The following is a 54,751-nucleotide window of genomic DNA, read 5'->3' on the forward strand; positions in this document are numbered from 1 at the left end:
TTTGAAGCCTTTGTCAAGTATGTTTTTGTGAATCAAACAGTTGTCACCAGTTTTGAACTAGAAAATATAAACGTCATTAGCTCAAAAGCTTAGTTATAACATATAGTAAATACATTATCTGTGTGAGTCCTTTAAGGTATATACGGAATCGGACAAAAGGACCAGTGTAAGAGCTACCTCTCTTGGCGGTGTTCATATTGAGGTTAGGCATGCGCACATAATATGGTGACATCTTGCCTTACACGGTTTTCTGCTAAGCATGTCAGTTTACTAAACACAATCACGCATTGGAGGGCACACACGGAATCCAATAATTAAGTCAACTTGTGTTCACGCATGTCCACTCCCACACTTGCTAGTTTCATGACTGAAATGCAAATTAGCTTGTCATCAATGTCAGACGAAAAGTGGCATTTGATTGGAAGATGATTACATATCTCGTGGGATTTAGGTATAATCACATGTCGAAACCCCGAGAAAAGCTCGATCGTATATGTACACAAGCGATGGCTAATGTCGGTGTTATATTTCTGATCACTGGCGTGCCAGGATTTAGCGAGGCCACAAAACGAACTTCTTTACGTGCGAGGTAATAAACAGCTAGAATTGCGATCGACTTCATTCAAAAAATGATGTAAGAACTTCAGGTTTTGCTAGTAATTTATACAGAATATAATCATAAGTTTATGTTTAGTTTCATACTCATTAAAATTTTACCTTATACATGCATTTAAACTATTATTTCTTTTGAATTATTTCATTTTAAATTAAATGTCTATTTTGAACATCATTTCGTTTAAACTATAAATTCATTTTATTTGTAAGTTTTATTTCATTTAACCATCATTTCAATGTATTTTGACTTTGATCCCACTTTAAATTTCACTTTTGATTCAATTTTTATTTTGATCAAACAAATTGTTTTTTGTCCCTGCTGACTTGCAATTGCATTTACAGTCATTAAAAGAGGTCGTCGGTCGTGTAAGCCACTCTACAGCTTAAGAAGGCACTATTTCTGAGCCATTAAAATCAAACTAAAGTGTATGTACTGATATGTAAGTGTTATTGTAATGGAGAAGGCGTTTGTCAGGCCAAGTATATCTGATGATTTATAGGTAAGGGAGTAAAGAAAACAATCAATACCGTTACAGACATTTGAACTACCAAGTGTTGTGTCCCTTTGTTAATACAAATAAAGGTCTACCGAGGCTAAGATGTTGTATGCCCGGACATATTTTGTTCGCGTAATGTTTATATAAACATTCCCCCTAGACGGAATTGCTGGTGTAACCAACACAGCTATATTGATGCCGCGATTGTGTCCTAAGTCCTAAGAATCCGATGCTTGTTACGAGTACATTAATGACGTCACTAATTATCATTACAAACTTCCTAGTTGAAACTACTTCCGTAAGAAGCGCTCTCTGATAGGTTGATTAACATCAGTTATAATTGGTTGTGCAAGTTTGCGTACAATGTCAGTTCCTGTCGATGCTGTTGCGTTTTTGCAGTTTGTAGCCGTTTTTCATTCCGACATGGAACATACAGTGTACATTTTTTTGACGGAGATGGTTTTCTGGTAAGTTAGAGGTGAATAAAGGTTTCTCGAGACTCTGTTTTATATAAAGTTTGACCTATCGTCTTTGGATAATTAGTCATTTTAGAAAGTACACTGTAAAAACTAGATCAAGAACACGAGTTCCTTAAGCGACGTGTACTGGTATAAGACAGAAGCTTGCAAGTGAATATATTTCAGATAAATGATAGAATTGAAAGTTTTCTTTCCAAACAGATTCTTATCAGACAAGAAATAATTGAGAGTTGGTTTATGCCACATACCTATTTTCTACAAAGATACATCAACCGTTCTTTAACCTAGAACGGAAATAGACTGGGAGAGGTAATGCCGGCGACCCGGGTGACACGACAGCCTGGGTCGTCAGCGCACTCCGGCACCGGAAGTTGGAGTTAGAGTACGTCACGTGGCAGCAGAAAACAGATCACGCTTCTGTGACCTCCAGGCATAAAGCTGTCCATACGCTGGTACGCCGGTGAAACCACCAATTTTTTAAACAGACCCCCCCCCCCCATTTTTTTTTTTTTTTTTACTACGAATTGCACTCATTGTCGCCCTACCAAAACTCTGACCTGGACCCGCTCCTAAATAAATCCACTCCAAAAAGGGCTAGCTACGTCCTGATCTCATAGAAAGCTTCAAGAAAAAACCCGTTTGTTGTACACGAATGAAGTGTGTTTCTGAATTTTGGGCTCTAATCAAACTATTAGTTCAGTTCTTTGAAAGAAAAATACGTATTTTATCAAAACAAAGCATGGTCTTTTCCTATTGATTTAATGACATGGTTGGTTTGTGTGCAATATCTTTGGCGAAATGAAGTGACATGTCTTTCGACGCGAACGCATGACTTATTGGAGTCATATTGTGTCATGAAAGATGTGATGTTGTCATTATTGAAATTATTTCTTAAAATTTCAGGTCACATTAGGTCCTTTCTACAAAGATATTCATCAACAAAACTATTTGCTGTTCCATCTGATATTTTGGTTCAAAAGTCATTCGCTCCAGCTAAAATCCGTTTTCTTATAGACAGATACAACTTCTAAAGACTCGTAAAGTGCTCTTTTCCCCCGCGGACAGTTTTCTACCTGTCTCTATTGTCTCGGCCAATACTGTGGATGGATTTCGATCAGCCGCTATCGTAAAGGACTCTCCAAAACTTGCTGTAAACCTTTTAATCTGTGTTCATTTTTTTACAGCATGAAATTATACAAAAATCTGTTCGACTACTTTTAACCAGCGTATGGTACACCCTGTATTAAAAACCTCAATTTTTAAGACTTGTCATTATTGAGAAGAAGAAGAAGAAGAAGAAGAAGAAGAAGAAGAAGAAGAAGAAGAAGAAGAAGAAGTAGAAGAGGAAGAGGGGGAGGAGGAAGATAAAGTGTTTTCCAGCTAACCACAAAGTTCTCGTTGATAGTTGTAAACCCTGTAAAGATCAAATCTCGAGCAAACTCCTCTGTTTAAAAAAAATGTAATATGTAAAAATGTTTTATTTCTGTAAGTAATCAAATAAGGGCGTTTCCTTTAGTAGAACCTATACTGAAATGCTTTGTGGACCGCGGTCTTACAATTAACAAAAAATCACTAACTCTACTTACAAAATCAAGATGAGACACGGAATTTCTTCATAAATGCGATATATTCACATTTTCTCCCCCCTTTAATACCCCCCCACCACAAAAAAGAGACATACATGTTTGTACATGTAGCATGTTCCGTACCACACAGACAACACATTTCGTCATCATCAATAAGACTTGTCTTGATCGTTTGTTTGGTCAAATAATTTATTCGTGACATTTTTGGATTACTCGTCACTTCGTCAGACTGATTTAACACGTTATCAAAACATATCGCTGTTCTGCACGTGCATTGTCTTACCTCGGTCCTGTCCTAGGGATTATCGGTCAGTGAGACAGCGAATCTCTATAGTAACAACGTAGTTGAGACTTTACATTGCTGATGAGGTACGCGTAGTTTTCGTGAGGCTGCCCGCTTAAAGACAAGCGTCTGACCGACTTGGATATAAAGATGTCGGCGACTCTGTACCCGCGCTTGTCATTGGGATGACACGGTTAAGACATTAGGCAGATTACACTTCCAAGTGATAAATGGCCAAATTATTTCCAAACGAGAGAGAAACTCAATAAACGTCAGGAAAATCGTGCGTGGATTTAGTGTATCAAGCTAACCTCCATGACACGGAGTCAACCCCGTGACACGAATTTCCGCGCGCGCTCCAGAACAATATTCGCGTTTTCCCTTGTTAGTGTATGTCTGGGAAAGCAGCAGCAAGAATGGTTCCCGTACTTTGGTATTTTCAGAAGTGTTCAACCGAGAATGCAATTAATTAGGCCTGGAGATTAATTCTTCAGGTTCCTAATCTGATTCCGCACCAGTGCTAACGACGGCCTGATCAACTCATTATATAAAAATGGACAAACGGTGCACGCGACAGCCACGAAAGGAAACTTTACTATGATTCTGAATTCTGTTAAAAAACATCATATCAACGCTAACCTTTCAAGAGGTACTTTCCGCGGTTATTTTTCAATTGATTTGGAAAAGAAGATAATGATGATTATGAGATTGCTTGTCGAACTTTCTAGTCTTCCGTTTCATGTCGAATTAAAAAACCCGGTATATTATCATTTGATTTCGTTCAAGCTTGAGAACTAAAAGATAAGTTCTTGCATTAACTTTATTATTTGATTTGAAAACTATTTATGCGTTGTATTTACATTTCGTTTTCATTTCGGAATTGAACTTTAATTTGCGCAAACAATGTTTTTTTGACTCTAATAACAATGTAAGATGATTTTATCACAATCAAACGTTGTTTTAGTTCTTAACAGATCAAAGATTGCTTTGCGAATTTACAATTAAAAACACTTGCTTGCAGATGTAATTTTAATATAGATATAACTATTTTTATCGATAAATTCCCTTTCGATAATAGTGAATTAATTCAATGATTCTGATAAAATATTTTGACTTATAAGCTCGCAAATTAGACGTTATAACTTAAACTTCGACCAATAAACGTGATATTTTGACTTACCCGAAATTTCGAGAAACATTGTTAATGTTATAAGAGAAAGTTCGAGTTTTTCAGTCAAAATGTCGAGTAAGTACCTGTACCTCGAAATATCGAGTATCGTACAATTTCGAGTTACGACAGTGGGGCATAAAAAAACGTTTCTTCTTCACATTGAAAAAAACCGCGGAACAAGTACATACATATGTACATCTATTTTCCTTAGTGGTTAATGATTTTCTCTGACTTGATGTGAAAGTTATTTTTTTCGCTGCAGCCAAACTCTAGATAATTAGTTCGTAGTTATCCTCGGGAAGAGAAATAACTGGAAGTTCTTTTATATTAAACGCAACACATTGTATAAATCAGGAAAAATATATAGATATATATTTATATAGTGTATGCTTAAAATGCAAGAAAGCGTGCAAGTGTTCTAGGATACATTTAACATAACCATATTTGACTGTAGAATAAGCTGTCACAGAAATTGTTCAGTCCAAGTGTCTCATTTTCTTAGCTTGCTAAAGCCGTGGCCAGGTTTCTTTTGATATTTATTTTTATAATTCTTGTCGTTCCTTAGGCACCTTAAGGATTGTGTCACCATTTCTTAGAAGAATTTCTTCAAATTGTGTAGTTATATTGCTTTGAAGTAAAGAAAATTTTAAGGATTTTAAATGGAAATCTATGTAAAAAGGAGTGAATTTTGAAGAAAACAAATGAAAGACACAATTCTTTGCAAAATAATGTCAATAAAAATGATACTGCCAAAGATTAGTATTGCATTAATGTATATCAATTTAATAAATGTTGAAATTGTGTAAAATAAAGTATCTATAAACGATTAAAAATGGCCATGTTATAAAAAAAACATACACACCTATGAAAAAAGTAGTGAAATAGGTAGCTGGTTTCCTGAAGTACAGTAAAATGCACACATGTGACTCATTGATAAAAAAAAACCTGAAATAATGCACGGATTGCTTTAAAATACTTTAATATTGAGAGAACACACGGTTCTGTCAATAATAAACCTACAATATTCATCACAACTCTAGACTCATTAGTATATGCGGAATTTGTGATAATGTCTCCCTACATTGGATTTTCAACTAGGGATGTATTTCCTATTTCCGTTTATCAATACTCTTATAAGACCTTAATGGCAATTCCTGTTACCGCAAACAATCACATTTTCAACAAGAAATAATGAAAAATCTATCAACCTCATAACAATTCGATTGTCATGTGATAAACACCGCACAGCCAATTCGACTGCTCTCGTAAGTCACTAAATCTTTCACGGATTTGAATTGACGTTTATGGTAAATATAACCAGAAATGACATAAAATAATAAAATGGTGTCTTTTGCTGGTGTGAAAGTCTATTTTCTATACAGAAATGGTGACCAGGTCGATAATTAGATCTTAGTCGATGTCAGAACGTTACATTGTATAACATAATACCTCGTGATAACTGGATTGGTATTTCTATGAATGCCTTGTTTTAACATCTGAGTTAGAAACCTCTGCATGTGGTCTGACGCCATGTCAATACAATCAGGTGGGTTTGACGTGGACGTGTCTGATTAAAACGACAGAAGCTGTGTCTTTCACGTGTCACGTGCAGCTCTAGGGCGTTTCCTCCTCTTATATTATTGACATGGTTATTTGTAATTTCATATCTTGCCTATTCGTGACGACGCCATCGATGTTGTCTTTGGTAAAGGGATCTGGAAATTAAGACACTGCAGCCGTCTGCAGAGGGACCTGCTAATTCAGACGCAACTACTTTTTTCGGAGAGACTTGCAAATTAAGACACTCGAGTCTTTTTTTGGCAGAGTGACCTGCGAATAAGGGCAACCCAGACGTCTTTGGCAGAGTGACTTGCAATTAAGGCGCTTCGTCGTCTTCGGGAGAGGGACGTGCAATATTAATAATACTGATAATATTCATCTCACCTTATGGTTTGTCTCAAAATAATACATTGACTTCTTGTTCAGGTTATAAAATTGATAACATTTTCACATTTGATCTATTATTTGGAAGCATTTTGGAGAGATTTAAATCCGATTATTGTTTTCAGTGTTTATACTTACAAGAAATTTGGTTTGAGCACAGAACCCATGTTTGGGCATGGGCACGATTTCATGAGCATTCCCAGGTGTATGTGGCCTGATTCTTACGACTGGATGGACGTCTCTGGGCTGAAGCTGAAGTAAGTATCATATCCGAAGTCAGTATGTGAATCAGAGATTGAACCATCCCTTCAAATTACCGGAGTTTCAGTGGTGACACCAGTTTTAGATTTATCGAAGGATTCATAAATGGAAACATCCATGCACGTCAGCAAGAGAAGGGGTGGTTCAGAGATGGAGTGAGCCCAGAAAGTCAGCGGGGATTTAGAGCTGTAATTAACTCTAGCTTACCAAATGTGACTTCCTTTGATATAATTTATTCCAATGATCAGTTGACGTTGTCTGATCGATAACGATTTAATGCAGACGTAACGTTATCTCCAGAACATTGTATAAACTGGACATGACTGATTTTGTCCACGAGTCAATATTTCTGTTATTTGGTGGACGGAAGACAGTCTGGAACCATGCTAAGACACTTACATAATTTGACCTATATCGTGACATTCGGAACAAAATCATGGTTACAGATGTGTGCGCTGATTTTATTTTATTACAAATAATTCCATTCTTTAGAAATACGCACTGACATTTGCATGAATCTGGTTAATGATTCAAAGCAATTTGTCGAATGGCTAATGTTTAGAAGAGAGACTAGCACTACGGTTACATGTATATGTCTCGTCTTCATTAACTTTAGATGTCGGGAGGACAAACCCCAAATAATCATGATAACTAGGTCTTCGAAGATGCAAGCGAATTGTATAGAGATGACATATTGCAAGTAATACCAATCGAATACAGTAAAACCTTGTTATACTTCCAGCATATGTCCAGAGACATTCTTGCGTTATAAAAGGTTTGGCGATTATTTGAGGGAAATGTAGAAAGGAATTCTTGAGAAAACAGTATACCGGGACATTGCAATTTGTTGGTTGTAAACGAGGTGGCAAATGAGACGAGGGGCAATATATCGAAGTTTTACTGTATATAAACTAGGGACAATATATCGAGGTTTTACTGTATATAAACACGGGACATTATATCGAAGTTTTACTGTATATAAACACGGGACATGATATGGAGGTTTTACTGTATATAAACTAGGGACATTATATCGAGGTTTTACTGCATATAAACTAGGGACATTATATCGAGGTTTTACTGTATATAAACTAGGGACATTATATCGAGGTTTTACTGAATATAAACTAGGGACATTATATCGAAGCTTTACTCTATATGAACTAGGGACATTATATGGAGGTTTTACTGTATATAAACTAGGGACATTATATCGAAGTTTTACTGTATATAAACTAGGGATATTATATGGAGGTTTTACTTTATATAAACTAGGGACATGATATGGAGGTTTTACTGTATATAAACTAGGGACATTACATCGAAGTTGTACTGTAGTTTCACTGTATATAAACTAGGGACATTATATCGAGGTTTTACTGCATATAAACTAGGGACATTATATCGAGGTTTTACTGCATATAAACAAGGAACCTTATATCGTGGTTTTACTGTACTTCATTACCGTTCCCGAACTTAAGGGACTTGAATTGTTTCTTTGCATTATCAAAATCATGTAAAACAAACACATTTTTCAAACTTCAGTAATGCTGTCTTTACGTTAATTTGAAGTGAGGATATTTAATTAAGATAAGGAATGTTTTTGAAACTGGGGCCAGACTACATTTTTCAAAAGTGTACATGTGAAGCACAAATAAAAAAACCTGGTATGTTGTTCCTAACACTCGTCAAAAATATTTGGTACTCAGCAATTTTTTTTCATCATATTGATTTTGATTTAAACATATTTTTGTTTGCATCGATTATACAAAAGAGAAACACATTTCACTGAAGATACTCTAAACAATGTGCTCTTGTTATCCTCACACGTTGACGGCTGTATTGGACATTATGCTTGTATTTCACTGACTGTATCATTCAGGAACTACTGTTATTATGGGGAATTAGTCTAAAAAAAGAGTCATTTATTCAAATAGCTGACTTGAATTATGATTTTGTAACCTACAAGCGTATTCCGTGTTTTTCGTTCACGTCTACCGAGCCTTAACCAGCACTAGTAGATATAAGATCTGTTGTTCCATTTTGTTGTCCCTAAATTTGACCACTCTGTTGTCGGCATCAGATCTGCGCTATCGGAAGTAGGCAAACACATGTACACTAACATACCGCCTCATACAGATCTGCAAAACGTACATACTAGTCCTGATATGTGGAAAGGACGCTAAACTGAGTCAACCTAACCAACCTTCAGTTTGATATGAAACACGGTAGTAAATACATGAAAAATTTCATTTTTGAGATAATTTTCAATGTGCGCTTACCGAAATATCTTGAACGCATAGTTAAATATAAACCAGTAAGCTTTAGCTATTGAAATGTACTAACAATTTACGCGTTTTTTTTTTCTGTAATAAAAATGACAATGTCTTGTCAGCTATCCAACATAAACATTAATTACACAGCTATTTAATCCTTATTGACGTCTGTGTTTTGGTTATCGGTACCTATTTCGGAGCCTACGTCATGGTGAAAACAATCACATAAAAGGCGACAACAGTTCAACATATGGAAATAGAACCCTCGGAAACCTTTATATAAACCGTTAACCGGCGTAGTTTAATTATAGATATATGTTTCACATTTGAATTAAAGATGCACTGAATACGGTATATATAATTATCACATACGTACTTGTTGTCATCGAATGCTACAAAGATTTATTCTAGATTATAAACAAACTTTTTCTTCAATATTATGTCATTTTTACACCATGAAGTCGAGAACTCGTTTTATATGCTAGACCAACATTACTCTGACATTAAGATAGTAGACTGGTGTATATCCATCAGGGATCCTCTTACCGCAAAACAGCCACCGTTAAGTCGTGTATTTAAGATTAATGAAAAACCAACACAGCCACTGAAACATCCCGACTCGACTGTATCACACTTCGCAAGCTTTCCCGTACATATATTCTAACAAAATTAGCTTTGATATTTCTGAAATTGTTAAACGTAAAAACGTATATCCTCGGATTCTGAGTGACGTCCTTCAAAGACCCAACAATACATCGGTAATTTTTACACATACGTTATAGAATACGATTTGAAAATTTGACTTCTTGTAAAAGTAAACCTACAACGCAGTCCCACACACATATAAATAGCATGACCTATTACCTCAATCTAACTCCAGCTCCGGGCGTCCGCTTACCAGATGAAATAAATTACCGTAATGTTTTTGAGCAACATTAGGGTTCCTAGATTGTGGTTACGTAACGTCAAACTGATTGTACGGAAATCGATTTTTTGCAGCTCTGATGATGCTAGGTTGGTCATTAAGACATATCTTCTTCTACAATTGGACAGCAAATTACTAGAATATATGTAACCATTTACAACCCTTAACGAGCGCTGTTTCTGTGAATAGGAACCCATCGATTAAACCATTAAGAAACGACATCGTCCTATTAAGGCTTACTGTATACTGGAAATACTCGACCCATAAACTATATAAACAGATCCTCGTTATGTCGCAGTCATTGGGTCAATGACACCACATCGAGATAAATAGAGGCAGGGATAGGTACATGGGTAGATGGTTAAGTTACATATATCTCGATGATTTGAGAAAAATCAGTGTAGAATTATTACTTTTATGGGGATTTTTTTTTCGTTGATTTCCTTGGTACTCCTCGTAAACGTTTTATGCCCGACACATATCGCTATATAAACCCCTGGTGTAATCCCCCCCCCCCCCCCCCCCCCCATCATTGCTTTAGTGTTTATTCGGTCAAACCAAAGATCTATGGGCCAACTAAACGGGGATATTTGATGATTTTTAATTTGATATCAAATGTACAGTTTACTTCCCGAGTATGGACGAGAACGAATGAGAGAAGCAATCGAAATACATCAGGAAACAAGCCGGGTCCTAAAGCCACGGGATAGTGTGAAATAGACTGGATAATCATTGGGCTTCACAGGTACATTTATATGCATGTAAACTGATGTAATTCATCATGAACCAACTAGAGATATGGTAACACATTGGAATATTGTATAATCATATACCTTTGAAACGATTAAAAGACATTTCGTAGCATTCAATATCAGACATCTCTTTTTGCTGGACCATGTTGCATAATAAACATACCAGACGATTCGTTGTTAGCAGTTTTTTACAGCACGATGATGTTGTAGAACACCCCATGGACCAAACGATAGGTGCAGCAATCACGGAGGCCTTTCTATCGTAAAGGTGTAGCTGTATGTTTGTATTACAGATAAATCTTAATTGACGCCTTTAATTCAATCGTAAATATGTAATTGTGTATATTATGGTCCATGTATTATGTCTGTTAATTACAATTTTCAACTGAATTATATCCCACATTAACAGTTCATTTGTATCTTGTGCACATAAAAAAAAACAGGCGTCTGTTTTCCAGAAATGAGACATACAAAATGTACGAATGGGTTAACGTTACTGTCTATGATCTTATTAAATGTATTGACGTTTGTACACTGCTAACATAACTTAATTCTTTTTAGACAATTATGGAAAATGTTTTCTGTTCATCGTCCATTTGTTTTAACCAGCCTAACTACATTTAACAGTCATACAAATCAGAACTACAATTAAAGCTATTGGTATGTATTACAGGTGGAAGTGTCACGTGACAGAACGGTAAGAATTCGCGAACATTCATTACAAAGGGTGCTGCTTCAGGTACGTCAATATGCCACATATATCATAATACAAGTCAAATTAAAAGTTCATAGGTGAAAGTAGTGTAAGAACAATAGTTAAAAGACAATGAAACAGTTATTGTCTATTGTCGTATCCTAATTGTGTAGGTATCATATCAGAGGCTGACTGCTGTAGAATTCGTATTTCAAGGTTTAACACAAACTTTGATGCACATTTCTCTATGTACATTTACAAGCATAATACAGATACTAAATCAGCTACATTTTGTATTATGTTAATATTCCTTCATCTGTTGTATCAACAGCATGTGTGTAGCATCTACGAAAATGTGTTTTTTGAAAGGTTATTCTCATTACTAGTAAGGGAAGTCAGCGGGAGAGAGCACTATCCTTTTTTTGCGGCAGTTTCAAGCTTATTCGACGGGCGTATGAAGTTTCCGTTTAATGTGCCCTGGTTTAGTTATTTTGTCTTTTTTTTTTCACAAACCCATCCTTATTTAATTGACTCAAGAAAGAATAAATATGCAGCTTGAATATATGTATATATAAAGAGTGTATATTGATTCCGTGGCTTATAGCGAGTATCCTAATCCTTCTTTGTACGAGTCACCTTTTTTTAAAAATAGCATCTGTGTTTTGCCATGTTTTACGTCCCCGAAACGGAGCTTTTCAAACTGAACGTTAGCTTGTACTCTTTGTACTCTGTTTATTGTCAGGTCAAGTCTTCCCCGTATGGGTTGGTGACTTCTGTAGGATCTCGTCAGTACGTCATCGGAGTAGGCAACAAGTTAACCTTGTTATAGTTTAGCTGACATCCACATGTACTGTGCAGTTCCGAATACGACGAGGTGATATTGAATGAGTTTCGATTTTATATTGGAAAACAATATCCGGACTTTGAGAAAGAAATACGCGAATATACAAATAACGATATATACTTTCAGCAATAAATATGTAGTAACGTAAAGTTTTCCAAACCCAAAACCACTCGAACGTTCTGATCACACTGAATTGTTAGTATTGACTATATATCAAGTTTAGTCAATATACAATTTGGACTATATATAGTAAGGTGGGTCTGTATTTAATAAGTTTGGTCAATATATAGTAAGTTTTGTCTAAATATGGTACGCTCGGTCTATGTATATCAGTAGTAGGTTTGGCATATAAATAGCAAGTTTGGTATATATATAGTAAGTTTTATCTATATATAGTGAGTGTTTGTCTGTTTTCAAAGCTACATGTATATATAGTGAGTTTTGTCTATATATAGTGAGTTTCGTCTATATGTAGTACGTCTGGTCTTTATATAGAAAGTTTGGTCTATTAATAGTGAAATTTGACTATGTATAGTACGATTGGTCTTTATATAGAAAGTTTGGTCGATGTATACAGTGAAATTTGTCTATATATAGTACGATTGGTCTTTATATAGAAAGTTTGGTCGATGTATATACATCAATGTTAAGTTTGGTATATATAGAGTAAGTTTGGTCTATATATAGTGAAATTTGTCTATATATAGTAAGAGTTTGTCTATTTATAGAGCTGTAGTAAGTTGTTAGTTTAGCATGATAAAAAAGGATTAAATGTCCATGTGAAGGAAGTAAATAGAGAAAAAATAAGATTATCAACCGATTAAAAATAAATTTATTCTCTTTCAATAGTTTTCGAATTGTACGTGTATTGTTCGTTATTTCTGTAACTCTTCATTTTTGGAGGAAATAAAGGAAATAATAATAGAGAGAGCCAAGGTAAAGAGTACCAATGCTTCAGTTATAATCCCGAAATAGAGTTCCACTTTGAATTTAATTTCAAAAAACTACTTTGAGTATTCCCCCCTTCTATATAGAAGATGAAGCCTCTAAAAGGATTATTTTCTGGCATAGAGTAATTGTAACTGTAACCTCTCAATTGTTTTCATATGCTGTTCGACTTATAAATTGGTCACTCATTTAGTGCTGTATTGTATAGTTTGTTATGGCAAGATTTGTAAAATGTAAGTTTTGCAATGTAAAAGTCCGAAGTTTAACCCAACCACAATTATATCAGATGTATGCCAGCATACAATTTTCACTTTAATTTGAAAGGATCAAACAAATATAACAGTGACAATGGTGGAAATATGGTTCAACCTTTAACCTGATGGTTCCCTTTACCGTAAGTGGCACTCTACATTATAACGTCGCAAATCCATGTCACATTTGTAATTTCCGTCAATTGTTATACTTTAAACTAAACAGACACAGATACAGCTCCATAGGAGACAACGGACGACCCACTGCAGTAGTCCCCATCGATCCGTCCCGGGAAGACAAACAAAGGGGGTCCCCGGTATGGTTGTGGGGCCAGCTGGCGAGGTGTCGGATCGATACACCGCGGGATTAGCGTTGTGTCTCCCACTCTGTCAGATCGTGTAAACAAAGAAATCGTACTATTTTATATGTTTCAGTCTATTCGAAGAATGCTTTGACCGTTTCGCCGTGTGTCCGATCATGTATCTAGTTATTTCATGACAGAGGTCGTTTGCGGTAAGCCGATTGACCATTACAACCCATTGTCTGACTTTTGTCACCTCATGTAGGTACGTAAGCTGTCCTTCCTAGGGAATCGAGTCTAGTTCATCAACCCGTATACCATTTTGTCCATGACTATATATAATTGTGTCAACACTGATACCCTACTTGCGCACTCGTGAAAAATATAAAAATATATATTTGTTATTTCTGAAGACACCATTAAATTTTCTATTTATTACATTTTTAAAGCATAAAAAATGAAAAAATGTAATGCATTAAAAAAGGGCGGATTCATTATTAGAACCATATCCTAATGACGTCACACTTGACAACAAGGCTGCGCGCCATTTTGAATGAGATACTCAACGAAATTCCGACGTTTTCTGCTATTTTCTGGTATTATTGCTTATTTTACTGTCGCTTCATTTGATTCTGAACAAAAAATCGTTGCCTTGAATGCAGCAAATAGAAGATAACGTTATGATTGGTCAATATCAAAAAGTGATATTTTCACACTGTGAAAATATCACTTTTGATATTTGTCACAGTATGACAGATTTCAGTTTTATAAAGTTATCTAGTTGATAGAGTCGGATATTTCACTGGCAAAAATGTAATAACTGATATTTCTTCGTGTTATCTGAAGGTACATGTAGATGTGTTTTTTTGTCATTAATAAAGTTCTCGATAAGAGGTAAAGACATTATTTGGGTTTGAACTAGATTTACATCGTATCGTTGATGAAGCAGAGAACGCTGTCCACTCCGGAACACATGGTCTAATTGAAGTGTCTCTGTATAAGGCATTCCTTTTCGAATTATGGCTTAGTTTACACAATGCATTCTTTTGTTGTTCATACCGAGCTTCGTCTATTCCCTATGACATATATTGGTCTGATCGTCGTACACATATTACCAAACAGGTACTGTTTGTTTATTGTGTTTTACTGGCTCCACGTCTACTTGTAGTTCGGCTATCCAGGAGGCAGTACACACTGGCGCTATTATACTAAGGTATTTTTAGTCTTGTCCGGAAAACCGTTGACTTTTACAACCTAATAAATGTGGAATTTCTCAATCATCTTTCATACAGAATTTCCCGTCAAACATGCCAACCATTGTGATTCCTCAATAATGACAAATCAGAAATTTAGTAAGTTCAGATTGGTTATTCAATTTATCTTATCTCAATATTAAGACTATCAAGACTAAGACTAAGACTATATCAAGATTAAAACTCTCTGATATCTCAGAATTTATCTCTAGTTTTTCTTTTATGTTTCATTCCTCCACTTTCCTTAGGTTTACACATAACATAAACTATTTCGTAGGACAGCAGACGGAGAAATACAAAACATAAATCTGCCGTATACGTTTACCGTCGCCATAATATCATCACCCGATGATAATGTTAATTAATTAATTGAATACATGTCTTTGATTTGAAGGAAACCTATCTGAAAGGTGCCACATAATGTTAAGGAAACGACATTGACTTGGAACATCCGGATCACCTTGTTTTGTTTTATCCGGATCATCTCGTTTTATTGTTCAGAATCTATAATAAATTTCCTTTTGTTTTGGCATGTCCTGAGTTCCGAATGCTGTCTTGTTATATAGTTCCGAATACTGTCATGTTATATAGTTCAGAATGCTGTCGTGTTATATAGTTCCGAAAGCTGTCTTGTTATATAGTTCCGAGTATGGTCTTGTTATATAGTTCCGAATGCTGTCTTGTTATATAGTTCCGGATGCTGTCTTGTTATATAGTTCCGAATGCTGTCGTGTTATATAGTTCCGAATGCTGTCTTGTTATATAGTTTGGAATGCTGTCGTGTTATATAGTTCCGAATGCTGTCTTGCTATATAGTTCTGAATGCTGTCTCGTTGTATTGTTCCGAATGCTGTCTTGTTATATAATTCCGAATGCTGTCGTGTTATATAGTTCCGAATGCTGTCTTGTTATATCGAATTATAGCTCGGATTTTATTCTTGTGTACGTTTGATGACAATAATCTACTTGCTGCTGACTCGCGTGTTGTGGTAAATGTGTTCTAGTAAACCGCCTTTTTTTAAACATTTTAGCATCTAACACACTGCATTGTAAGTGCCACAAATACCTACAGACAGGTATATTGATGTATCAGATATAGTAGTATCTTTAATAGAGCTCATCAGTTTTTAAATATGTGATATCAAAGTTAAATTTTACACGCAAACAATGTACGTTCATGTATTAAACGTGTCGCAATGTTTCCAGACGGACTGGTCTGTTTGTCAAACTATGACGGATGGTGATAAGTACATTGTTAGTACATAGAGTTATACTTTGATATCAGATGTATTTGAAGGTTTTAATTGTAATAGTAAATAAATATGCTTGTTCCGATATCGTACAAAATTCCATAGTTATCGTGCGACTATCTTTGTGAGAAGCATTGGCAAGTTTTAATATCTGAGGCTTAGTCCCTTGTTAAGAGGGTAATACTAAATATGTTGAAAATGCGTCAACACATTGCATTAGTAAACACGTAAAACAGGTATTTTGTTAATCAAAGAACACATGTACACGTGCACACGTGTCATCAACACGTTCAAGGACGTCGAATGAATCGTGAAACTCTAAACACACAAAAAGGCAGCACACACCAGTTATCGCCCTCGCTATCAATTTTGGTATTGACTTATAGTCTGTTGATGGTTTAACTCATCCATAATGTATTGTATAAAGTTTAAAGTGAACAGCTCATCTCGGCAAGCTAATAATAAATTATTCACAAATCACATTTCCTCTTCGGCTTGGGATTAGTATATGTATTAATAAATATCTTGGATACATACTAAAAATGCACATCTTTTCCCCCGACTATACGTGAACTCAAAAGACATCTAGAACGAGTCCTATATGCATAGCTAACCAGCGCTGCACGTGTGTTTACTACACGCATGTATAAACAATCTAAACAATGTCGTTGTGAATTCCTAGAGCGAGATATTTATAAAGGAACCAGCCAGACACGGCTAGCCACGCGTACAACTTCAGGGGGAGGGCATGTCTATTGTTTACGAACCGGAGACTGTAGCAAGGCAAGATTATGGACTGGTAGCTACACCGTGGCATTTAATGTTTTTGACGAAATTCAACGTGACGTTGAGTAACACACACACACTTCCGGTATCGATCGAGCACAAGATAGCCTTGGACAGGATTAACACGTACGACACTCTTGCACACTGCCGCGGTAAAGGCAAGCTATCACTTTAAACAAAGGGTGAGGGTTAAAGCCTGTGATTCATTGCCAGGATTAAGAATAATTGCAGGTTTTGAAGAATGCAGAGATTGATATTCAACGTGCAGCGCACATGGTTAACGGTTTTGCTCATCTACACATCGGGGGCCGCCATCTTGGATTTCGATGTTTACATTCCTAGAAAGAGGAACTATATCATATTTTAACATTATTTTACTTAGTATGCTTGTTCGCGTGTATATATATCACAAGTGACACACATTCGTATTTGAGAAGGATTTGTTATTATCAGTGACAAGGATTGTTGTTGACTATTGTAACGTATTCAATAAGTACACAGGGGATACTACTTGTAATAGCATTATAGGACTACATATATAGGTCATGTCACACTGAGCCATTCTGATATCCGAACAACAGACGTTATGTATCCATTGTTGTTAGACTCTACTGGAACCATGCAGTTTAGTTTCTTGTCCTAGGTAACAGAAGATGAAGCGACAGAACGTTCGGACTCTCTCCCTGATCGTGTGTACCTTTACTTACCTCCTGATCGGGGCGGCTGTGTTTGACGCCCTGGAGTCTGAGTACGAACTAGAGAACAAGAGGCGACTGTTGGAGGAGGAAGACGAAATTCTAACAAGGTATAACATTTCTGACTCGGATTTTAAAGCCATTCGACACAATGTGATCTGGTCCCGTCCTTACAAGGAAGTCACTCAGTGGAAGTTCGGAGGTGCCCTGTATCTTTCATTGGTGGTCGTAGCAGCGATCGGTAAGTAATTATCTTAAAGTGCCCACAAAATTTAATTAACAAAAAAATGTAAATCAAAAGAAACTATATGTAAGTTGTGTTTATTATCAACAAAGGCTATTTTTAGTTCAGATGCATTCTATATTGATTTTATATTTTTGAATAACCATGTTTCATCAGCAACAAAAGAAATTCAACGGATTTTTGATGCGAATATGAAAATATATTTATTTTGGTGTTTTCTAACGCTTTGAGGTATTGATTAATATCAGCATCAGCTATATTAATACATTAATTCATTACACGTGTTGTACACTTTATCATGCACTGCGTAGTATATGATTCAATATTTCCATGGCATAACATAGCAGTTCTATTATTTTAGGTTATGGCCACAGTACACCAAAAACGATCGGCGGAAAACTCTTTTGTATGTGCTATGCCCTGGCAGGAATTCCATTATGTATGATCATGTTCCAAAGCGTCGGTGAAAGACTCAACACTTTTGTGACATTTGCATTAAGGCAAGTCAAGAAATGCTTCCGGTTGAAAAACAAAGAGGTAACCCAAACGGATTTAATATTTATAACAATGAATTTATCCACCTTAATACTGACCTGTGGTGCCCTGGTGTTTTCACATGTGGAAGGCTGGACTTATGTAGACGCATTCTACTACAGTTTTATCACATTGACGACCATAGGTTTCGGGGACTTTGTCGCGCTCCAACAAGATAATATGGTACAGAGCAAACCACATTACTTTGCTTTTAGTATCTTATTCATTCTATTTGGTTTAACTGTTATTTCGGCAGCCATGAATTTACTGGTTTTGCGGTTTCTTACGATGAACACAGCGGACGAACTTAGAGACGAAAGAGAGGCTGCAGTAGCGGCCCGAAATGCAGTGCATCTTGAAGGTGACGTCATAACCGGAAATAACGGAGTAGTCTCTAACCTGCAAGAACAGCCCATCGGACCGATAGTAGAGGACACTCTCTCTGTATGTTCTTGCTCGTGCTATAAGTGGAGGTCACCAACTGACAAGGTCTACTCGACAAGTCCCATGGCTAATCATCTGCGTAGAAAATTTAAGGCAAAGAAGGGAATGGACAGTCACGAATACTCGAAGGATGCCGAAAGTAATATCTCCGAGGACACCGACTCCTTCATCAACTGGCAGAGGGATAAACGGGCATCACTTTGAACTACAATTATACGTTGTGTACATGTAGCCTATACATCTTTCTTAATATATTCTATTATTCAAATATATAATGGGTTCTTGTCAAAACATACTCTATGACATGTGTTTTATTTAAAAAAATCATTTCTTTTTCGTAAGACACAAGTTAATAATTTTACCTATAAATCGTCAAACAAGAGTGAAATATTTGATACTCAACGGAAAATCATTAAACTAGTTTTGGTTGTCCTTACTTATAACAAATGTACATCACCTGTTACAAAGATGTCAAAGTTCATATATGTTCTTATTGTAATGCAGCACGCTGTACCTGGTGACACAATGAACAGTTAATGACGGGATTTTTTTTTGTGTCTAAACAAATTATATAATAGACTCTGCTTTAATTCATTGTCATACAATGAAATACTATTTTTATCATTAGAGTACAAAAAGTACCTTAGCAATGGCCACTAATGAGGCACCACGTTCTGTGTGTAATTTGGGAACTGAAAACATAGTCCCTATACAGCTCCATCAAAAAGAGATGAAACGATGTAGTTAAAGATATAACTTTTGTCATGTCGCTGGTAAAAATGTTATATTTATTATCCTACCTCTCAGAAGTGAACTGGAACAATATAAAATATATTTATGCACATAAGTCAGGTTTGAATGTGAACAATTAAAAACAAAAACAGTGTTTGTACACAATGTAAAAACGTTATTTCAGATCAGAATTTGTACATTAAACAACAATCATGTAAAAAATATGTCAGATATGAATTTGTGCTGTTAAAAGCAACTATGTACAAAAGCTATGGTAGATGTTAATTAGTAGGTTGAAAAGCTCAGTCAGATATTAATTTGTAAAACTATAAAAAAAAATATGTAGAAACAGTTATGTGAGATATGAATGTCTACATTCAAATTATGTATGTTAAAAAGCTCAGTCAGATATTAATTTGTAAAACTATAAAAAAAAATATGTTGAAACAGTTATGTGAGATATGAATGTCTACATTCAAATTACGTATGTTAAAACAGTTATGTCAGATATGAATTTGTTCAACTAAAAATGTTTTTTTTTTTTAAATGTGAATTTGTACAATTTAAATATGTTTTCAAGATTTAAGTTAGATAGCCCATCGAATAACTCAAATTTTGTATGTAGGACATAAAACAGATATTTATTCCCAAGGTAAAAAAACCTGTCATTGGATAAATTAATATCACTAAGAACTTGTCCTAATGAATGCTCAATTGAATAATGAAACACATCTTAAAAATAAATATCATAGAAATTAATGATGATTAAAGACGAAATAGAAAAAAAAATCTTAAAAATACTTGATTTAAGTATAGGTTATTAAATGTGTTGCCGTGTTCTAAACAATCCTTTGACTTGCTGCGTTTTATGCACCTGTTTAATCTTAATTTGAGACTCCAAGTATTGACAGTTTCTTACGTATATTGTTTTTTCACAGGTGTAAATATCTAACTATATTTTTTGTTTGCATATAAACGGCTGTTAACAGATATTTCTTACTTTTAATTGGTTATATATATACAATATCAGTTACATAATTAACTTCAGCTATACTATAAACTAGAATGCAGGCCTATATTCATCAAGCCTTTCCGATCCTCAATATCATATTATATACTCACACCTCTTATCTATGTTGGTACACTCCTAATGATGTAACCATAGCAACAGAATCAGCATTTAACATGGAAATGGTATTAAACAATAGACTAGGTACAGAAAGCAACCACCAGCATTCCGAATTAATGAAGCCTCTATTTAAAAATAAATTGAAACAGAGAGCCAAAAAACATTCGTACTGATTCAAATGGCCATTTCTTTAATTTAGGACAGGAAGGAGAAAGGCGCCTTCAAACCCCATTACAACATTAAAAATTTACAACTTTTAGACTCAACACATAATTTAATGTTACGGAAGTGTTTCATGCAAGCCGTGCCAGAATGTAGTTCAGCTGCCGAGTAACACCATATGAAATAATCTGAGTTACTTGTTAATGTCATTTCAAATTAATCTCGAAAATTGTTTTATGAATACATGTTAAGAACTGAAAGCAATGAGTTTGAATTTTCTAACAGGATAGTGTCTGCATTGTTATCGAAGTTCACATATCTATCCAAAAACAAAATGTAATGAGAAGTTAGTTGTATCGATTTGTATAATAATCATGATGAAAGTTTCAAACAGTATCATGTTGTTGAAATACGTTCTCTAATGAAAGCACACCAATCAGTTAATGCACAGGAAGTGATTTCTGTTCTCAGTCTTGATTCGGTTTTTGCCACTTCGACAAAAGTACTCCCTTCCCAACCCCGCCTCCACCCCCTACACACACATTAACATTGCTGAGGCATACTATGGCTTTGATCAACGAAGCGTGAACAACAAATGTCTGATTTGATACGTTACATGTACATTCAACATTCCATCATATATTATTTACACGGCAGTTTGTATTGCTTGACTTATTGTTTAAATTCGTTTGATACATGCACAATGTATATTTCTTCGAACAAAGATGATTAAATGTAATAATTGTATGTATATAAAAAATATTGTATATTTGGAGGATTACCATGACATTTAAACTTTTTTTTACAATCAAGATTTTATTGTTAATTATTCTATTTCTTCCTTGTCTTCTTCATCATCATGATATGCGATTCGTGCTTTTGTTAGCCTGTCAATTTAGCTCTGTGTAGTATCAGTTGTTTGTTTTATATATACTAGTTATTTTCGACAGATCTATATTTATCTAATTCACTTAGATCAAATTAGTGTTATTGTAAGCATATTTTGCTACATATGTAATTCATTAAGATAAAATTAGTGGTATTATAGCCAGATTTATATAATGGAATATTGATTTAATTAAAATTATTAAGGGTTGAAAGCACTTCCCCTTTTGTTAATACATTTTCAGTGGTTTAGATAAAATCTATTTGAACTTTCCAATTGTTTGACCCCAAGCACCACCGATGATAATTAGAAGGATGAAAAAGCAGTGTAATTCATGTTCGTACATTGTATCCGATTTTAAAGGTGTGATTGCCTCTCTGTGTGCTACGTTCATCATTCTATCAGCTAGCTATATTATTGGAGCCAAATTCCGTATGGCATATCTTTGAGGAATCATTTAGTTTCATTGAAATTGAATTACGTGGTTTATCAAAAGAGCAATATTTCGTTGGGTGTAAATTCATGAAAAAATGAATTCAAATATGTTTGAATTTCAATATAACCATATCCAGGCAACAATTCAATCGAAAGACTAGAACGCGAATTGATCTCAAATATTTTATGTAACTCTTATGTACCTTGATATCAGTGGAATGTCCCTGTGATATTTAACCATTTAACAATAATATGAACTATTGAAGTGTGTAATTTTCTGTAGTAGCAGTTGTTTAAGTCATGAATTTAGGTAAGAAAATATGAATTCGACGATTCACGAAAATATCTTCCCCTCGAATGAAAATTTTATAGAAGCGTTTCCATAAATGCATGTAATGACTTTTGTGTTTAATGCTGTTTTTATTGATATTTTGTTTTAACTTAAAATCATCTCGTTTTCAACATATCTATGTATTTGTCTTTTGTATAATACTTTGTTAAGTTTTTCTTGATGAATACATCAGTTTAAAATACTGCTTATATTGTTTGGTTTATATTTGATATAAAACTTCTATACAAAACATATCGAATCTAAATAAACTGACTTATATCAATGCTAACTGAAAAATAACATTCTATGCGATCCCTGTCCAATGGTATTGTGATATTATGTATATGCAGTGACCTCCCCTTAATTTCGTTTTAGATGTAACCGTAAAAAACAGATGTATCAGATTTTGCCTTTAGCCATGTAGCTCAGGTGATGAGAACCATTGTACAACAATCTGAAGTCATCTCTGTCTAGCCCGGCTGCAGATTACATTTTATTGATACACGTGATACTTTTCTAATATGTTTTTATGAAACTCGTGAAAGGTGTCTTTTGTTTTCAGAAATGAATCAAGAAACCTTAAGTTGCAATTTTCAGTAGTAGTACATAGAGCAGTAAATCACGACCGAAGACTCTCCTCTGTGAGGTGACGCTATGTGACAAGTTAAATAACAGTTTGTTAGGTATCACAAGAACAAATTTATGCAAAGATGTTATGAATATGACATAACAAAACATTTGTAGTTGGAATGTAATTAATACGGTTTACATGAAAAAATGATATAAAAATACATCAACTGATATAGTTTTTAGATGTACATTGTTAGGAAACAGTTTATCATCATCTTATACCCTTTGATGTATTTATACACAAATTTCGGAACTTTTAAGAAATGTCGTTTCATTCGTTTAACCCTAAGACTCCTAAACAGACGGGATTTCCATTTAGTACATTAACTGTTTGATTTGTTTGTTTAATTGTCATTTCTTCATTTCGATTTTCTAAAGATTAATTATATGCTTTAGTGAATTCGCCAACTCCTATCTCATTTTGAAGTTATACGAAAATAAGACTTATATTGAATAGGTTGTGTATTTTAATTGTTTATACATTGACATTCCGTTGCAAGGGAGATAAACCTCGATTAAAACAATATTCTGTTTTTATCATATATATCTATAAAATCAATAACGAACAGTTGTGTGTTACTCACGACCACCAAACCACAGTGCCGATAATATTTCTTCGATGGACATTACCTTTTTTTAATAAAATAATTAAAAGCTGTTGTCAAAAAAAATGAAACCAGTTTGGGTCTATTTGAAAAAAAAAGAATCTGCTCGGAAAGTAAATGTTAAAGATATATAAGGCAAATTGTAACACAACGTAACATTTTTACATGCATGTGGCACACACAACTAATTACTACCTTATAAAATGTATTTCCTATTAATATTAAACGTAATGTAACAATTTGAACAAGGTATTAAGCACATATTGTGACAGGTTGGCATAGACTGTTCGCTTCCTACATTGACATTAACAGCACAAGAACGCGAATAGGTATGACAATAAAATATAGACAAAGACACACGTAATACTGTCTCTAGGTAGTTTAGGCGACGTGGTTCACACGTCTTAAACATATAAGATGAGGCACATCGAAAATGTGAATCGCGAAACAAGTTAACTCGAAGCTTTCTTCTTCAAATTTTGAAACAAGATGAAATCTTTTCATTCGCCAAAACCCCTATATTAACGTTTCAATAGTCTTACTGTCCCATTGAAGCTGATCTATTGATAAGTACAATTTTACTTACACGAAAGGCAATCAAAAGCAGGTCATTGTCGCAGTAAACTCATATAACGGATCATTATACAACAAAAACATTTAACTCAAAGACTTTCAAAAAAGTAAACATTTAGTTATTGTTGTTTGATATTTCTTAAATATAAAAAAAAAAACCATTTCTAATCTAATTTGTACAATTAAAAAATCAGTCAAATATTTTCACATATACGAAAAACGAAAGGTATAAAATATCGTCAGGTAATCATATAATTACAACCTGTCAATGTTAAACAAAACATATGAGTTTAAGTAAATACCCACTCATCTCTATACCTGTACAACACGCCTGTACAAGCACAACTCCATTCTGCTCCGTTGCAGCTTTTCTCTCTCCCTTTCCATTTTGCGCTGTGAGTCTGTTTCGAGTAGACCTTTCCCGAGATACTCGCCTAACGATAAATTCATGAAAAGGTAGGATTATACTGTTCGGCTCCTCTAAGTCCGGAGACGTCCGCCACACTGAGGGCCTGTACTACAGCTTGCTGTTGTGTGTCATCTAGAGCGACGTGTGAGCGCTGCTGGTCGATACACTGATGCTCGAGACAGCGTAACAACATATATATGTATGAAGGCAGGGGGCGGACTACTGAAGAACAGATCATGCATATGCATATTTTAGTCATGCATATTAATGCATAATACTACTCAATGATATAAAAATATATATATATTTCAAGACACTTATAAGATAAAGGAGAGGATTGCTCCGAAAATTTGACAACATCATATTGTCTACACTGTAAGAATTGCTTCCTTCCCCCATATATAACATTCTAAATAATTCGTATCCTACAAACATACGTTTTCAAGAATCCAGTGTTATTCGTGAAGCTACCGTTATTATTACAGCTTTGACCCATTTTTCAAGACATAGACATAGACTCACTTACCCGTAGACGTTTACTGTTCCATGTCGAGGTGTACCCTTGGCGTATCATTTCTGTAGCGCTTATGAAGCATTTCTGTACCACTAGCGCAGCGCTTGCGCCTAAGGTTAAATAGCGAACGTATATAGGTCTGTAAGATTATAAGAACATTATATTTTTCTGTTCACTGAAAAATAATCAAATTTTGTACTAAAGTTTCATTAATAAGAGGTGAATACGAAATTAATTAAGAAAATAAATAATGCTTCCTCCTAGAGCATATAGTCATTTCATTACAACTTAAACAAATAAGTGGAGCATGATTATGCATTAAAGAAGATTTCTTCTTCCCAAAATTGCATTCTCAATAAACATTGATCCAATGATAAATTCCTTAACAACACACTAGCAACGAGTGAAGTGCAAACTATCGACCATTAATGGTGTAAGAGTGAGCAAACAATGATGCGCCTATGGCTTGTTTTATTTGTTTACTCCACCATCCAATTTCATCCTTGGTTAAGTCAGACGCTCATATCCGGTAGGGAGGATAAGGTAATGATATCTCTGTGCACTATTGATTTTGTGAAATAAGTTTCTTGGCCTGTATTAACCTGTCTATCACCTATGTCATATTATCCCGTCTATCACCTACGTCATATTAACCTGTCTATCACCTATGTCATATTAACCTGACTATCACCTACGTCATATTAACTCGTATATCACCTACGTCATATTAACCTGTCTATCACCGTCGTCATATTAACCCGTCTATCACCTATGTCATATTAACCCGTCTATCACCTACGTCATATTAACCTGTCTATCACCTACGTCATATTAACCTATATCACCTTAGTTACATTACTCCGTCTACATGTATCGCCTTAGTAACACTAGTCCTGTCTATCACCTTCTTTACATTATCAAGTATATCATGCATACGCAGAAACAGATGTGATGTAAATATTCACCATGATACTTAGATACTTAGCAGAATAAAGACAAACCAAACAAGTTATAACTAATGACAGACAAATACAGCGAACAAGTTATAACTAACGCAAGACAAATACAGCGAACAAGTTATAACTAACTCAAGACAAATACAGCGAACAAGTTATATCTGATGACAGACAAATACAGCGAACAAGTTATAACTAACGCAAGATAAATACAGCAAACAAGTTATAACTAACGCAAGACAAATACAGCAAACAAGTTATTACTAACGCAAGACAAATACAGCGAACACGTTATAACTAACTCAAGACAAATACAGCGAACACGTTATAACTAACGCAAGACAAATACAGCAAACAAGTTATAATTAACGCAAGACAAATACAGCGAACAAGTTATTACTAACGGAAGACAAATACAACGAACAAGTTGTTAATGAGGGAAGACATTGGAATAGCATATTTGAAATTGAATATAAAAACCCTTCTCAGTAGATCTTAACTTAGAGTCAAAAAATGACGAAAACCAATTTATCATACTGAATCCTCAAAGCTAGATAATAATATTGTGTATTTCCTTTTTAAATTGATGTTGTAGGAAAGCAAAAACAATGTAAATGGATTCTTGCAGACTGAGTCCCTTTCCAATACATTTGTTGTTAAAGCTCTGGTGTTCAGGTAGCTGTTCCTAGCGTTATCAGTCTACTATCTATAATCGTTGCGTTAGTGATGGATGAAGACAGAGCATTTTGCCTTATACAACTATCTGTCAAACTAAGATACGGAATCTCGATTGTTACAGACGAATTGACGAATGTTCACCATTATAACACACGGACTGACGACTGTTTACCAATATTACACACGGATTGACGACTGTTCACCATTATTACACACGGACTGACTAATGTTCACCGTTATAACTCACGGACTGACTAATGTTCACCGTTATAACATATTGGTTGTCTACCTTCCCGATCATAAAAAAATGGTTGTCTGCTGTTCACCATATCCAAAGACAAAACAAACCTTTGTCTACATATTTTCACCTGTGTAGTATGAGTTGTAAATCAATCTTTCAAACTATTTCGGTATTTTTGATTATTATTCCGAACTGTTAAAGTTTCGTTACCATTTATATTATGCGATGCAAGTATTTATGGAAACACCTTTTTCAAAAAACAGATTTATGTTGACGTATATCTGAAGTTAAAACACAGCTGTGATGTCATTCATTGCTATCTGCGTACTATATCCAACATAAATCATAGGCATCACATGTAGCCGTCCAATAAGTTACCTGTAGCTGTCCAATAAGTACACAAAATAATCTACTTATTGGACAGCTACAGGTAACATATTGGACAGCTAAAGGTAACATATTGGACAGCTAAAGGTAACATATTGGACAGCTAAAGGTAAGATTTTGAATGAGCACATAATTATGCTGTTCAATGGAAAACATAGTAATAGAGTAAATGTGAAAATATGTATGTATTTAATGTAACACAGAATTTAAATATCAACATTCTGAAAGTATATCCGGTATTTATATTCCCATAGTCAGATTTCCCATGCACTATATTTTTTCCCTGAAAGAAGGTTTGAATCACGGAACCCTCTTTTTACATGAAACATCTATATATATGCATACATACCCAAATATTTTACTGACAAACACATTTCCAGTATTTCCTTCGAATTCGTAATTTTGGCAATAACACATTGGAGTTGAGGGCAGTTGAAATCTTGAGGTTTTTCCACAATTTATGTGCACACATTTTCTTTCGTATCATCCCTTGAGATATCCGTGTTTAATAGCTGTGATATATCTTTGATGAAAATATGATGGAGGTGGTGTTGAAATCTTGAGTTTTCTCAATTTAATTATGTGGTTTAATTCTTTCATATCATTCTCTGACAGATATACACTATAATTACTTTCTTCAATAAATCAATCACAATATTTGAATTTAATCCATTTCAATACTGAATGCTGATGCTCAAAATGTACTGCACAGGAACTGTGTAGGGAACGCACCTTCACTGTTGGACGACATTATTCAAACGAGACTAAATTCTACTCGGGCATATTTCACACACCTGCATGCACTAGTACAAAAGCATGCAAAGTATGCTACAGGACACCACTATCCTTTATTGTATCAATAGCCTTCGTGGTTGATTGCACCTACAGAACAGATATTGAAACTGTCCAATATTAAAACAAAGTGGGTTGTGTTTTAAGTAAGATATAAGCCGAAAACTGTCTATTATGTAAAATATTAGACAGTCTTCGGCGATACGCGCCTCAGACTGTGCAATATTTTACATAATAGACAGTTTTCAGCTTATATCCTTTACATAGGAGCGACAACTAAGGTTTTGCTATTTTATGTGTTTCGGAGACACTCGAAGGAATTGATTTTAGTTCTATATCCTATGGTGTTTAAAGTGTCTGAAACATTATCTCTACATGTATTAACCGTATGTGGTACTGCTATAACTGAGCCTCCTAACAGAGCAGCGTGGCTCAGACAGTAAAGCATTAATGTTACTGTCACTGTAAAAAGAAGAGCTAACAGTAGGTTGCTTCGGTAGGAAATTGAATGAGCTCTCCTCCAGATAAGGAATGTTCTGCTCTTATATAAAGGTGAACACCTTACTATGACAATAATGTGCTAGAATGCAGACCCTATTATTTTAGTTTATAACCTTAACGCTTTACTACTTAAATACTACTTTTCATCCATTGATGCATTACCTTTGAGTAAATTCACTTAAGATGTTAGTATTATGTGGAGGAGAGTTAACACAGTCTGTAGGGTAGAACTTGGGCAATATTTATTTTGAAAAATCAATGAAAAACAACAGGATCATATCGATCAGATAGATCGTAAGATAAAGATACCTCCCGATGATGATGATGATGATGATGATGTTGATGATGTTGATGATGAATGATGATGATGATGATGATGATGATGATGATGAGGATGATGAATGTTATAACATCACAATGTATGTGAGATGATGATGATGATGATGATGATGATTGAGGTAATGGCATCACAATGTTGGCGAGTGAGTGGACGTTTTTGTTGTTGTTGTTTTATATATCAATAAAACTTGTGAAAAAAAAAAATATATAAAAAAAAAAGATACCTCCCGAGTCTCAATCCGTAGATACAATTTTACACAGGAATCATACTTGTTCTTTGAAAGACCAGAAACAAAAATTAATAGAGAAGAAAGAAAGAATGTTATAAATTTATTACAAGAATTTGTAACAAAAAGGATATACTATTTACTTATTTGACTAATGGATAACAGTTTGATTTTTTTTGTTTAATTTATGACCGAAATGGGACTTAGCCACAAAACTTAATGCTGGTCAGGGTTTCATTTGGTAAGATAGAGGGTCATCATCCAGATCCCTCATTCATATTAAAACTCAGATTCTGTAGTCAAGCCAATTTTCTTGTACCCCGTGATAAGTTAAGAAAACACACACAGTTTATTTAGGATTTCGGAACAGAAATGATGAGGGTTTTAACCGAATATTGTTCTAAATGGATACACAGGACCTTGTGACCGTATCGCACGATGTAAGTGCGTTGAAAGAATGTCGTCTTGAGCACAGAATCCATGGTTGAGCATGAGAACCGTTTCATAAAAACGGGCTCTCGTCTGGCCCTGTTGCATTTTAAAAGCATTGGTATTGATTACATTCTATCATTTTTGAAAGGGTCTTCAAAGTAAATGACCTATCAGAGCTATCGTTATGTCGGTAAACATTTCCCAATTAAAGGTTACAGTGTTTTGTTTGAAGTGTTACGGGGACTCTTTAAACGGAAGTTTCTAAACAAACACAATTCCTGTGCATTTGTTCATTCACAAAGCAATTATCAGAAATAGTGAGAGTAGTAGTCTTTCTCACAGTATATAGACATGCAGGATGCAAAGTATGCACATGTTATTGGTTTTTGCTTTTTGTTTTTAAATTACCCGTCAAATTTTAAGAAAGCCATGAAGAAATTGATCCAATTAGAAAAGAAATAGTTGGCCTCTTGATTTTCGCTTTCTGTTTTTTTTTTTTTTAGTATTTTATACCTTAATGTATTTAGTCAAATATAAACTGTGTGACAAATGACAACACATGACGTGATATTTAATGTAAACGATTGTTATAAAGCAGACACATTTATTCACTACTACATATGTCGTGTATGTCTTAAACAATACAATTGTACAAAAATGTGAAGAAGCTGATAAAGCTTAATTAAAAAGAAGGATTCACACGGAGTCGTTTGGATGATAAGACTAGCTATTCTAAATGGAGAAACCTCTGCTGCTTCGTCGACGACAACTGCCGTGCAAATTTAGGTCAAACCCAGGAAAGGTCACCTGCGCAAAATGAGTATCAGTGTTTTGACAACGGAACCACACGACACATGCGCATACATTAAAGTTTTAAGAACCCCCGCAGTGATCTATCTATATGTCGTGTATCAATGTAGTGTGTTACGGTGAAATCCGATATTTTCGTGTAGCCAAAATTACGTGGTTTCCCAATAAAAACACCATGTCGTGGGTACATGAATTCGTGGATTACAACTACCTATACAAAGGAGATATAACGTACTTTTTGGACGTTTGAATTGGAGGATGAAGTTTATCCAAGAAATCAATGAAATTAAAACCTCCACGCAAATGAATGACTCGCCAGTAATAAGAAAAACATACTTTCAGTACCCAAGGACACACTTAAAACGAAAATGTCCATGACTTTCCACGAAATACATGTATAACTGCTAGATGATCCATTTTATTGTGAATATATATATACACATATATCATTGGCCCCGTGACTTATTTTTCCTTCAATAAACGTAACATGTGTATGATGGCCCCAATACTCTACCGTAGATGTCACTCAGCAGTTAGGGCTAATTTGTGACGTTCCTGACGTGTAGTCGCGACTCGCATGTTCCACCACTTCGCTTCCAAAAAATCAATACCAATCCAATATGATTGGCCTGTGCCATTTTTCTATTGACAATTTGGAAGGCCGTAGTCAATTAACATGCGTTTGACCATGTCGTAGATCGAGCTCTTCCCAAACCACAAAAACGTGATTACACCTTTGGAATTTGATTATAGGTACAGTCAAAAATGAATCACACTGCATCATACAGTTGTTTCGTCCTAATAAGACTCTTTGGTGATGCTAGGGGCCAAAAAGTATGACACCCAAATTTGTCTAAACTACTGTTCACACAGAAGGAGAGGTGAGTAATATCCCTTAATTTCGACATGTACATTTCAAATTTAGACGTTTACAGGTAAATTTCAAATTAAATGATTTGTAAAGTGTGTATATCAGATTTGGATTCTTTTTAATCAAATGCCCTTAGGCTAAAACATGGACCATGCCATTAAATCAACGGAGATAACGTTGGCCATCAAGGCTACAGAAAACCTCATAGAGACTAAACACCCCAGTCGAGTCCACCACCTTGTATCTTGAAAGATAAATGTACCGCACAAACAGGTAATTGCACCTTTACCATTTGTTAACAGATTTAAGATGCTGATACATGACCATACAGTATGTCTTTATTATTGCAGTTGTTCTCTGATGTTCCCTTCAAAACATTTTACAGCAGTATACATTCTTTCGACTATTATCAAAACCTGCGAAGATAATAAATCACACAAGATAAAACACTAATCAGCGAAATAAAATATTCCAAATCACAATGTAAAGCAATAAGGAGCACACTAAATCAAAACATGAACAAAAAAACATACAGAACTAAACTCCAACTTACACATGTAGATGGACTTGTGTACGTTACAAGTACATACTTAAAGTGTTTTCCCCGCTAATAAAATAAAGACTCTGTTTTACAGTCGTGGATATTTAAATAGACCGATATGGGCACTGGAGACCTGAAACCTTTCTCATCTTCAAGCATGAATTCTGTGCGCAAACCTACGATCTCATTTTAATCATACCACGTACACGATCAAAAAGAAAAGTTGAAACATTGCAAACAGAATGCGGCTTTTTACTTTTCCAACATTTGTTTAAATAATTGTTATTATTACTTTATCGCCGGAACAGGAAATGTGTCTTGAGCACGGAAATGAGCTTGAGCACGGAAATGAGCTTGAGCATGAGACATGTTTTTTTAATACCTGCCCAGGGCATATCTCAGAGCAGGAAATGATATCGCAGTCAAACTCGTTGGTGGTTCCTAACTATTTAACATAGCTACAATTGAGTTTGAACTCAGCTTGAACCAGACAGGCCGTTTGTGACGTTGTGACCCTCGTGACGTCTAGCATTGTGCATCACAGCTTCCATACCATTGACGACTGTTCACCGAGCAGCTGTATCTGTCTTTATCGATCGGTCCGTAAAAATCAATACAAATGGGATTGCACTGGCGTTTATCTGATAGGAGTAATCGTATTACGGGGTGTAAAAGATACATTAGGGTATAATACCATCCAAACAGTCTATTTACACGTCATTTACACGTGTAATCGCACGTCAGCAGACTGGGGGTAGTAACAAGGTGGTATTTATATCATTTGTTATATCAAGATGGATGTACTTAACACCGATAAGATATATATATATATATAAACACCTTCCAATATTGCAAACATAACACTCATACGATCAATGCATATAAACTCTTTCCCTACCTTGAGGATGTGACAGAGAAATCTTCAATCTGAGGGGTGACTGTTTTGGGTCGTCTGACACGAAGACCATCCGAGGGTTAGGCAACCAAATAATCACCACAAGGGTTGAAGATTTCACTGTCACACCCTAAAGGTAAGAGACGATTACTTTCCTCTCATCCTATTATTTCAGTCACAACTCCACACTGACAGAAGTCTGACATGTTTCATTTGCTATCGATCTTTCCAGTCGAAGGCAGATTGTGACATTAAAATTTGGCGCTCCACTGTTGTCATCGTAATGGGAATTTCCCATGTGCCATCTGTCATACCTTAGAGGGTGACAGGCAAATTACACCCTAGGGGGACGGCCGAAAAAAACACCCTGGTAAATTGAGGTATATCGGAATGCTCTGCTTTCATTTTCAAATTCACTGTACGAAATAATACAGTCTGTTGGTCGAAAACTGTTATTTATGACATGACTTGTGGTAAGGTTTCTGTGTTTTATATTGCCAAACTGTACATGGACACTATGCAGTCTAAATTGACCACAACTTTTCCAAGTGATCGAACATATATCAAAACATGTTCTCCATCTCCGATACAGATATTCTATTCTTCTGATGTTAGTAAAGGTGGCTCGACCAATTCAGCGCACACCAGGAAGCACACTTTATTCCAAGGGCGGGATGAAGCTTTCGCAACTACAAGCCGGTCTGACTTTCGGATTTCCTCATAAAAAACAAATCGATCAGGCCTTTCGTTGCCCCTCGTGTCTATACGTTATTTCTTTTGGTTTGTTTTACATTTAAACGATTTTAATCGTTTTTTACATTTTTTATAGATTACATCTATGAAACTCAAAACATAGATTGATCTGTTACTTTGTAGTGGTTGTAGTCTATTGATACATTTATATTATTCAAATGGATTGTATGTTATGTATAGAATAATAGAAAAATCTGGTTGGGACAGTCTACAATACCGACGCAACGTAAACAAAAATAGTTCAGATACATAAAATGATTTTTGGCCTTACTCCCCCGTACCTTTCACATCTACTCCCTCAACGCAGAAAACTTAAGCAATGTATTTTTCAAAACTAACGTCTACAAGAAATCTGTTCTTCCTTCTTCTATTGACCTGTGGAATTCACTACCTCCAGAACTTAAAAATAAGTAACATGAAAAACTACCTACACAGACACTCCCTTACAGTCCCCCCTTATTATAATTATGGAAAACGCCTCGACCAGGGTTATCACGCTAGACTGAGGATAAACTGCAGCTTCTTATATGCCCACCTGTTTAGTCGTAATCTTGTCGATAGTCCTTATTGCTCATGTAGACAGGCACATGAAACTACTGAACATTTCTTCTGTCCTAATGAATCAAATATAATAAATGAATTCTTTATAATTTTACCTGAAAATTACACTCTTGACATGCTTCTGTACGGAGATCAAATGTTATCTATTGATGAGAACGAAAGCGTTTTCTACAATAATTTTCGAGTTATTAAGGATGTCAAAAATGTCCTGTATTAAACTTTTTTTCTTATATGGATTTTTGGAAAAAGGAGTTAATGACATAGTAGAAAATGAAAAAAAACCTATATGTCCGTGTGTTCGTTTTTGTGCTATGATCGGTGAAAGATACCAATTTAACACAACATGTGCTTTTAGGTGATTTGGTTTTTTTGACCATTTGCAGAACAAATTCATACAATTTCTTCCAATTGTGTTCTCAGATATGTATGAATATTTGTAAAATTGATGAAAATATTATTTTCTTTTAAATTATGGAAGTAAAATTTGTTAATTTTATTGTTTTAACTCAGAAAGCCGATTTTAGTTACCGCTACCCCCTATTTTTTTGCAGATTAAACGTTTGATATAAAAAGTTCTGGTATGTAACTAATATTTTAATGAATTAAATGAAAATGTGTTTCTCTTTCTAAAACATCTACAAAAATGGGGGGTCCGTGTTTTGTTTTTTTTGTCCCATTATCATGTGTATTTTTCTTTACCTTTTTCGGGTTCAAAAATCAAAAGTACTTCAGTTACACTAAATATGTAAAAGAAATATCAATAATGTATAAGTTTCCAGTTTGCTGCATATTCTTTTTATCATATTGAACATTATAAAGTTGTACAGCAAAATTGAACCTGCTACAATCAAAAATGGACACAATGACAATTTAAGTGATCAATCTAGTGTCGAAAAAGGTGAAATTTTGGCCTTTTTTGAAGCGCAAGAAATACGCATTAATAAACATTTTCAAAATGGCCGCCAAATTGATATTTTTTTTTTAATTCTTGTAAAAAATGTCTACAAACAACAGGCATCTAGTTTTTTGACATATCTTTCAGATGCGTGTTTGCTAATAAACTTGATCATAATTTGTTAAATATTACAAAAACCCATTACACCAGATCAAAACGAGACTTGAACGTTATTGAAACCTCAGAAGAGTACATTCTTAAGTTTTCATTTGCATATGTAAAACAATTTTCTGAAATCAAAATAGTAGAATAACAATCGAACAAACCATCAAACAAAAAGGAACTCAGTCCATTATCTGAAAATTCCTAGAAGGAAGCATAACTATTCTGTATGCACTATTAATAGTGAGATAAAGTAGGTGGTCTCTCGCGGTTGATTAAATGCATCTTCTTCAAACATTTAGCCATTTGGTTACGGTTATATCACTACATTCTAACACCAATTGTCATGTTATTGATTTTCATTCATTTTCTTTGACGTTTCTACAGTATTTTCATTTTTTGCCAAAATTTAACAACATGCGCTCAATATAAAAATATTCAAACTTATCTAATATGGAGAGCGAACGAAATGCTTAAAGTTTGTCTGATACTGTATACATAAACCAACACAGTTTTAGTTAAAGTATTATCAAGGTTACGGGAGTCGATACAATCGGTTAACAGAGCTCAGCATTATTTGAAGTCCTTGACTTGATCCGAAGATTTGTGCGACGCATCTTAAGCGTTTGTGTGATGCAGATACACCCAAGCGTTTGTGTGATGCAGATACTTGCATGTAGCTAGAATTGAGCGCGAGCCATACGTAAGACAGAGGATGCATTCCCGGATCAATACACTATTAATCAAGGGCAAGTCGTAAATAGAAAACAAATAGTCTCGCTGGGAATTGGGAACGACTAAAGTTCTGAATTGGATAGACTGTTATATTCAGAGATGACGGGTAGACCTACGAATATATAGTGATTAGGACGAAACCACAGATATTCCATAGGTTTCGCTAGCGTAGGAAAACTGGAAATGCTTCCAGCAAGATGGATCGCTTCTGTAGATTATTATATAATATGTTGTAAACTTGAATTATGAAAATTTCACAACCTGACGGAATAATCAGACTAGTTGATATTACCTTTTTTATTATATATTTCCCCCTTGAGTAGATATTGCAAAAACAAATGATTGATTGGTCGTGAAATTGGAAGAATAATTACAAAGCGCAGCAAAATAAATAAAAATAACTCAAAAGAAGACAATCAATCAAATAGCTCAGCTCAACGGGATGTGCATCAAAAGAGGGAGACGAGGATTGAGGAAAATAAAGAGCATGCATACTACAAATTAGTGCTGTAGGCCATTATTAAACATGACATTTGCTACTCAGATTCACGAAGCCGTGGTAATTGGGAACATGATTATTCGGCAGTGTTGGCTTCGTAATTAACGATGTGAGATGAATCATAGGAACAGCACGAGAATGGACACCTTTAATTCAGTTACACCACAAAACCTCGATCTCCTAACCGGAAAATCAACTGAGTGTTTATTTATTAGTCTGGACTTTCACATCAAATTTTTCATTCTTGGGACCTCAATACCTTATATGGTAAACTCTTTCAATAACTGCGGACGATCGTTATAATTGCGAATAGCAATGGAATAAATATGCACTGTACATTATTTTATAGACGTTTCCAAATTAGATCTATAATATGTATTGTGGCTAGTCTTATCTTCTCCGAGCTAAAATTGTCCTACCTTGACCAATCTGTCATACATATGTACCCGTCCGCATGCACTCTTTGTCTTTTATTCCATCTCTGGTAAAATATATCTGTTGGACTAGTGTTTACATACTGTACGTTCATACACGAATACTTTGAACAATTTCTAAAGCAATTCCAATTGATTCGCTTCTGTTTGCAATTAGCTCTATGGTATGAGAAATGTCGGTATGGAATAAAATGCAGTTATGTAGCTTCTGACCTGAATCCATTGTATCATCTTTATTACGTGGTACATGTAAGCCTGGTGTATGTCTAGTGTTTTCATCGCACTGCTCTGTTGTGAACAGTGTTTCCGTTTCCGTTCAAAGATAGCTCTACGTTGAGCTGAGCTCATGTCCCGTTGTTCTATAGATTTACAATGTTCTGCGTCTTGTGTTTCGTCCAACAATCGGATCAGCTTTGTGACATCTGTGTATTGATATGATGTAGAAACTCGTTACCTTTACTGATACATAAATGCCAGGAGCATATATGTTACACGCGATGAATACGAAACTAATTATTAGAGGAAACTAAGTATTCAAACTCCACAGGCAACCTGAAGACAATAATGATGATTGATTATAACAAGGTCATAAAGGGTCACAAAAGGTGATGACAGGGTGAAGCTGTCATGCGGAGGTTAAAGCGTGAAAGTACTAATTGGATTGTGTCCTAAGTTCAGGGTAGGACATAGACATTCCCTTCTGAGGAGGAGATTTTTAATTTCGAACTCGATGCTGCTCCAGGTGAGGGTAAGGGCATTCAAGAGCTTTCTCAAAGTATGGAGATTCGGCAATATTTCTTTTAGAAATATCCGTCAGATAGGAAATTTTGTTTTTCTTCCCTATTTCCCTCAAAACGAAAACAATAAAAAAATCAATAAATTATACATGTGCGCTATGTCAATCGACGATTATTTTTATTGCCCTGTTTATGTTTACACAATGAGTGTACTAGTAAAATACATTTAACTGCTGACATATGGGTTCGTTATTCACATTATTTCACTATAATTGGGATATAAAGTACAGTGCGGTACTCACATGTGTTATAACTTCCGACTAAGTACGCCCTTATATTTCGTGCCGTTCATCCTCCCGCTCAAAGTAAATACAATGTATCTGTTAAATGGTGAAGCAAACGTCATCTTCCGCACTTCAAGGGCGTATTTCTCTTTTTGCGAGGTAAGATGATGCGCATTTCTCACCTACCCAGAGACACCATATTTGGAGGTTAGCACTCGACAAAGGCTCGTGATAAGTTTCAAAGCGCTTACCCCTGTATTGAGATATTTCTGTCCTTATCCGAAAACAGAATAACAGATGCTATTATTCCTTCACACATCAAGGTGCATTTCACGTTTTTCTGAGGAAAAATGACTTTGTCTTTGCTTACCTGGGAATGGTACGCTTTTATTCTGAAAACGTCAACATCGCGTCATCAATTTATGTTGTGTAACCAGGTAGCGCCCTTATTTTGACACACATTTTACTGCCTTGCAGATTGCTCGGTGTATTGGATGCACCATTACAACCTATTTTACGGTGCCGTAAAAGGATATAGGAGAAACACAATCACTTACTCTTGTATGAAGTAGGCAGAGTAATATCAATCCTCGAAAGAAGAATTGGGTAAATTTAACACTCGGCAAAACTTCGTGCTATGTTTCATAAATCGTATCCTTGGGTTCTTCAGTACATGGTGTAATAGTTTGTTGTGTTTTACGTCCTATTAACAGCTATGGTCATTTAAGGATGTGCCAGGTTTTGGTAGTGGAGGAAAGCCGAAGTTCCCGGAAAAAACCCCATCGACCTACTGCCAGTACCTGGCTAATGCCCCACATAGGTCTCGAACCCGCGACCCAGTGGTAGAGGGCTAGTGTAGCCCACGTAGGTCTGGAACCCGCGACCCGGTGGTAGAGGGCTAGTGTAGCCAACATAGGTCTCGAACCCGCGACCCAGTGGTGGAGGGCTAGTGATAGCAGAATGTCAGACGCCTTAACCACTTGGCCACCGCGGCCTCCACATAGTATACTAGAATAATCACTAGGAATGCAAAGTAAGTATGTGTGTTCATGTCTTGTTTCAATCCTGGAAAATATTTAACAAAAAAAGTAAGGAAAGACCTTTTTGCATTCAGGCGAAGTTCAATTTGTTTATTGCACCTATACGTCCATTAGGTATACCAAGGACTCGCCAGTAGCACTAAGGGAGACGGAACACTAATCCATGTAAAACGTGTTCCACATACTGGTAGAAACATTATACAATACATTACACATTTCAAACTGTGCCGAGCTAAAGTCCTCTGAGAGTTTGGTGACAAAGTACTTTTCCTGTTTTTCCTCTCTAAGAAACATTTGTTATTACAAAAAATGTATTATTATTAGATAACACCGCTCTTATTTGAAATCTTCCATTACAGTGTTTTATTTGTTTGTTTGAGGCAAAGCGCCTTCGCTAACATTCTTTGCCACATGATAACGCTATTTGGTTTTAGTTAAGCAATTTAAGTGACCATACCGCCTCCACTTCCATGCCGTTGTTTGGCGTTTTTGGAAGATAAGAAAATAAAAGTTTGTTGAATCCCATCTACTATTTTCAGAACAATGCCTGGTCATACAACATAAAACCAAGGTTCAATCAGTCATGGGATACACTATAGAACGAGGGGCTAGCCATTAAAGCGATACGCCTTGGAAAGAAGGGCCAGGCGGTCACACATAAAGGATACGGAATAGCAACGCAGTGGAGATAATAACGGGACACACAATGGAATCACATGTCCGCTGTTTACCGGATATACCACGGAGACAAGATCCATCTCTCACGGGAGTAGGAAAAGGCGGTCATGGGGATACTACGGAAACACAACAAGAGAAAGAGATGGAAAGTTCAAATCACCAATACAACAAAATTACACTTGATTTCGTTGTTGCACCTTTTTGCGTTTGTTAATTTGATACTCTGTAGTTTGCTTCCAATAACACAATGATTAGCTGTGAAACAATCAATCAAGCGATCGAGATTGTTGGAGAGCCGTTGCAGTGGGCTGTGTGCTGTGTGCTTGGTGCTGGGGTTGATGACTCAGTTTTCAGAATGTGAATTTTATTGATATTTAGCGGTATGTTCTAAATTGTAATGCCAAAGCGATTCCTGGAGTATGTATGTAAGACCAGACAGTTCATACCGGAAAGAAATAATAAAAATGAATAAAAAAGAAAAGTTTTTCTATGAATAATAAAATATAATATAAACACACTAAAAAGCGAGCAGCGTTTGACCGAACAGGTTTTTTTCCGGGAAGCTATTCAAGGTAGACTTAAGTTAATTTTGGATTATGAGTAGTTCCTGATGTATTTCACAGAAACTGGCAGAAATCACTATGGCGTGAGTCTAAACTATATTTTCCTCTGATTATCATTGAAAATATTGATAGATCAATATATAAATGTATCTTCTGGTTTTATACTCTAGATATATTCATTAATTTCCTCCAGTTAACTGACCTAGCATGGTACATGTAGCAGAGTAGGAATAAAGAACTCTTAAGTGTTTAATACCTGCAACATATATTATTATGTGATAAGTTTTTGTTTTGATACTGCTGTAAATATATTTGACGGTTTATTCTGTTTATTGATGTAGACGTTGACTTATCTTGGTGTTTTCTGCAATATCATTAAGAATGCGTAGTAAATCATCAATGTGACATGAATTATATAATACTTGTGTCTTCCCCAATGTACACAATTCCTTACATGTATGTTGTTCTGCACCACGAGAAGAACTATTAATCAATACAATTACGTAAGATATCCAAACTAAAGGCGAACTCAATTCAGAAAAATATATACACGGATGTTCGTTGAACTGACGATGACTAGTTCAAATCACGATCTGTTACAGACCGGCAGACAATATTGAAATAAAGACGTCGCTATCATCTCATGTCTGGGTCTAACATGGTCTTATGTAACGGACAATGTGATTACACGACATTCAAATGACTAAAACACATACATATGTGTATGTACAATCAGACTCGAGGCATACCCTTCTATCGTAACAAATGTCAAAACAATTACAGTTACTCACTTTGATGTTTATACGAGAAGCATTCCAAGCTAAATTCGATACAGAGTCGATTCCTGCTGTTTTAAATATAGACTCAGGAGACTGCGTCTTTAATAGAAATTCGTTTGATAAATGGGTTCTCTACGATCACGAATTAAATGTGCATGATAACGCCTACGTAAGATATTGATGTATACAGTTTACAACAAAACAAAACCATTTAACAATCAGTAAAACATGTATGCGTTATACAAAGATGTGTGTTTTGCTATTTAGTTCCATAAATATATACTGACTATTCATTGAATTCGGGCAAAAGCATTTATTTTTAACTTTTGTGCGAATCCCAGAAGCTCAGAGGTAGGAAGAACTAAAAGTGAAGGCGCTAAAACGCAACAACAGAAATCTAGAAAACATCCTTCATTTCATATACTTTCACTTCCACTTTTTGTAAGCGTCCAGGATATCTTTTTAGGAAATTCTCCTCAAATTCTTCTTGTTTTTCTCTATATCGACTAAATGTTGCGTGCAAACATTGCGATACAAATCGTTTGTGTCACTTCAAGTCATTCTAGAAAGGCTTAGCAGCTGTATGATGCAGTGTAGTTCCTTGTTGGCATGCCATTACCAAGTGTTAAAGGTGCAGTCGACTGTATGTGTGTAACGTTCATCAACTAAGATACAAGGTAGACTCAACTGGTGAAGTTTAAGTCCTCCAGGTTTACATTTCCCCTGATTAACATAGTTTTAATGGAGGCACGGTTCATACTACAACCCCTTGACATTTTTGTTTTATTTGAAATTATCCATTACTCCTTCAAATTTTGAAATTCATAATTGAAGGGATTTTACGCACCTACCCCTCTGTATCAACAGTGATTAAGATGGTTTTGCTACTACTATTCTATTATGGTCCTTTCCTGAGGGAACTGTTCTCTTATAGTGTTGTCTGGAGAGGTATAATGCCCTCGCCTAACGGCTCGGGTACTATACCTCTCCTGACAAACACTATAAGACAACTGTTCCCGAGGGAGAGGGTCATAATTGATTTAGTACATCACATGACTGTCATTTGGTAATAGAAAGTAACATATTTAATAGTTAACAACAAATGCCAATAAGATAATTGTTTGAGAAGATCTCTCTTTTTTTGTTGTAGGAAGTAGGAAGACTTTAAGGACTGCGATGTGAAATGGTGTCGTCTACTTCGTCTTAATGTATTGCTGAGCCTCTGCGAAGCAATCGGCATTCCTGGTCCCGAAATTCGAAGCCATTTTGGCAGACGACAACAATGAAGTGAAAGTAGAATATATACAGTGCCCCCTAGGAGAAGGGTCGTAGAGTCACGATATTTTTCACGCAGTCTCAGCTGTCCAAAAAAAAGGTATAGTGCCCGTCTCCAGGTATAGTTCCCGTTGTCAAGGGCGGATGCTAACTATACCAAACAGAACAAGGGTAGTTATCCAATAGCTATCCTAGAAATTATCATGTGATGTAATAAATTCTAGCATCACCGATGAGTCCCAGAAGGACGAAACGCCTGTTTGATGTAGTGTATTTATTTCTTTGCATACTGTTAAACCTGTGTGTGTTACGTTCATTAATACCATTTGTAGCAAACAGCCGCACAATATTTATGGTACCATAACCAAGTTTGAACAGTCGATATAGAGTGCAATAGATGCAGGTGCCTCTTTAATCGGCGGATGAGAAGAGTATGTTATGCTAGACTCTAAGCCACACGACAGAGCTTAGTGTAAACGTAGTTCTTTGGTAGAACACTGCTCTATCTATTCCTTCCATAAGCAGAAATACAGTCTAAAACGCAATGTCAAATATCAACAAAATCAATGTATACAAAGTTTATGTATTTACAACAATTATGAAACGATGCGTTCAAACTTAAAATTAATAACTCGTGTTGGTCTGAATAAACACAAAGAAACCTGACACCAACGTGGCCGGGCAGATGACTCCTATATTTCATGTTCGAACGGGGAATCGAACTCAGCCTGACTTGGTGAAAGGCATGTACGCTGTCCACTGCGCCATGCGACCACCAGAAGGTGTGTCATCCTTCTATATGTTCATCATATAAAGTTTGACCGCCATTCCTCCAACGAGATGCTTAAAGTGCTAAAATTCGTCAAAAAGCAAATACAACTGCTCATTGAACCAATAAAATTTCAGCAAATCGGTCCAACTTCTTCTGAACATTTATCAAACAAGTTATTTTTCGAACTTTTTTTCTAGAATGTTTAACAAACAACTGCCAAAGTAAGTGTATTACACAGTATCGACTGTCCTGAATCATGTCCTTTCCAATGAGCATGATACTGGCCGTTTATAACATAAAAAATGGTTGCGATCGGATAAAGATCAAATAACGAATCTCTCAACACAAACGTGATGCTTTTCGAATGAGATAACATCTTAAGAATTCCTTCTAAGATATATAATTTTCCTGCTTATTACGCTGTATGTACGTTACGGTCCTGGTAACAGCTGGCAACAAAGCCAAACTTAAACTACAATTATACATATGCATATTTGGATTTGAAATACAATATGTATCTGTGATTATTCCCGGCGGTACGTTTCTACATTGTTTGACGAGGAGTAATTTATCAGTCGTCGTATATCCTATAGATTTAAACACAAAACCAAACGATGATATTTCACACGAATTTACATTTATATCACAGTGTTTTCCAATAGTCGATAGCACTGAGCCAGTTCATACATAATTCAAGACAATATTGAATCAGCTGGACCGAGCTAGGCAAGCTGAGCGAAACAAACATGATGTCAGGTTTGTGTTTAACAAGTTCAATATTCCCCTTAATTAAAAAAACAAAATATGTTTGTACTTGAATAGAAAATGATCATTCTCAGTAGATGTATACATATACATACATACATATGTTGGCTTAACCAAAAATATAATTATTTAAAAATGGACTTCAAGTAGACTTTAAAATATCAAAGGACTTTCAAGATACAATTGTACTAATGGATTCCATTGCAGATTTCGCCAGACAAAGGGCAAAGTGAGAGCAAATTGAATTAAATTGACATTTAGAGTAAGTTATATCACACAATTCGCATAAGCATGTGGTTGTTTCGACAGAAATAATCTTCTTAATTCATTTCCTTGTCTGTATTGAATTTCTAAACTGCACAAGAATCGCAGTAAACAACGTTTTATCGCCATCTCTGTTAGTAAGTTAGGAATCCAAGCCACTATCAAAACTTGTTAAATAGGCCTCACCTTTATTCAATCTTAGTACCATTAAATCAGGGGTACATTCGTTTTAAGATACTCTTTACTGTAGGAAGTGGAATTAATTAAATTTCGATTATTTATGTCCACAATAAAAAATAATTTCCTTACCAACATTTCTTCATGGGGAACATATGACACATGGTATCTGTACACTAACACACTCCATGCCAAACTAAAGGGACGTGATTATTTCGTTAGAAAGACGAACAGCCTTATAAATGTATTGTTATATGGTTATGAATTATTTGGAGCATATATTTTAAAAACTCGACATACATCAAGGTTAAACACTTGTTGATAACAGTGATGGTCCTAATTGAATTTCTGGGTGACAATATATGTGAATGTAGATTGACGGAGAGATGTTTAGCATACTGCTGCCAAATTCATTGGGACTTACTGCGCTCTTCTGGTTGCCTTGTTTTTGTTATCATAAGAGGATGGATTGATTGAAGAGGTTATCAGAAAAGGTCAAGCTGACCATGCAAATTCCTTCAATTCAACTTCATACATATCAGTGATTTGTTAATGAGGTAACTTTAATATAAATCATTACATAAAATGGCATGTAGAAGGATTCGTTAAAGTCGTCTGAAGTTCAAAAGAAACCTAATCAGGCTTTGAACAATAGATTTCACCTAATTTCTAAAATTTTCAATTTTAACAATGAAAACATCATACTTGAAAGATAACAAAGAATCAATAATGAAACGAATATTGATAATGTGAATTCTTTCAAACACATACAACATGTATATTAAAGTGCATGTGTTTGTTTTTCCACATCTTGCTGTCGCGCAACTACCACTACTGGCGAAATTTGTATAAGGAACACGTTTGTCAATCAGCCACGTTGCAATGTGTAGCCTGGAAGATTCGTTAGCTGTACTGGGCAATATGAAGTGACATGAAAGCAAATGAGATACAATTTCTCTTCTCCATATTTTGTCAGCATTTGTAATGTAGCAGCATGCGGGAGTATGCATCTGTGTGTTTTGTATGGGCATCTTATCAGGGTATTGAAATGAGTAATTGGTATACCAATTTGTTAGGGGGTATCCTTGATTGAAATATTGGTAATAAATATATTGTATGTTTACCTAACTTACTCAAAAATTAAAAAAAAACAACACCAAAAACAATAAGTAAATGAGTTGATGCCAAATTTGTTTTCGACATGACTTTTTAGATTGTACAATAAAATATTTGTGGAGCGCGTTATCAAGACTATCAAAGTGAACTTAATAACAACATTTATCTGTGTATTTAACCAAATTAATTAAAACAAGGTAAAAATAACGTGACGAATTTGGGTTTGCTTAAATAATCACTAATTCTCCAACAACTGGTTCCGCTATCTTCATAGGAGTATCAATGAATAAACAGCATTTTACACTAGCATTGACTGAGTCGTAAACAGTTTGTCAATATATCGGTCACGCTGTCTGAATCTGGAATAGCAAAAATGATCATTAATAAATTAGCTTAAAAAATGAAATGAAGAACTCAACTAGAGCGTGAAACTTTCCATGCTTAAGGGAGATTCATGATCAGCACTAACTATCACGCTATGTAAACTGTTGTAAATGGTATGTGTTTAAAGAGACAATCAATTCAGAATTCAAGCCAGTACTGCATAAATGTATGAAATAGAAAATGTTGTCATAGTTTCCAAAAAATAGAAGAATGGTTATCATGCTACGTTGCAATCCCCTGCAAATAAATATATTGTAAAACGTTCGACTCAAATGAAAATATATAGTGTAAACCTCGAGTGTGGCGACTTTTGTGTGCCTGAGCGTAATCACTCTGTCCAAAAACATATTTGCACGTGACTGTAGTTCATCGAGACAAGACAACAACAACTTGATGCATAAGTTTTTTCAAATCATTAACGTTGCATTGTTGTATGGTCAAACTTCAAAACGAAGAATGCATATGCACATATCGTTTTTTGTGTATTATCTACTCTACAACTTCTATATGTAAATCTTTAACATACATATATTGATAATGTCACTAAGGTATAGATCATTCATGCACTGTGATATTGAGCCTCGGATAGGAGATTAACCCTATCACTGAGGATCAAACACACGCCTACAAACGCTATATACTTCTAACAATCACAAATGGTAAATTGAAGATCAAAATATTTTCACCGATTGAAGCTGTCCGATGTTTTCCTTAAATTTAAGATTTGTTTTAAATGTATGGTAATTGCTAACAATTTTGTTTTGCTAATATAGTTCCCTTCAAAATTCTATCTTTTATTGGAAGGCAAGGTGGAAGGGGAATAGGATGTCTTTCCGAATAATGTAGTCTTACTTGCCTCGGTCGCTGTTGTTTAGTATTTCCATGTCGACTCCTGATTTTAGCAATATTTAGTACACCTAAACCTTAGGGCAGTATTGTCAGTTCCGTATTTCCTTCTGGATGTGTTAATTTCCTGTTTAGTTTTTGCTGATTGAGTTTTCGTTTGCCTGTTTCCCCTGTTTGGCTGAATAAAGGACCTCTGAAGCTTATATGTCGTACATTTCCCTAAGAGCCTGTTAAGCATCATCTGTCTTGCGTCTAAGCCTAAGGCGGGCAGTTTCTATTCTAAATACGCGTGTCTCATGTTAAACGAACTCCCTAACTGGAGTATGGTAACTGTACAATCGATTGAGTGCAAATGACAAACTCTGTCTTCCAGTTTGATTTTTCATTTCATCTTCTGATAACAGATTTATTATTTATATAAAACACAGCCGAAGCAACGATGTCTAAATCCAATGGGCGTTCACACATATAATCAATATTACAATTATTGCAAACTAACAGTATAAAAACAGGAAAATTTGATAAATGTAAATGTTGCAGTTAATGCGGAAAACAGCGCCTGTAAGTAATTTCAACCTCTCGCTATAATATTAGGTGGTGAACATTCGTGAACAAAAATCTGAAATATGACTCTTATGTGAGAGAAAATTATGAATATCTCTGTATTTTCAAAATAAACAAAATACTAGCACTTGTTTCGCTGACATCATATCAAAGCATCGTATGGTGGAACCTCACATTTTTTCATCCATAAAGTCTAGGGTGAAATTGAAAAAGCAAAAATAAACGAATAACTGTAGCATAAACATAATTAAATAAAATGAAAATGAATTTAGTAAATACATTTTAAAAAATGAAATAAAAATCAAAGTGTCGATTGTTTTTGAAAACAACTGATAAAAAAATGAAACAAGAATTTTAAGAGATTTTACAGCCAATGCAATATTCAATGCGAAATATTAATAAATAATTAAAACAAATAATTGACGGATTTATCAAAACCATATTTGTTATATAAAGGTGGTCTTCAATAACTTACTCTTTTGTTTGTTTCTGAGTGAGCAATCAATTGCATTATTCTTTTAATACTGCAGATGATAACTCAGAATTGAAAGTTATGAAATTTGAAAATCTTAATATAATAGATTGAACAAACAGTACTAAATTACATGTGAATATCGGTGTGTACAAAACTGTTCATAATACAAATTATGTTTACACATTTTTCATAGAAGCATGAAACGGTCAGCATGCATTTGCATGTAACCACGTGCATTAAAACCTATCGTGAACTATAAAACTATGTTGAATGATTCTGTTTAATCATATCTTTATACCTCCATAATTAAAGAGCTACATATTACATATACATAATGAACAAATAGTGAGTTAGAAGATAGATACGTGCATACAACAAATAAATGTGACAAAATAACAGTAGTAGGATTTATTCGTGGACAACAGATGTGATGGCATATAAAGTTAATCGAGAAAAAGAGGAGTAACAAAAAAGAAAGGAAAAAAATCAAAAACGTGCTACATTACAAAACACTATAGCATTTTTTACAGCGTGATAATATTATATGGTCACCATGATTTTACATGTAAACACAGGCGTTCAATCCTCTGAAACTATGTTCTATTATTCTGTTCACCGTTCAATTTTGACAGAAAACGAAAAAGAAACAATCACATATTGCAGGAAATACTTTTCTCAATCAGGAAATGCATGAATACATGTAATTTGCTCTCTCAGAACATCATAAAATAAACATGAAAGCTTATGTCTTCTGAGGTTCCCTGTCCTACTGCAGGCGTAACTCTAGATATTGTCGTACCTACTGTATGCTTTGCTATATTCTGTATTCCGTTGAGCAACTGACTCAGCTGGTTAGACCGACACTTTAAATCTTGTGGATTTATTCATCTTTTTTATTTGTTCAAGAAATCCCCAACAAGGCATGTCTTCTTCTTTTCATAAATGATCCACCAAAGCTTCAGTCATGCAAGTGAGATCATGAGATCATTTTCTAATACATAGCTGCAGTTATAAGCAGTGGTATTGGGATACTGACCAGCCAGGTCATGTGGATATATGATCTTGTATTGTTTGTGCTATGCATTAAAAAACAGACTCTGTCAAAACTCAGTGGCAGTGTAATAGTTATGATTTAAAACCAATTTCCGTTTTGAAGAAAAAATACTATTGAGACTTATCATTGGGGTGTTTTGTCGGAAACCTAGCAGATTTCGTTTCCCATCTCGAACATTTCCGCTGGCGTTTTATTTCCTCTTCATGTTTGCACTTAAGTAGCCATATTTGGTAATGAACGTGACAATTGAATGTGATATATGATATTGATTGATGTAATATATTTCTGGCCCATACTCGGTTATTTGATAGATTTGTTCGCTTAAAGAGTAGTAGTTTTATACTTTAGAAAATTAAAACAATTACTCTTATGTCAAAATTAGCTCTTTTCTTTTTCTTCCTTGTCTTTCAATATTTGCTATTGTGAAACCAGAAAGTTTGCATTGTTTGCAAGTATACAAATATAAAAAATAGGTAATAATTTTCCGAGTAAGCTAACTATGATTGTGAGAGCTGCATCTAAGCCAGACATTGGGAAGGTCAATTCAATTGTCCACACACTGAGGAACCCCTAGGAACCGCCTCAGTCGTAACCTTGTCATGACCACTGGTCTGTCAAATCAATCCTAATTAAGGCAAAATGTCATATACAATGTCTCATTACCGGCGAATAGTATTAGAATCCTGACCGCAGAATGACGAATACTATAATAAACCAAGGCACTCAAACAAGTGTTAAATCGATATGAGATTTTCCGGGAAAACATCCGCCCATCTATTTCAGGCAAACCGTATATGAGGGAAAAGTTGATAAGAACGATTAATTAATCTTATTTCCAAGTGTGTTGATGATGTGATATATATTTGTCCACTTGTATTGCCGATGAGGAATACTTTTGTTATTAAGTTTATTGACGCTGTGGTAGATATTGTTTTTTCCGTGTTGATGCTGTAGTTTATTTGGTCCAGACCTGTTGATGATGTTGGATATGTTGTCATTATGTGTTGACATTGTGGTATATTATGTCCTTGTGTGTTGATACTGTGGTATATTGTGTCCTTGTGTGTTGACAATGTGGTATATTATGTCCTTGTGTGTTGACACTGTGGTATATTCTGTCCTTGTGTGTTGACACTGTGGTATATTCTGCCCTTGTGTGTTGACACTGTGGTATATCATGTCATTGTGTGTTGAAACTGTGGTATATATTGTCACTGTGCGTTGGCACTGTGGTATATCATGTAATTATGTGTTGACACTGTGGTATATTCTGTCCTTGTGTGTTGACAATGTGGTATATTATGTCCTTGTGTTTTGACACTTTGGTATATCATGTCATTTTGTGTTGGCACTGTGGTATATCATGTAATTATGTGTTGACACTGTGGTATATTCTGTCCTTGTGTGTTGACACTGTGGTATATTATGTCCTTGTGTGTTGACACTTTGGTATATCATGTCATTTTGTGTTGGCACTGTGGTATATCCTGTCATTGTGTGTTGCCATTGTGGTATATTCTGTCCATCTGTGTTGACACTGTGGTATATATTGTCACTGTGCGTTGACACTGTGGTATATCATGTCATTGTGTGTTGACACTGTGGTATATTCTGTCCTTGTGTGTTGACAATGTGGTATATCATGTCATTGTGTGTTGGCACTGTGGTATATCATGTCCTTGTGTGTTATATTCTGTCCTTGTGTGTTGACACTGTGGTATATTATGTCATTTTGTGTTGGCACTGTGGTATATCCTGTCATTGTGTGTTGACATTGTGGTATATTCTGTCCTTGTGTGTTAACACAATGGTATATATTGTCACTGTGCGTTGACACTGTGGTATATCATGTCATTGTGTGTTGGCACTGTGGAATAATCTGTCCTTGTGTGTAGTCAGTGTGGTATATATTGTGACTGTGCGTTGACAATTTGATATATTATGTCCTGGTGTGTTGCCACTGTGGTATATCATGTCATTTTGTGTTGGCACCGTGGTATATCAAGTCATTGTGTGTTGACACTGTGGTATAATTTGTCCTTGTGTGTTGACACTGTGGTATATCATGTCATTGTGTGTTGGCACTGTGGTATAATCTGTCCTTGTGTGTAGTCAGTGTGGTATATATTGTCACTGTGCGTTGACAATTTGATATATTATGTCCTTGTGTGTTGACACTGTGGTATATCATGTCATTTTGTGTTGGCACTGTGGTATATCAAGTCATTGTGTGTTGACACTGTGGTTAATCTGTCCTGTAGTGTTGACACTGTGGTATATCATGTCCTTGTGTGTTAACACTGTGGTGTATCATGTCCTTGTGTGTTAACACTGTGGTATAATCTGTCCTAGTGTGTTGACACTGTGGTGTATCATGTCCTTGTGTGTTAACACTGTGGTATATCATGTCCTTGTGTGTTGACACTGTGGTATATCATGTCCTAGTACGTTGACAATGTGGTATATCATGTCCTTGTGTGTTGACACTGTGTTATATCATGTCCTTGTGTGTTAACACTGTGGTGTATCATGTCCTTGTGTGTTAACACTGTGGTATATCAGGTCCTTGTGTGTTGACACTGTGATATATTCTGTCCTTGTGTGTTGACACAGAGGTATATCATGTCCTTGTGTGATGACACTGTGATATATTCTGTCCTTCTGTGTTGACACTGTGTTATATTCTTTCCTTATGTGTTGACAGTGTGGTATATTATGTCCTTGTGTGTTGACACTGTGGCATATCATGTCCTTGTGTGTTGACACTGTGGTATATTCTGTCCTTCTGTGTTAACACTGTGGTATATATTGTCACTGTGCGTTGACACTGTGGTATATCATGTCATTGTGTGTTGACACTGTGGTATATTCTGTCCTTGTGTGTTGCCACTGTGGTATATCATGTCATTTTGTGTTGGCACTGTGGTATATCAAGTCAATGTGTGTTGATACTGTGGTATATTCTGTCCTTATGTGTTAAAACTGTGGTATATCATGTCATTGTGTGTTGGCACTGTGGTATATCAAGTCGTTGTGTGTTGACACTGTGGTATAATCTGTCCTTGTGTGTTGACACTGTGGTATATCATGTCATTGTGTGTTGGCACTGTGGTATATCAAGTCGTTGTGTGTTGACACTGTGGTATATATTGTCACTGTGCGTTGACACTGTGGTATATCATGTCCCTGTGTGTTGACACGGTGGTATATTCTGTCCTTGTGTGTTGACAATGTGGTATATCATGTCATTGTGTGTTGGCACTGTGGTATAATCTGTCCTTGTGTGTTGACACTGTGGTATATATTGTCACTGTGCGTTGACAATTTGGTATATTATGTCCTTGTGTGTTGACACTGTGGTATATCATGTCATTTTGTGTTGGCACTGTGGTATATCAAGTCATTGTGTGTTGACACTGTGGTATAATATGTCCTTGTGTGTTGACACTGTGGTATATCATGTCATTTTGTGTTGGCACTGTGGTATATCAAGTCATTGTGTGTTGACACTGTGGTATAATATGTCCTTGTGTGTTGACACTGTGGTATATCATGTCATTTTGTGTTGGCACTGTGGTATATCAAGTCATTGTGTGTTGACACTGTGGTATAATTTGTCCTTGTGTGTTGACACTGTGGTATATCATGTCATTGTGTGTTGACACTGTGGTATATCAAGTCGTTGTGTGTTGGCACTGTGGTATATCCTGTCATTGTGTGTTGTCATTGTGGTATATTCTGTCGTTTTGTATTAACACTGTGGTATATACTGTCACTGTGCGTTGACACTGTGGTATATCATGTCATTGTGTGTTGACACCGTGGTATATCATGTCCTTGTGTGTTAACACTGTGGTATATCATGTCCTTGTGTGTTGACACTGTGGTATATTCTGTCCTTGTGTGTTGACACTGTGGTATAATCTGTCCTTGTGTGTTGACACTGTGGTATATCATGTCATTGTATGTTGACACTGTGGTATAATCCGTCCTTGTGTGTTGACACTGTGCTATATCATGTCATTGTGTGTTAGCACTGTGGTATATCAAGTCATTGTGTGTTGACACTGTGGTTAATCTGTCCTGTAGTGTTGACATTGTGGTATATCATGTCCTTGTGTGTAAACACTGTGGTGTATCATGTCCTTGTGTGTTAACACTGTGGTATAATCTGTCCTAGTGTGTTGACACTGTGGTATATCATGTCCTTGTACGTTGGCACTGTGGTATATCATGTCCTTGTGCGTTGACACTGTGGTATAACATGTCCTTGTGTTTTGACACTGTGGTATTTTCTGTCCTTGTGTGTTGACGATGTGGTATAACTTGTCCTTGTGTGTTGACACTGTGGTATATTTTGTCCTTGTGTGATGACACTGTGATATATTTATCCTTGTGTGTTGACACTGTGGTATATTCTTTCCTTATGTGTTGACACTGTGGTATATTATGTCCTTGTGTGTTGACACTGTGCATATCATATCCTTGTGTATTGACACTGTGGTATATCATGTCCTTGTGTGTTCACACTGTGGTATATCATGTCCTTGTGTGTTGACACTGTAGTATATCATGTCCTTGTGTGTTGACACTGTGGTATTTCATGTCCTTGTACGTTGACACTGTGGTATATCATGTCCTTGTGCGTTGACACTGTGGTATATAAAATCCTTGTGTGTTGACACTGTGGTATATAGTGTCCTTGTGTGTTGACACTGTGGTATATTTTGTCCTTGTGTGTTGACGCTGTTGTTTATTTTGTCCTTGTGTGTTGACACTTTGATATATCATGTCCTTGTGTGTTAACACTGTTGTATATTATGACTTTGTTTGTTGACACTGTGGTATTTTCTGTCCTTGTACGTTGACACTGTGGTATATTCTTTCCTTATGTGTTGACTCTGTGGTATATTTTTCCTTGTGTGTTGCCACTGTGGTATATCATGTCATCGTGTGTTGACACTGTGGTATAGCATGTCCTTGTGTGTTGACAATGTGTTATATCATGCCCTTGTGTGTTGACACTGTCATTGTGTGTTGACACTGTGGTATATTATGTCTTTGTTTGTTGACACTGTGGTATTTTCTGTCCTTGTACGTTGACACTGTGGTAAATTATGTCCTTGTGTGTTGACACTGTGGTATATCATGTCATTGTGTGTTGGCACTGTGGTATAATCTGTCCTTGTGTGTTGACACTGTGGTAAATTATGTCCTTGTGTGTTGACACTGTGGTATGTTCTGTCCTTGTGTGTTGACACTGTGGTATAATTTGTCCTTGTGTGCTGACACTGTGGTATATTCTGTCCTTGTGTGTTGACACTTTGATATATCATGTCCTTGTGTGCTGACACTGTGGTATATTCTGCCCTTGTGCGTTGACACTGTGGTATATTCTGTCCTTGTGTGTTGACACTGTGGTATGTTCTGTCCTTGTGTGTTGACACTGTGGTATAGTATGGCCTTGTGTGTTGACACTGTGGTATATTCTGTCCTTGTGAGTTGACACTGTGGTATATCATGTCCTTGTGAGTTGACACTTTGGTATATTCTGTCCTTGTGTGTTGACCCTGTGGTATATTCTGTCCTTGTGTGTTGACACTGTGGAATAGTATTGCCTTGTGTGTTGACACTGTGGTATATTCTGTCCTTGTGCGTTGACACTGTGGTATATTCTGTCCTTGTGTGTTGACACTGTGGTATATCATGTCCTTGTACGTTGACACTGTGGTATATCATGTCCTGCTACGTTGACACTGTGGTATATCATGTCCTTGTGTGTTGACACTGTGGTATATCATGTCCTTGTGTGTTGACACTGTGGTATAT

At 35.6% G+C, this 54,751-nt stretch overlaps 1 protein-coding gene across 1 annotated transcript; it reads left to right on the forward strand.

Moving 5' to 3' along the window:
* Positions 1 to 16,991: 16,991 nt before the first annotated feature.
* On the forward strand, positions 16,992 to 22,908 carry LOC110466195 (two pore potassium channel protein sup-9-like). Its single transcript, XM_021522560.1, has 2 exons — positions 16,992 to 18,053; positions 18,418 to 22,908. Exons 1-2 carry the CDS (start codon positions 17,771 to 17,773, stop codon positions 19,236 to 19,238), a joined length of 1,104 nt encoding a protein of 367 aa, XP_021378235.1. The 5' UTR covers positions 16,992 to 17,770; the 3' UTR covers positions 19,239 to 22,908.
* Positions 22,909 to 54,751: the final 31,843 nt, after the last annotated feature.

This window comes from Mizuhopecten yessoensis, unplaced genomic scaffold (genome assembly GCF_002113885.1).
Source record: "Mizuhopecten yessoensis strain PY_sf001 unplaced genomic scaffold, ASM211388v2 scaffold11123, whole genome shotgun sequence".
Lineage (NCBI taxonomy): Eukaryota > Metazoa > Mollusca > Bivalvia > Pectinida > Pectinidae > Mizuhopecten > Mizuhopecten yessoensis.

Bases quoted from the DNA above. Each gene is read 5' to 3' on its own strand.
- LOC110466195 (XM_021522560.1), top strand. From the start codon at position 17,771: ATGAAGCGACAGAACGTTCGGACTCTCTCCCTGATCGTGTGTACCTTT. The intron at 18,054-18,417 runs GTAAGTAATTAT...CTATTATTTTAG, and splicing joins GGTGGTCGTAGCAGCGATCG to GTTATGGCCACAGTACACCA.